Below are 72089 nucleotides of genomic sequence, written 5' to 3' on the forward strand. Positions count from 1 at the left end.
AGGGTTAGAATTTGAAGGAAAAAGAATTTCCAAGGATTTCTTCACTGGTTATACTGGCTATATAATAAAGACTTTGTATATCTTAGGTGTTTTTTAAAGAACTTATGCAAGGCTGCATATCATGAGCTGAGACTAATCAGCTCAATTCGCAAATATCTTTCAGTTGATGCCACTAAAACACTTGTGTGTTTATCATTACTTTCAAGACTGGGCTATGGTAACTCAATTCTCTCTGGTTCATCTCAATATCTGCTCCAGAAACTTCAAAAAGTTAAAAAAAACAGCTGCTCGAATCATACTTAAGAGTACCACGATCAGAGCACACCTCCCTGCCACTCTCTACCCTACACTGGCTATCCATTCAATCCAGAATCAAACACAAAATTTGTTCTCTGTGCTACGTTTCACTGTCGGACTCAAGTCCAACATACCTATCTGACCTCACCCATGTATACACACCAGCAAGATACTTAAACGCCTCTTCTGACAATCGTATACTCATTATTCCCACTTTGAAAACAAAGTCATATGGACAGAATTCTTTTCAATACCAGGGCCCAGCAACGTGGAATGAATTGCCCACTGAACTTAGACACAAAGGCACAGTGATCACATTCACGAGTTCTCTCAAAACTCACTTATTTTGACTGCAAGAACAAACTTAAAGACCTAATAATGATTCCTAACTTAATTATTCTCAGCATGTTTTTAAATGTTTTCTAATTTCATGGTGTTTGTTTTTGTAATCATATCATTATGTTTTTTATCTTATAGGTGTTGTCTAATGTTGTAAAGCGCTTAGAGCTTCTAAAGATTAGGCGCTATGCAAAGTCCTCATTATTATTATTATTATTATTATTAATTCCCTTTATTTTGATATATGATTGATGGGTGTAATTTAGGTTCTAGAGTATACAGTTTGGGCTCACTTAAGATGTGCTCGTATAAAAAAAAACTGTTAGCTCCACATGGTCATTTTCACTTCCTGGACTTCAGAGGTAAATTGTAGAAAAAAAAGCCAATAACTTTTGTTTTACTTTTCCGATATTTTGTAATTGATTCATTGCACTTTCATTAGCTGCTATTGTCTACTTCAGCAAAATTCGTTTTCTCTATTTTAATAACTGCTAAAGTTAGTGAACTTTTGATTAATTCTGATTAATTTGTCAAGCACATTGGAGCATCCATTTTCTTGTACTATGTGCTTAAATCATGTACAATTTCCACAAGTACAGTATCCAAAGAAATGTCAGCCACATTACATAAAAGTAGCATAGAGGTATGCCAACATTATCTTTATTGTGCATGTTACAAATGCAAACTTCACCTTACCTACGACACTCTCTCAAAAGTACAAAATAACTGGTGAGCGCCTCTAAAACTTTCTCTGTAGAAGGACTAGCAAAAACAAGATTTTTAAGATGGCTGCCATGGTAGCCATATTGGATGACAGATCAATACATTTTCATGAGGACCAACTGGACATCAGAAAAAGCCTTTTACAGAAAACGCCATACTGATATGACCATCCATTGAGATGGACGAGTGATAAAAAGGAAATGTCAAGATGGTCACTGTCAGTATGACTTTCTCTTCAAGAGATTATCAAGATGGCTGCTGTAGAGGTCATTAGACACCACATTGACAGGAAATTCATCGATGACCAACATCAAAAGAACTTGAGAAACCCTCACTGATGTAACCATTCAATCCTTTATATTCATTTTGCACCAGCTAGTCTTTTGGTGACAACCCCAGGCTGATACGACTTTCTGTTCAAGTGGAATAATGATAACAATATTTTCAACATATGTGTAGTTTCAAAATTACCACCACTACAGACTCAACACAAAATGCTGATTAAATGTGTTGGCCCCAAAGTAATGACAAATCCATGCTTAATAACCTCACAAATAAGCAGGATACCAAAGCTCCTTGTCCACCACCTATCAAATAACAGAAGTTGTTTTTAAAAGTGTTTCATTATTTTTTTTATTTTTTTTTGTAATGTGACTTCAGAATATTGTTACATGTACTTCTTTAATCTTTCTATTTTTGGCTTGTTTAAATGCCCGTGGATACTTTCCAATGTATCCAGCAAGTATTTTATGAAGATCACTTGTGAAGTTACCTTTATAGTCAGCAATTTAGGGTCTGGGATAACCTTGATTTTGCCTTGTTCACTTTCCATGGATACAGCAAAAAAAAAACAAAACAAATGGATTACTGACCAACACATTATGTTGATGTTATAAATGTTATCTGCAAGACAATTCATGGTGTCAGAATAATAACGTAAACAAAATTGATATAGATGACCATGATGTGAGTCAATTTCCCAGCAAATTCATAAACATGATCAGGTCTGTTTACTTATATTTTAGTAACAACATTACAAAAATCTGGTACATCATAGAATAACTAAGGGAACAATATGATGAACTCAAATCAAAGTCAACAAAGTTGTAAACAATAACAAAAGTTAGGTAGGCCCAATCTTCTAACCTCAATTTTGGACAAAGGTCAAGAACACAATACAAATTAAATACATATACCCCATGGAAAAATGCATAGTAGATCATATAAGGAAACTGTTGGATTCTATGATAGAAATTTGAGAAATTATACAGTGTGCAACATATCACAAGACACAAGGCTGAGGTATATCTGTATGGCAAGAAAAAAATCTAATCTTTACAAGTATGCACCAGTCATGTTTCAGCAGATGAGACAAAAAAGTTAGATGTATCACCTGCCTGTGTGGGTGAGTGTTTATAATGATTTGATCAATTTCAAAATCATTCTTTGTAGTATTACCTCCCCTACTGATATATACATTTGTACACATTGTAACCTAAGAATATATGTTCAACAAATTACAAATGTATTGCATCACATTTAACATGCAGCTAATTACATCTAACACATTCAACATTCCTAATTCTTGCTGACACTAGGTCTCTGTTAGTAAAGCAGTTAGAGCATCATTGTCAGCCTAAAGTTGCTAAAACTATCAAGTTTAAGCCCTGAGGAATTATGTCTCAAGAAGAATAATGTATAGTTATCAAAGGCATATACCCTGATGAAGTTCTCTGTGTAAAACAGCAAACATTAATAAACATGCCAACCTCAAAGGAAAAGCATACTTTTATCAACACTAACTGGTTAATTAATTTATAATGCTTGTGTTACAATAAAGTCATAATAATGCTTGCATCAATGCAAAAAGATTAGTACAGATGATCAGTAAACCTAAGAATTATCCCATGTTTATCAAAATATCCAAATATGTTAAGTCATGTCAAACAAAAAAACTGCCACATGCTTACAGCATGGATGTGCATGAGTGATATTTTTGTCCTACGTTAATGCTACATTGAATAAGACATGCTTAAAAGATGTACTACAATGAATGTAGAATATTCATACATGTACTTACACCACACGTTGATTTGAGACTTGAAAGACGAGATCCATGTTTCTTGTCCAGGCACTTGACTGTCACAATACAAAAGTCTATTTCTGTAAGATCGGTTGAGTATCAGAATTATTTCACTTTCCATTATAATGAGGCTTTCACTGTTTGAAATTGACTCTTTAATGTTATCTGTCTTGGTCTCATTACCAATCCACCATCTAATCTGTGGACGTGGCCTGCTGGGACTTGTTACACATTTGACGATCATCTGATCTCCCTCCAGAAAGGTTATGGATGAATCAGCAGGATTCATTGTTACACTGCTTGCATACACTGCAAGTAGCCAATCATTTGATATTGAACATTATACCTTAATGGACTTGTGATTTCTACCTAAAGGAAAATATGCAAGAGCAGTTGTCCAACTCTGGTGGTCGAGTGGCAGAGCTTCCACCTAGGATGTGGGAGGTCATGGATTCAAACCATGGCCAAGTCATACCAAAGACTTTTAAAAATGGTACCAACAGCTGCCTCACTTGGCGCTCAGCATTAAGAGGTTAGTGTTAGGACTGGTCGGCCTGGTGTCAGGATAATGTGACTGGGTGGGACATCATGCTACATGTCTGCGGCATGATGCTTCAGAGGTAAACATCATTATAAAATGTTACACTGCAGACATCGTAGTGATATGACTGAAAAATTGTTAAATCTATGTCAAAAATCTAAATCACACACACATACACACACACACACACACACACACCAATCAATCTGCAATAGTAAGGTGATTTGTATCAAAAATTCTTCAAATTCTGAATTGATGGTTTCTCTACTAATACAATTTAATGTCATATTAATAGATGAAAAATGCCTAATGTCAAATTTATTGGTATTACTATTTCATTAATAGCAATCATGCTGACTAAATGTCTATTTCTTTTGCAAATTTATAAAAGACTTTTAATCAGGTATGACTTCTGTCACACTGAGTCCAATTCTGTTGCAAAAATAATCATTAAAAGATACTGTATTTTTAATGCAAGTAGTCATTCTGGGATGGAAGATTGGCATCCGTTGTGGACATCTGAAAGACCTTCCTGCCAGGATTATGTCAAATACAGTCCCATTCAGTTGATTGCCTTATAAAAAATAATTCCAGGTTTTTCTTTTTTCAGCTATGACAAACATACTGCATAGTGGATCAACATCAAGTGTATAAATCTGAAAAGCCTTCACACTTGGGTACTTTCTTTCCATGGTGGCTCAGTGGTTAGATTACCATACTCACAATTGAAAGGGTGCATTTTCAAATCCTACCACTGAACCAGCCTGGTTCTGCTACTGTGGTATTTAATTTTGCTAGGCGCTTTACTATGAGTGTTATAGCATTGTGTTGCTGTGTTGTAAAACATCCAACTAAAACCAAAACTGTGTCCATTTTCAACAAATTCTGAAGTGGCAAATTTTGAGAACCAGTTTTCTAAAGACTGTTCTATATTTATGTAATGACAACAGATTTTGAGAGAAGATTTGTACTTTTTTCACAACCCTGCTAGTATGCTATCTATTAAATCCAGTAAGCCTTTTCTTGTTGTTTCAATTGCCTCATTCTGGTAATTAACTACTGTACCGTTTTCTTTTACAGAATTTCTGCATTTTACTTTGAATGTTTTATCTCAACATGCTTCATGTTTACATTTTAATTTTTTTGTGCAGTTCTTTTTATTTTAAAATCTTTCTCATTGTGGCACATGTGCTGACATGCCATTAGACTCTCCAACACGCACAAACACACACACTAATATATATATATATATATATATATATATATATATATATATATATATATATATATATATATCATACTGTTATGTATATCAATATTAAGTGTATTATTTTAGTAATCATGGTTTGCAAGGGTCACTTAGTTAATAATATTTTAAATACTAATTTCTCTATCATCATAGAGCTGCACTTTAAAGAAGAGGTAATTCTTGTATTAAGTACATAAATTTCACTCATAAGTTTCAAGGCTGAGTTATACTGTTGTTCATATAAACATCGTTTGATCTGACATCAGTTCTTGAAAGGCCAGGATAACCTAATTTCTGATAGCCATTAGTAAAGCACCTGGTTTTGTTTATAATTTAAGATTATTCTAGAATCATACTCGACACTTTTTGTATTGCATCTTCATTAATTATAAAACAGATGAATTACAGAGAATCAGGCAATATAATTATTAAAATTGGTCTTAGAAGGATATTTAATTGTGGTTAACTGAGAGGATTTATTTATTTATTTGTATCATTCATTGGAATTATACAATGTCTGGATTACTAAAAGATATATAGATGTTTCAGAAATTTTGAATTCACTTAAAGACATTTTGAGATTATGTCAGTGTATACCACAAATACAATAGTGAATATCCTTGGAATACCACTGTAGCTCATTTGGATTACTTTAAACTTTTTGACTTGATAGAACATTTAAAATTGTTTAGGATTTCATTCTCCATACTGCAAGTTATTTTTATCTTTCCACTCTGTATTTTAGGGAAATAAAGTATATGGTCAATTTTAGAAACCTTGTTGGTCTTTGTTCTGTTGTGTTATCTTATTTAAGACCATAGAGTGGTAGATTCATAACAAAACATACCGATATGCCTACCCACCTACATAGCTACCTAGCTACATACATATTTGAATATATAAATGTCATTATTTCTGTCATATTATGTACGATTCTCTAGATCCATTCTTATAATGCCATTTAAAGGTTTTTCCTGTTTTAGTAACATACAGCAAATGTTGTTGAATTGTTTTGTGCAGTTTTCTAAATTAAGGTTGTCCTATTTTAAGTAAATGCAGCCATGTTTACAATGGTTTAGCAGCAATTGTAAAAACTAAAAGCGATTGTATGCACTTTGCTTAATCTGGCTGACCTTTGTCCAATGGATATTTTAAGAACGGGTTTAAAATAGCAGGTTTTATGGATGATTGATAACATGCAAATGATGGACGTACAAATTACAGTGCTTGCCAGATACAGTACCATACCATAAGCTCACATTGGCCAATGACCATGCAAAATGAAAAATAGACCTAAACATGGCTGAGGTCACTCCTTTGTTGTATAACCGCCTTAATAGAGAACAAGTGGTCAAGACATCTAGGTCAGTAAAATGATTTCTGTTGAAATTTCTGCCAATTATGAATGCCTATTTAATGAAAACGACTCCTTAAAAGTTTCCCAAGTTTCTCTTCTGTATTTGATTGCAAATCAGCATCATGTCCACTATTGATTTGACCCAAATTTAGCATGTATTGTAGCAAAAACTGACCAAATTCTGAACAGCTGTTCTTCATGCATAAAGCAGCACAAATGTTTTGCATAAATCTGAAAGCCATTTATGCCAGGTGCTTCTTTAAATGTTTGGTCAATTCTGTATACAGTTGTCTGTTCAGATATTTCACTATTTTATTTTCTTTCTAATAGCAGACATCTAATAGCAGACTTACACTCCCCCAACCATGATCATTCATTCATGACATGTTAGAATTTCTATATTTACAACCCATCACCTGTCCCCACACTAAATAGACTGCCTTAGTGAAGATGATATGATATTCAGTCCTTAGTAACTGATTAATATATTCTCTATAAACTAAGCTTGAAAGAAAAAAAGAAATATGCTGAAAATGCAAGAGATGGTCGTTGTTAATCAAACTAAAACTGGTGTGACTTGCAAATATTTTCTACAACATGATAAAAGCTTCTGTTTATTCAAATTTCTTTTGTACATATATGCTCCCACACTAAACAGACTGCCTTAGTGAAGATGGATATGATAATCAGTCTTAAGTAACTGATTAACATGTTCTCTTTTAACTAAGCTTGACAAAAAATAGAAATATGATCAAAATGCAAATGATTGTTTTTGTTGATGTTGTTGTTGTTGTTGTGGGGTTTAATGCCATTTTTCAGCACACAATAGGCTATACATTGCAGCCAGTATTAATGGTGGAGGAAGAACCCGGGAACCACCGACCCACGAGAAGCTACTGGCAAGCTTTCTCACATACCCACATTGGACGAATCCGAGACTCAAACCCATGCAGACAGACGTGAGATGGCAGAGATCCATAATGGATAGCGCTTTAGGCCACTTGGCCACTTGGGGCCCCCATTGTTCTTGTTGTTGATAAAACTAAATCTGATGTCATGGCTGAGACTTGCAAACATTTTCTACAACATGCAGGGATCGCCAATGTCACAAATTGCGATTTTTATTCCTTATTGGCAATTTTTTTGGCGACATACTTTTTTTGGTTATTTAATTAGTACATACAATCATGGATTTGGACTGGATAAATTAAAAGGCAGAACGAAAGGAAGCCACAAACTTGACTAAGCAATGCATTGGAATCAATCTGTTACACAAATGATCCTTTGTTCGTATTGACAACCCCATCTTTACAGTGCATTGTTACATCATAATCTGCTTATGCTGACATCTGGGCTGAGTACTGTATGCTGCGATACAGTCAATCATGCTACCGCACTATACCTACAACTGACCGACTTCTGAAGACGCGAATAGAACAGATAAAATTAATTGTATGGCTAATCCTTCTGTTTTTTTTATACATATACTAATACAATAGTTTTGCTGAACCTTCATAGAAAACTGATAACCTTTGAAGTACCGACTACTGTGTATAAATGCAAAGCAAATGGAAAAAATCTCAATCACAATTACATCTGTCGCCAGTGCAGCATTTTACTTATTGATCTTGTCCTCTTGCCATCAGTCCCGTGTTACGGCTGCAGAGACTTAAATTCCGCAACAAGAAATAGCAAAAAAAAAACAGTTTTGCATAATTAATAATAATTATTTATTTCTCAAAATACAGGAGTGAAAGAATCCCTAAATTGGGTGTGAATTTATGCTTATATATACGGTCCAATATTGCCAGGTGTTGACTCGTGTAAGTTTCATTCGTGGGAATGGAGATCCTATTTTTCTTGTCGAGAAAATTTATACAGCATTCAGTGATCATTCTTGGGATTTAAGAAGCAATTCACTACAAGCTTTGTGAAGCTAGCCATAAGGGGGGGGGGGCTGCTGAGAGACTACTGGTGTCACCTGTCAGCACTGAGGACTGTGAACGTGGATTCAGTAAGATGAACCTCATAAAAACTGACATCAGAAATAAGCTCTGCATCTCATCTCTCGAGAATTTAATGAGAATCAGCATGTACAGTTGTGAAAAATTAGACTTTGATACTGCATTCAACAAGTGGGCAGCCCTAAAATTGTGACGGATCTTCATGTAACACTTTGTAACATTTTGTTAATGCTTGTTGTAATTAAAGTATTAACTAATCCATCTTTTGTAATTTTCATTGCCTGTTACATTAATAGACTAAATTAACACTTGGAGAAATATACACTACTTTTTTTGGCGACACTTTTTGAAAATTGGCGACAAAATATTGAGGTTGGCGATTTTTTTGGCGACAGCTTTTTAAAAGCCAGGACCATCCCTGAACATGACGAAAGCTTCTGTTTAATCAAATTTCTTTTTCACAGATATGGCATGTATATCACTTCCAATTGTGTTTTTGAGTGGATTTGAATGTGTTTAAGTGTGCATGTGTATATGGAAGCCAATTATTTCATATTACAGAACAAACTGTGTTCTACCTGTCACACTGATAATTGTTGTTGTGGATGTCACTGCATTTCCTGGGTTAATGTTATAGCCCTGGCAGAAGAGGTTCATCCCATGATCAGTGTTTGATGCAATGAAAGTAAATGTGCTTATCACCTTGTAAAGACCACTGTAAGACTCATTTCTGCTGTTAACACCATCATGTACAGCCATATTCCCTTTATACCACACAATAATAGAGGCTGGACGACTGAGTCCTGTTTCACAACGAAGAGTGATGGATGTCCCATTCAAAATGGTGATATTTGATCCAACAGCTGCAGATGTGTCGTCATACACCAAAGTTATAGTTGGTACTTGCACTGAAATTGCAATTTAAAAAAAATGAATAAACGTAGCCTAATAATTTACAGAAATGTTAAAGACCAATAATTTTAAGGATCTATTTCAGAACCAAGGAAGTAAGCTAGCATTCAGACAATATGGTAATATAAATTTAGCACATACAAATCTTTTCCAAGTCGCTTTTAATGTTAAAGAAAGTAATGTATGATTTTTTTGTTACCAGTAAAAATAATAATAATAATAAGGTGGACATAGTACAGTGCCTAATTTTAGAGCTCTAAGCATTTCACAATGTCAGATAAGACTCAAACCCATGACATAAGAGGTGAGATGTCAGCAATCAGCAGAGCCAAGCATCTTAGACACCTCAACCACCCGGAGCCCCCTGTTTGGGAAGTAAAGGTAGCTATAAGCTTGTGATAGTAGGTAAAGTAGGCACCTTCTTCAGGAAAGTGGGGTTGGTCCTTGATATCTATATGCTGTAGGTGTAAATGCATTGAAAAGATGCAGACAGGAAGATGCCGACAAATTGTAGTTCCAACTGTTAATGGAGAACTGGTAGATGTAGCCCAAAGTCACAACAATATGATTTCTCAATTATTTAAAAGTTGTTTTTTTTTTACTGGTTAATCAATATTCTACATGTTCTCAGTGACATCATGACTACTGTTGATTTAGGAAACAATAACAAGATATAGAACAGTCTTTTATTTAGATCAGAAAAGCCGCACTACATCTGTAAAGGAGTGTTTGATTCCTTGAGTGAGAGAATGGTGGTCAATAATGATTGATCACCCTCTTCTTAACAGCCTTTAGAACAAATGTATGTATGATAGTAATGTAAGCCAGATATAAATCTCAGTGTATGGAGTGCTTAATTTCGCCAACAGAGAAAAATGTATGTCCATTTATGTAACAGTTGCCAAAATCATATAGCAATTTCATTCTGTCAGTGGATAAATGTAAAGATTTTCCAGATTACCTTCCCCTGCTGGCCAGTTACAAAATCAAACTAGTGCAATAAGAAGCCAATGTATTCTTATCAATGGCCAAAATAAAGCATAGTTGTCAAATTAAAAGTATGCTATCTTTTCAAATATGCCTTAAGAGGCATTGGCATCCTAAGAGCCCACAGGTTGGATACAGCACAAAAATAGCTTTTATCCATTTCGCTTACATCAAAGGGTCTGGCATTATAAATTGATCATCTGGCCCAGGCCCTGTAGGAAGTTGCCATGCCTGCTTTTAAATAATAAAATGACTGGATATTTAAATCTGAGCAAATGAAAACAGGATGTTTTTTCCAAATAAGGTGTTTTCTTTGAAGCACTTAATTTACTCACAGAGAAAGGATAGTTGCATATGGGAGAAAACCTCACATAACCATAAACACACTGACATTGAATTAAAACAACAGACCAAGTTTCTATCTTTAAAATCCACTGGATAATAAAATATATTGTTGGCTTAATTGGATGCAATCGTTACTGCTCTCAACAGTTCAATAGGGAGTTTGAAGGTAATGCAAGTGTCATATGTGTTCATACTTGCACTCATTAGTGACTGGATGGTAATGCTCTTCAAACTTCTTTGAGTGAATCTTCTTCAGCACCGAGTTGTTCTTCTCAACCATAATGGTAGTATTGTCAGAAATGTATCTGATGAAATTTGACCAAAACATATGCCTCAAATATGGGACTGACTATTTCACTGGTTTGTACTGATGTCAAATACATCTGGTAGCACTACATCAACGGATATTGTGCACTCCAGAATGACTAAAGTTAATATAGTGTTTGCAGTATGTGCAAAGAATAAAATGCTTTCACTTACTGCTGTGCTTCACAAAGTCAAGTTGACTTCTGAAATTTAGTTCTGCTGTGCTCTGCTTCCCTCACCAATTGATCATTGTTTCCTTAATCACAACTGCTATTTATATATTGTAGGCTTAAGAGTAAAAAAAATTATTTTTGCACGATACATTTTTTATGGTGGGTTAATTGTGCAGTCTTCTAAAGTTCCTTGTAAACTTCTTTTGCACAAAGATTGCTGTGAAATATTGAGCAGATTATTAGTCTCAAAGTGGAGGAACCCTGGATTCAATGTTTAATGATCAGATACAGCTGTAATTTTTCTTCTTTAATTGTTGGAGGCATTTATCGATGCTTCCAGCTTCTATGTAGATTATTGAATTATATCATTGATATCAACATTCCAGCAAGTTAAAATAATATTGTGCCTGTCTGGTGAAAAAGTGATGATTACAATAATTAATCAGAACTTTAAAAACTTTATCTGAAATAAAAACCATTATTTTAATTGCTCATAAATTTTGCACTTACTTCAATTGAGAAGTACACATAATTTGTAGTGTACAAAATAGTTTCATGTTTTCAAATGTTAGTAAAAATGAATATCAGAACCATATTACCTTTCACATACAACATGTGCTGGGTAGATGCTATGACACTGGAGTTCAGAGATGAGTAAGCCAGGCAATAAATAGTTTTGTTATGGTGTTTGTTATTACTTGGTGTAAATGTCAGCTTGCTCTCCATGTACTCTAACCCATTGTCTCCAGGCTTAGCAACATTTTCTATCCCAGCTATAATATTTGTGTTTCCAATGTACCATCTCACGGTAGCAATAGGTCGACTTGTAGAGGTCATGCATTTCAAGGACATTACTGATCCCTGGACAAGCTCCGCAATGCTGGGTAGGTCACTGCCATTCATATCCTTCAATGTCACCGATGTCAGATTCACTGAACAAAGATACAATCAGTACATGTATAAACCTATTAAAACAGGCATAAATAGAAACATGACAACCTTCAAATTTAAAAGAGCAGTACATTTATAAACTTATAATAATCAAAATGTACATCTTACCATAATTTACCATAGCAAGTTATCATTACTATGTGTTTTCTTTTTAAAATATTACAATACAAGTGATACAGACATCAAAACTAAGGGTCTCACTCACTTGTGAATCTTCAAGAACTTTTTAAAGATTGATTATAACATCCAGTAAGTCTGGATGATCCATTTGTAGCCAACATACTGCTTTGTAGTTAAAAACATGGTCAATGGAGACTCAGACAACATAAACAAATATTACTGTGAAACTGATGTATGCTGACACAGGAGTAGCAGTAAGGTAAAAACCTGTCGTCAATGATATCTGCTGTATGTGACTGCTTGTCATACATCACCACAATCATCATGCATGCATTGATTTTATTACATGAAAACATTGTCTTGAGAAATGGCATGCATAATGTGACTACAGACCATGATTTTCATTCAAAATATGCATTTTGACACTGCTATGACATTCTTAAAACAAATCGTGAGGACTGTATCCAGGCTTGGAGTCCTAGTATGAATGAAAATATTAATCTCCTGTAACAACTTCAACTATACGATTTAGAACATCATGGTAACTCAACATTGCTTTAACATTTGACATTCTTTTGAACTGAAACATCTTACTAGAGATGATTGAAACATTCAAAACCTTTACTTAACGAGGTAGTAAACATAATTTGTTCTTCTGGAACCAAAAGGTATTCAATGACAGGGATTCTTTTTGTTCTTCTTTTTATCAAGATATGCAATATGCAGTCTTGAACCTAACTCACTGTGCAGAAAACATTTTCTTATATTTACCATGAAAATGCCCTCTGACCTCTGGACCCCGTATTCCATAGGTTTCCTTATTACGTAAGTACAAGCCATCTATAATGCCTAGTCAAGGTACTTAACGTTATTCTACAAATCTCATTTTCCTTTGAGGTGCAATGACCCTGGCTTTTGATCTCTTTAGAACAAAATCATTAGGCCTCTTCCATATTATATGTGAAAGCCCTCCACAATCTTCTGTCACAGTATAGTCTTGAACTGAACTTACTATGAGAAAAAATATATGTCTTCTTTCACCTACTGTAAATTGACATGTGCCCATTTGACCACAAATTTAGTCTGTTTCAGCATAACGGAGAACTCAAAGTTTTGTGCACAAACCATTTTCTTTCTGCCATAGTGAACTTGACCATATAAATTTAGACTCAAAAATTTGATATGCTTCTTCCTTACTGCAACTTGAAATCACTGATAATTTCTGTTTTGTTTTTCATTGGTTTTAATGGCAATTTCAACACATTACTGGTCCCTAGGTGGCCAAGTGTCCTAAAGCATGCACCTTTACCAATCACTACTATTTCACTTTTGTCCATGTTGCTTCTAGTCAGCCAAATGTGGGTATGTGAGAAAGTTTGCTAGTAGCTTCCCATCGATTGGTGGTTCTTACAGGCTTTTCCCAGGTTCTTCCTCCACTAGTTATAATGGCTGCCTGTCATGTGCTGAAAATTGTTGTTAAACCCAAAACAACAGCACATTACTGGTTATATCATACACATGAAAGTGCCTTTCTCAAGAACATACTAAGGACTTGCAATGCCTGGGCAGGTATACTGAACCTGACCCCTTTGGATTACAAATATGATGGCCAACCAACTGAGCTACTGTGGCCGCCCCACCATCAACAAAATTTGACCCAGATCTGTGATGTAGAACTAATATTCTTCTACAGAGGCCTTTGATGTTTTAAAGTGAAGCAATTTAAAATCTCTCTCAGTTGTACACTTTCTGTGTAAAAAAGTGAAAAATGCAAGAATTACCTGCAAAATTTACATAACTTGAGGATTCTGAATATTTGATGTCTCCACCAAGAGCAGGATGCTGTACTCCACAAACAAATTTAGTTTTGAAAGGAATGTTCGCTTGGAAGGTAGTTCCACGAGTCAGAAGTAGTGTGCTGGTATAGATAGCCTCAAGCTGATCACATGGAGTGGCATTACTCACCATAACACCATCTGTGACACTGTATCGAACTATTTGCTGTTCAGTTGCCTGAAATATATTTTGTTTTTTAGAGGAGAAGTAATTTTAATTACGTAATGTTTTTCAGTCACTAGTCCTCAGTCTAAAGAGATTATTCACTCCACCAATTAATGATTAGAAGTCTTGAAATAAAAACAGCACACTCCCAGTCTGATATCTTAAGCAACGTCTGACAACTGTCATCTCCTTCTCTGGCAGAATGAGACTTACAGGGCATCAGACACACAGAAGGTACTTAAGCAGTAAAAGCAGGCAAGTAGTACATAATTAAACAATTTTTTCTCACACCCCCACCCCTGTTCCTCCCCAAAATATAATATATAGCATATAACACTTGCTATTATGCTTCATTACTGAAATTGCCATCCTAATGGATGGCTGATGGTGTAAGACTGGGTTTGAGGAAGATAACATTTCTACGCATCCCAAAAAATGGTTTACAATATGAATTATTTTCTAACATAAATGATCAATAAATTTGTATTCAGCTAACTGTTATTGTTGTAGAAATTGGGCCTTTATATAACAGATTGTGATGTAATTTCATTAAATATAGTAGAAATGTGCGTCCTGTGATGACTTACGAAAATTTACGTAGTGGCCCCCATGTAAAAATTATTACCTACCCCTGCTGGAAGATAAAGCAGTAAAAGTAAATTTGCTGTTAGCCAGAATGCTCTACTGCTCATTAAAATCCTTCTCAATGAATGACACAATTGATCAAAGAAAACAAGATGAGCAAATGTAGTGAGACCAACAACAGATGGCTTTATGACATCATCCAAAGAACGATGATCCAAAGAACGCAAGACAAGGCTATAGCTCTGACTTTGACGGTTTTGTGTTTGCTTGAAAGATATAAATCTGTCATTGAGAGCCTTATAATGTCTTTTCATAGTCATAAAAATAAAGATCCACCTCAAGATGGTGGCTTCCGAAAAATCAGAGTTACCTGTCAAAGGGAATAAAAGATTATTATGGTCCATTCTGTTCTCTTTTGGTTTAGACAGAAATGTAATGCTCTAAATGGGCAAATGAACCTATCTTGATTCTCCCAAGCATAGATATAGCTGGGATACAATTGAGATGGAGGATATAAATAGGATCCACCAAAAGAAGCTGATTCTTGGCCAGAAACCAAGTCTGTCAAATATAGATTGACCTAGTGCTAATTACTGCTGAACTATAACACTAATATTTTCCATTGACATGATGTGAATTTCACTTATTTTCCTTGCCAATGCTAAGGAGAAAATGAAGATTGTCTTAAGGATAGGGCCCTTGAAGGGGGCTTTACTCAAAAGTTCATAAGAATGTTTAGATAATGACCAAAGAACACATCAGGACTTTTACCTCAGCATTAAAGGGTGAGACACTGGTCTATACAGCTCCCTTCTGAAAGTTGTTGCTTTGACTCTATAGTAGAACCAAAAAGAACTTCAGAGTATTGGAGAGGGCTGCTCTTTAGCCAATGATGGTAATCTTTTTTCTTCCAAGAAAAAGAAGAAATTTGCAAATGCAGTTAATGGATATGTACAATCAATGCATTTCCTATTGCACCAAGTACTGAAAAATCTCCACTTGGTGCCCTAAACCTTGGAAATCAATTGCCTTCTATCTCAAATCACGCATTTGGCAATCTTGCTTGACAACTGGCCCTAGGAAATAAATTGCTTGAGGCAGACATGAAAGTGGCAAAGATTAATAGTTCTGCAACAGAGACAGTTGGTGCTGCACTGACAGCAGATTCCTCCTCAACATCACGTGTCGGGGTTCACTGACCAAACAGACTTGGAGACAGTTAAACCATGATCTCTGGGAGCTATCTGGATAAGCCATTATTTAGATTCAGTAAATAAACCAAGATATGCTGAAATCTGTGAATGCATAACCAAGAAAGTCAATCCAAACTCTCAGTGAAAGTGTCCACTACCTATGCCTCCTATAGTCAGGCACTCGAGTGCCACACAGAGGAAGCTTGTTGTTTCACTTCACTGCAAACACCATTGGCCTTAATTCCCCACAGATAAAATATATTTTTTTTTCCAAAATATCACAGATCTCAAACAATGTTAAAACAGAGGAGGTTCCATAATCCCAAGCATAAAGAAGGGACAGGAGTGCTACTGATCTAAAAATACAATAAGATAGTATGCAACTGTATATTGCAAAAACTTAACGAAAGGAAATCTATTCATTTACACCACGAAATTTATGTCTTTAATCAGATGGATATAATGATAAGTAAAAAGTAAAACTATAAGCTATCATCAGACTTACCTGATAGTACCATGAAATATTTGGAGATGGATATGAACAATTAACTGTCTCACAGATCAAAACGACAGATTCCTGACCAAGATCTCTATCAGAAAGTATTGGCTGCACATACTTCACACCCACTGGAGATGCTTTTGAAAAAATAAAAGCAAAAAAGCAAAATGTAAACACTGAAAAGAACTTTGTGTGAATGCATGTGTGAGTGCTGGGGAAATAGCTCACACAATACATTAAGTTCACTACATTTATTTATTGAAACCTGTTATGTATATTTATATTGTGTACCCGACTTTTATCATATTTATGATCAAGGATTGTGGAGTTTGGCCTACCTGACTTGTGTCATACTTCTAAGAAGATGTTTATTAAAATATAAGTTCAATGCCTTGCTTGAGAGTTAAAGTAATTTTCCATTAGTTTTACAGAAAATACTATTGTGTCTGAGGTAAAGTGAAAAATGTATATCTAGAGGTTTGATAAATAAATGTTTCATTCTTGTTTCATATCAGTGTTTCAAATCATTTATAGTTATCTTCTGACATACTTCTAGAAGATTTATTTATTTCAATCATTCATTGGAATTACAGAGTGCTCTTTGATTGTATGGACTAAAACACTACTTCTGGAACATTAGGACATTCAACGCTATTGGAATTCATGCATAACGTTCTATACTTTTGAACTTGTGAGAGGACATTTAGGATTTGATTCACAATTATTCTAAGCCTTTTGAATTTTCACTTTGTATTCAAAGGAAATAAATTATTTGTTGATTTTATTACAATTTCTGGTTTTAACTTAATTTCCTTTACATATTTTAAGAATGGAGTCACAACAAACTGGGGGTTCCTTTGGGAAATGATTTTCTTTTGAAACATTGCTGATATATTAAAAATTCTCTTCAAAATTTAAAAAGACTTAGAATTTTCATTGTCCCTGGTAAAAATTTTAATTTCACACACTTGAGAAATCTTAGTTGTTGTTGTTGTTGTTGTGGGGTTTAACGCCATTCTTCAGCACAGGATAGGCTAGAAATCTTTAGTGAAACCAGTGAGCATTCATAATGTCATCTAATATTTGTTCAAGTCCTAACATGGGAGTGTCAAGAGTTGTTTGTAATCATCATCATCATCATCATGACTTTAATTAGAATTATAGGAACTAATCTACACTGAGGACGTCTGGTATGTACAATACAGTATACACATCACAGTGTCACAACAATTGAAATTACCACAAGAAACATTTTCAATCAACATTTAATGTTGTTGCTTTGTTTTCTTTAAACATCAAAGTGTAAGAATGACCAAAATCTCCTAGGAAATGCCCTCATGTAGAGTGCAAGTCGCTTATGACTTCTACTCTAGACAATTATTATATTATGGGTGGGTGGAGTGATAAAGGGAGAGTGTCACTTAATGATTTCTACTCTATGCAATTATTATATTACTGGTGGGTGGAGAGACAAAGGGAGAGTTTCACTAAGGACTTCTACCATATACAGTTATAATATTATGGGTGGGTGGAGAGATAAAGGGAGAGTTTCACTTATGACCTCTACTATATACAGTTATTATATTATGGGTGGGTGGAAAGATAAAGGGAGAGTGAAAGAACTGTGTGACATGATACAACTTGGAAAAATTACACTTTTTGGCTTTCTAGATAAATTCTTGGGGGGCCTCAGGTTGGGTTGGGCCAGTGGTATACAGCACTTGCATTAAATGATCAATGCCAGTTCACCTCTGTCCGAGTGGGTTTGAGTCTTGGGCAAAAGATTTTCAATTTGATATTGTATACCTTAGAGACTTATCTTATCCTGGACTGAATAATCCACATGGCAACTTGGTCCAAAGCATTTTCTTTGTAGAGAGATTGTTGAAAATAAGGCAAGCATGAAGGTGGACAATATGTGGGCTATTGTAGGGGAGAGATCCTGCTTTATGATATAAGTTATCTTGTTGGAGGTAATGTCCTGGGATGACCCATCAACAGATCAAGAAGATTGCTGAAACATGATCACTGGGGCCACAAAGGGGCAATCAAAATGAGCTGAGCTGAGAAATGGCTTAAAGTGAAAGGGGAGCTTGTTGTTAAGCTTAATGTCAAACTGGGAGTCAGCTATAGATCGGTGAAGACACTTTATGTGATAATTATTTTCCCTCTCCTTAAAAGACTGTCCGCCAGAATGTTATTCTGACTGGGAATGTGGCACACTTGAATGAATATTCCTTCTGAAGCTCTCCAAACCTCGATCAGAAGATGTATGTGTTCCTCCTTGCCTCATGACATATGATAACAATGACTTGTCAGAGAAGAGCATCATGCAGCGGCCTCTTATTTGCTAAAACATCCCTGAAGGCCTAAAAAATAAAGCCCACATTTCCAAATTGACAACATGGAGAATAGATCCTTCTCAAGACCATAAACCTTGACAAATGGCATCCTCCAGCTCTACACTGAATCTAATGTGTCTGCAAAAGTGGTGTTTGGGAAGGAGGAGCAGTGGGGGGGGGGGGGCTCCAGCCAGAAGTAAGGCATGATTTTCACACCAATTAAGATGCTGGTGGAAATCCTAACCATGACAAATTTGAGCATTCAAGGGATTCCTGTGTAGTTTCCAAGCCGCCAAAAGGAGAAATTGGAGTGAATGCAAGAGTACCCTACCTAGGGAACTGGGTCTGCCGTGGCATTCAAAGTCTCCAGCAGAGGGGAAAAAGGACAAGCTGACAACTCTCAGCATCTACAACTGGGACAGGATCTTGTCTGTGCTGTTTGGAAGGGTTATGCTTAAGTTTGATAAAAAACTAATCCTGGTCACTATGGACGAACAGCAAGACAGGTCTAGTCTGAATGAATCTAGACTCCCATTATGGATCAACCAAACATCAAAGTATTGGAGGACTGGGTTAAATGAGCTGCAACTATTCCCATGACCATGGTAAAAGCTCTGGGTGCAGAGGCTGGGTCAAATGGCAAAGCTCAGAACTGAAAAACAAAATCTGAGATGCTTTCTGTGTGGAGGAAAGATAGGAACACAAAGGTATGCATCCCAAAGATCTTGGGGACCAGAAAATCACCAAGTTTTATGGCATTCTCACTGAGTGAGGATGTGTTCTCCATCTTGAATGGCTCCTTGAGTAAAAATCTGTTTAGAGAAGAAAGTTCAATAATAAGACAAGCCTTTCCAACATTCTTGGCAACCTGGAAAATCTTGGAATACAAGAATCATGCTGGGCTTCAACACTGTCAGAAAATGTGATTTTGTTCACTAACAGGCAACAAAATGTATCATCTGGCAATAGTTTTGGCAACAAAATTGTTGATGATTATAACTTGTATATACAATCTAGGCTTTAGAGTGGAGAAATTCAAAGGCTCTATTTGCCAATCGTGGATGCACAAGTCATGTGCTTTCTTTATTTCCTATTTACAGCAACTGCATTTGACACATTTCCAAGAAATCAGATGTTTGCTTTCTATTTGAATCTTTGTCCAACAAATTCATTATGTTGACAAATATAGTATGTTAGCAGACCAGTCAGTACTTGTAAAGAAAATAGTGTCAGATGTTACACAAAACAGGCATTAAAGGAGAAACTTGATGATGTTGTATGACTGAAAAATGTTAGCGCAATTGGATCTTTTCAATTTCAAAACATGTCAGATCAGGAAAAGGACAAATCAACACCGTCTTACAAATTTGAAAAAAGAAAACAGGATGCAATACACCACTCGGACTGAGCACATTGTCATGCTCATTGTAGAAATGAGAATTTGTGAGCTTCATGATCATTCAGCAAAGTTAGTGCTGAATGCAAATAATTTATAAGTTTTGTGCTTGTATTTCAGTTCTAATCCATATGAATTTTGCTCATTTGAGATCATAATTATGACCACTGTAGAACCAGGTTATTGTAATTATTGCATGCGATTTCTAGATTAAATTTTTTAAGCTCAGATCAGGCTCTTTGGACACTTATATTAGCAATAATTATATCACTCTCAGAGTCGGCATAGACATGGAAAAATATTGACGCCTTACCATGTTGAAAATTAAAAGAGGGTAACCTCAAAATATATAAAAAGGGCCTTTCATGCATACTCAAGAAATATAGGGTTCTCATGCAGGGCTGACCCACTGTTCTATTGGATTCTGACCCACCCTAATGGGAGAATAGAATTTCCATTGTTTGTTCAGGTAATTTCCTGCCAGAAAAGTACTAGTTATGTAATAGTGTTACAATCTCTATGATTACATAACAAGATAGGTTGATAACCAATAAGTTTTGTATAATTAAAATATTATCTATTTTCCTAAAATACAGAGTGAAAGAATTAAAAATAACTGACAGTAGGATAGCAATTCCTAAAATCCTAAAATTTATGTCAATTCCAATTGATCAAATATATTTTGAATATATTCCAAAGGTATTCTGAATGATAACTATAATGTACTGATGTACAAACAATACAGAAAGATCACAGGTATATCCTTTACATGAATTCACATTAAATACAATAGAATTAAAAACCAAAATGTCCTTGAATGTTTCACAGAAATTCCATACATCTATTAGTCCAAATAGTCTTTAAATGTTTCACAGTAAGTCCAATCAGCTATATTTGAAAATGTCGATGAATTATAGCACTGCAATATTCCAATGACCGATTAATGAATAAAGTCTCTCATTACTCTCTCAAGACAAACAAAACCTTAACAAATGCAATTTCCATATCTCTTTTCTTTTATACAGATGATAATGCGCAATTGTCAGACTGCTTATACCAAGCTTTCAATGAATCATTTAGTAAATGCCAGCCAAATCAGCTGATTCAAATTGGCAAATAAAATAATTGGTCAAGAGCCAAACTCAGCATATGCATGACCTCCATGCATTTAACTCATTGCCTTATTGGATCACATGGTGTCCCCCTAATACAAAACCCACTCATTAAATCTAAGACATACTCGTGTAAAAAATAGTATTATGAAAATAATGTATGTGATAAATATAAACATAACAATAGTAGCAGGTATGATGATGGTATTACTGATATTAAACTTGTTTTGTTGTGAATCAAGAACAGCAAAAAGCAATAGTGTAATACACAATGCTTTGTTGAAACTTTTTGGAGTAATGTTGTTAACAATCTTTCACAAGTTAGGCATATGAAAATTAGCAATTGGCCATAAAATCCACTATGACTGCAATAAAATATGTTACTGAGTTACTCTAGATCAAATGAATGTACACTGGGCTTGAGGACAAGTAAACCAGATGTAGTGGACATCAACAATTCCTAGAGGACACTTAAAACTTTGCCATTGTCCACCATATTAAGTGGACAATACATAGTCCACAATGTGTGTACTGTATTTGTCCTATATGTGACAATACCAAATTCACGGAAACTAATCTCCAATGATAGGTTTGATGATTGTGGAGTTATCATTCCACATAATTTTGCCAAGATCAACAACCTACTGAAAGTTACATATTGCACTATACAATGTATGGTCATTAATATGGAAAGCATATCACTGAATAGAAATATTAATTCATACTTCCAACTGTTTTGATCTGAAAGGGCATTTTAAACAGGGAAGGATGTATATAAGTCAAGCATTTTTGTAAGTCTTTGGTATGACTCGGCCGGGGTTCGAACCCATGGCCTCTTGCATCCGAGGTGGACGCTCTAACCACTAGGCCACCGGAGCGGTTCTAAGAATTGTTCTATATGAGTGATGCCAATCTCTAATGATTGGTTTGATGACTGTTTGTGGAGTTATCATTCCACATATTTTGCCAAGATTAAACTTGATATAATATGAAACACTTTAAGATAATGGGACCATGGGATCACATCCACCAAATGTTGTTGTAATCTGATTTCTAAAACAAAGTTATCAAACATAAATTAAATGCAAAGCAAAATCTACCTTTTGTAACACAGTAACATTCAATCTATTGACCTTAAAACTAATTGTAATCTTCCTTGGGCAAAGTAAAATATAATGTTCTGTTAAATATGTATGCTGGAACTATAGTTAAAGTCATGTGGAATCCATGCACACAAACAATTGTTGAGGTATAAAAATGAAATCATTCATTAGAGGAAAACAGTTTTAAAATCTTTTCCAGGCTTTAAATTGTATAGCTTATTACCATACTTACTATAAATACTGATAACAGTAGTATTGCTTCCTAAGTTTTCATTTCCAGTACAGGTCCATGTACCATTGTCCTTCATCCTGTCTAAACTGATGATGGTGGCATAAGATCCATTGCTGTCAGCAGTGAATTTGTAGTTGTCGCTGTTGCCTGAGCAAGTATAATCACCGAAACAAGTAGTCGACTTAGTCCTTGATGGATAATTCCATGTGACTGCCAGATCATTGTTAAATTCAATAGGCAATGTCAGACAGGATATTTTTAGTCCTTCTCTTCTCTTTGGTATGGAATCGTTTGTCAAAATAGTAAGGGCAACTAATCCTAAAAAAGACACAAAAGATGTATTAAACTTTATTTTCTGAAATACAAGCATATATGTGAATTATCTGGAATCAATAATCACTTCTATTGACAGTATCCATAGTTTAGAATTGTGTAGTAAGCTGCAACATCCTAATTTCATAATAGGTACTATTAATCGAATTATTGTGTGCATTGGTATTTTCACTGCTTAAATTCCATCACTACCCCTGGTGTATGTTATCTCTCTCCTCACTAGTAAGTATATATTATTTAGGTGTCTAACTAATTAAAACTATTATTATTTACAGAAACATACAGTACACTGGTGATAAGATCAGACTACTTTGTCAGGCTTTTTCAGTACTCTCTATGTTCATAACACACTCTATTAGTAGCAAAATAAAAGTTTGTACCACAGTGAAGAAACAGCAGGAAAAGGGGGTGATCAACATGTAACATTTAGCTCTGAAATAATACATACATTATACTTTAGAAATGAACATATCATATAACATTACACTTAAAGCTATGAAATCCCATCCCAAATAGTACTGGCAATAATACACATATCTTGTCACATTCTTAATCTTTTCTCGTATGATGCTATGTATAATTCATTAAAAGTGTATATTTATTGTTTGCATTATTTATTGGCTTTGCCTAGTGTTTAAAGGTTCATTACATCTTTATTTTGTACTTAACCCTGTCCAAAATCAAGTGACATTTATCTTGTAAACAACAGAATACATAGCTAATATTTATCTATCTTGTGTAATATTCAGATCATTATTAATGGTAAACATATTTACTTGAATTTGAGATAAAGATAAAATCTTGATTCTGGCCTTACAAGCTTCTATAATGGAATTTTCCTTTAAGTTGACAGTATGTTTAGAAAATGGTAATTGCAACCTACATTAAGTAGAGGGGTGTATCATCTTGTTAGGAGTATTCATTATAAAAATATTAATTTAACATCTGAAGTACAATCAGTCTTGTTGTGTTCAGTTTTTAATTTTTAATTTGGGTGGATTTAATCAAATTATTATTCACTGGAATTACAAATTGCTGAACATTATTCTTGCACTGAAACTTTAGTTTGGAACTATAGTAAATTCAGATAAGAACATTTTAGAATATGTTAGTGTGGTACATTAAAAGACTTAGCACATCACCACACTCCAGGTCATTAGCACATTAACATATTCGAGACTACAGGTACATCAACACATTCAATATTTATTTGGAATGCACTGGAATTCAATTAGAACTTCATACATTTGAACTTGAGATAGAACTTTGGGACTATTTGGGATTTAATTCCCAATACTGTAAGTTCTTTTCACATTTTCACTTCCTATCCTAGGGAAATAATTTGTTGAATTTTAGAAACCTTATTGGTTTTGCCTTTTTTCCTGTTAATTAAAGACCACAGTCATAACAGAAATTGGGGGCTTGTGTTAGGGGAAGGAATTTATCTAAATTATTTCTGAAATCAGTGTTCTAGAAATCTAAATTCAATTTGGTTTAATGACATTAAAAAATAGACAGATCCATGTCAAATCTACATGAGAAAAAGAACTATTTGATAGCTGGTGCTCAGCCAAGGTTGGTCAAAATTAGAATAACCTTAAACAACTCATAAAAGAATTCAAAAATTGTCGAACCTTTAGAAAATGCTGCTTTGTGCAACTGATCAGTATCCCTTGAGTCACAAACATCTCAGTTTCATATGAGCACTTCTAAATCTCAATCAATCACAAGTTTTAGGAAACAAATGTCTGATAATAGTTTTCAGAAATTCTTATCTTTTCATATGTGCACCATGTTAAGAAGGTAGGACATGTTATTTATGATTCATCAAAATTGAAAAGTTAGCAACATAATAAAGGCATAGCTATATCTAAAAGGTCAAGATCATGGTTATGTACTGAAAGCAATACATTTGTTGAATCAAAGAAACCCAAGTCTGATTTTGTCATGGAGAATTATGAAGCATTCATAATGAAAGGTTATATATCACTTACTAATGACTCTACCAAGTCTATTCCTAAATTTTAAGAGACAGGAGCTTCAGAGCCTTTTATTATCAGGTTCTTTGCCTTTTTCTGAAAGTCTTCTTATTCAGGGAGTAGAGTGCGGACTTGTTAATATTTTTCTCCAATGTGGAGATTTGTCATCAGATGTAGTCTCAGTAACAGTGTCCGAATAGAGAAATTTGCAACCATCAAACGTATTCATGTAATATTAGGCAATGACCTAGATGAAGATGTTGTGGTCAATCCACAAGTTTGGATTAGAAATTCGATCCTATGAAAATGAAATCCCTGATTTAAACCCAGTTTGTGCATATTACTGGAGCTATGGCAAAGAAAGCTCTTGAGAATGATGTTGATCAAGAAAGTATTCCTTTAGCTGACACATGTATTGGTCAGGCTTTTGATGAGGTCACTTTCACTCATTGTTGGACCAATCAAAGGGTATTGATAGAGAATGATGTTGATCAGGAAATAACTCCTTTAGCTGACTAATTTACTGGTCAGGCTTTTGATGAAACCATCTTTGCTACTGTTATGGAACAATCAAAGGTATTGATTACAATTATCCTCTTTTTACTTGTTCTCTTTTATCAAACGTGGGTGACAAAAGAGAATCACTCATTGATAAACAGGAAAAAGATGATGAGATGTTATAACTGTTTCACAGGGCTATTAGCAAAACTGAAGCCACATTAACTACATGTTAGTTATTTTGTTGAAACTTGGGTTCTTGTGAGAAACTTGTGACCACATGAGGTACTCACTGGTGATAAGCTGTCAGTGAGCTATCAAATTGCTGTTCCAAAGTCGTATAGAAAGGAAAGTCTTAGTCTAGCCCATGGCTGGTCATTTATAGCATGCTCATTGTGGACTGTAATCATTTTCACAATGTCTCCATCATGGGCATAACATTGTGGTTTTCGTGGATTGCTAACATCATGGTTCGCAGTGGAAAGATTAAGTTTTATTGCCCCAGTTAGAAGTCGCACATCATGTATGAGATCTTACTGTACAATAACCAGTGGAACACCTTTTGCCTTTTTAATGCCCTAGTCCAATGTAGTCGTCAACTAGTTTACCAGAGCATTCATCTTTAAATCTGCAAACAACCATTTTATTAGTATTGCAAAACAACTGACGTTTTTTTCAACTATCGCTGTTGTTAAATTAAATCGCAATATTACAATTTCCGAATAAATTTCATTTCATTGAGTCAGTCATTGTTGGTATAAATTATCTTGACACGATCCTGGTAACACCTATACCATAATAGGAGCTTGTTGTTTCCATGGTTACCACATGCATCCTGGGTATTAATTTGGTGGTTTTTACATATGACAATCATAATGGAGTCTTTTTTCTCATGGTTTGCATGTGATTTTGGAGAAGAAACCAATACCAAACACAGATGGGAAGGGTTCTACACATTGGACAGGGGCAGTAGATAGCTCAGGCTATGGGAAAAAGAGAATAGTATGGCCTGATGGCACAATTTCATACGTTGGTGTCCACAGATTGGCCTATATGGTTAAATACCATTTAACATATGCAACAATACCAAAAATGGGGGGGGGGGAGATTTTATTTGTAAGCCACATGTCACAATCACTTATTTATCAGTACTGATCATTTAACTTTAGAGACACACTCAGCAGAACAAAGCAGAGAACATTGTAAAAATAAGGACTGTGCACAAAACTGCACATGCTGCATTGCCTCAACCTGTAAATTGAATTATTATATGTCGAGTCACATTGAATATCAATTATACCTGTCTTATTTCTTATCCTAGAATTAAACTCCTTGACACCTATTCTATGTTCAGCATGTTTCTCGTATTGGTACATTACATTTTTGGGCAAACAGTATTGGAACTTTTCTGCATCCCTTTTGTTGAGGGAGCAGGGAGGGACATTTTCACTTAAAATAATAGTTTTCAAACCTTCATTTCCAATATAAGTCTGCAAAAGTCCTATCTGTATTGCATTATTTACACAGTCAGTTTTTCTTCCCCAACCTCTCTTCATACAGCTGAAACATTCTTGATGTATAACTGCATGGTGAACATACTGCTCTCTCCCACCAAACCAGATCTCTTTTTTCTTCATGTACCAAGTCCCATGATAGAATACCTTTATAGTCAGGGTGTTGCAACTGGTGCTCTCAGAACACATTATTCCAAATCTCAGCATTTATTTACTGTGTGCACTAAGCGATATGTGTTTTGTTCACCATATATGTTGTTGTGAATAAATGAAAACAAGCTTCATGTCAGAAATATGGTTTCATTATTGAAACAAATGCTATTTATAAACCTACATTGCTCTGTTCTTACTATCAAGTAACAGTAAGGAATCATTTAGCTGTAAATTAGAGCTTGCTATTTGGTTTGCCAAATCAATGTGTATTACCTCCCCTTTGACTGTAATTGAGTGATTGCAATGTTTGCCTTGTTTCTCTTTTGTTCAATAATGTGTGTATTTTTTTCAGCTTTATATTAAAAAGTAAGTAATTTCACAATGCTTATAGTGGAAAGTAGCCACAGTAATGATTTTGAGAATTTTTCTTAACTTTTTATGAGCTTTGGGTAAATCTAGGTATACATTTATGTATTAGACAACTTCAATATGCAATTCAAATTACTTAAGTATAAAAAGTAGTTTATGCAGTGACAAGTTTTATCAGTGTCTGCATATTGCATAGAGACATGATCTTGTCTTGGCATAGCAAAGTTTTTCACACATTTCTCCACCTCCAGCATACTTAATAGCTTGAGTCATAACAGTTGTGCATTCACTTTCTGTCTCCAACATCAATGTCAGCATTATAGGAACTTTGGATAGCTTTTTCAAATTTTTCTCTTGTTGTCCTTATGTAACATACCTTATGTTAATGTGTTATTTGGGTTGATACAAATTTCCCACCCACCCCCTTGTTGTGGGGAACATTACCAGGCTTGAAGAAATTACTCTGTCTATTCTTTGCTTCCTCACCTTTCCCCATAGTTTTATACTAAAAAGTAGCACTCTGTTATTTAATTATTCAGTATAATAAAGCTTATGGAACTTTTCCTTGGCTTTTATACCTTTTTATTAACACTTGGGGGTCATGAATCACATGTGATGATAGTTTAAATAAGTTTGGAATGTCATCATCTCTTGATGCTTCATGGGTGTGTGTATTTTAGTCACAAAAGGGCAATGGCCTCTTATCATTTTGACCTGTCATGTGGCACACTTATTTGTTTTGTTTGGTTGATGTGAATAGGGATGCACTGCATCTTATTTCTGTGAGAGTCTGAGCATGAAAAGAAATGCAATTTTGAAATTTAAAACATTTAAAACTTGTCATATAGCCAGCAAGAGATGAAAATACAATGCGTCATGTAACTTGATACTCTGTGATGTCATACTTGCTGATGTCAGCATGTGTGTGTTTCTTTTGTGTAGCATGCATGCCATAGAAAGATAACATGAAGATACAAAGGCAGAAAACAATTATTTTAATAACAAGAATAAGCCATTAATAAGTACAATACAACACAGCAACATGTAATGCGGATGCAATTTAACTATAGATATTGGTATCACATATAATGCTATTGCACTATTATCCATGCACAAGCATGGCCAATTCTTTCTTACAATTATGCTCTAATATCAAGGAGTAAAATACAACTTTTTCTAAAAAATTTAAATCTGGTTATAGGACACACGGTACTAACTATACGGAAGAACTGTGAACCAGTCTAGAAATGGGTGAAGAAATAATAGAATATTTACAGGTTTGGTGGTCCATGATTGGTTAATAATGAAACTTAAAATTTTAGGAAAAATATCTTTTGAGAGCTTATCCTATAAGTAATGTAAAAGCAATATAGAAACATTTCTACTGCTGCAATCTTAGCATTCTTACAGGCTTGACTCAGGAGTACTCAATACTGAAAGTAGCACCTGATTCATTTGGTGCAGAATCAATAACACGTGTTTCATGCACATGTATGTATACAAAGTGCTGTGGGTCATATGGTGTTCTCCACACATAAGCTTGCACCAAGGTTAGATGTGCATGAAGAATTATAAGTGTCATTATCAGCACCCAGAAATTTTAAGTTATTGAATTTTGAATATGATAGTGTTTCCATATGTTTACCATTGGAGTTGAATTATTACCGTGAGTCCTTAAGGTTCAAACGTATAAGATCAAATCTGTGAATCCATGGTGTTGTAATTTTAAATCCATCCTTGTCATAATTTAATGACATAACCAAATGTGCATTAACGACAAACTCCTCTTTAACTTCTGTGGTACGAGTGAACTGTACACTATAATATAATTACAAGAATCTTATTTGACTGCAGTTCTTGAGCATCTTTGCCTAGTTCGTATGAGTGGGGGATAATTGCCACATAATTTACTAATTCACCATTGTTCTTGTGAAACTTAAATTTGTTTACTTTTTCTTGCTGTATGTTTCAATGCTGGTCTTTGTGATATGTTAAAGTTGTTGTTCATGAAAATATGCAACAGCCTTAGTAATAATGGTACAACGATGGTTTAGTTCATCCTCTCAACAATGGTGTTATTCATCCTCTCAACAAGGGTGTTATTCATCCTCAAACACACCTAATTATTCAGCATGTCAAAAAAATTTAATACGACATGGTATTCATATTGTAATTCAAAAGTCTTTCAAAAACTTGCTTTAATTTTTGTACTCTAAAAAAATCAGAAGCTGCAACTGCCTCAGTCTGAACTATTGTTTCATTTTTTGTGTGTTTCTCGTCTGCCGTGTTTGTGCAGTAACATATGTCTGTATGATCACACGTGTTTCTGTATAGGTCACATGCTTATGCAATCACAGCTTCAGTGAATTTTTGCCAGCATGTATGATACTATTTACGAACAGATCAAAGTTGATAGAAGATTTAACTCTGATAGCACAATTAAAACATGCCTTAGCACCTGTGCCAACACAATGCAAGAACAAATGTGATTTGCATTATTCATAATGGCATGTTCTGCCACATAGTTCATATTTTCCCATGCACACAACTTTATAGATATTGCACCGCAACTCCAATACATATTTATGTATGTTTATTAAGACATTTTTCGATTAAATGAAAATAGCTTCATTTCACTTTGAGTTTAAGCATGCAAAATAAACTGTACCGATTCACATTATCTGCACCAGTATCAACTGGCTCCTTTTATCATAGCATAGGGTTTATAAGACTAATATTAATCAAGCCGGTCACTGTTTCTGTTGCAGATAATCACACCGCCTACAGCCTCAAAGATGTGTCTGCAGCAGTGTCAAAGCTGTGTCTACATTAGTGTCAAAGCTGTGTCTACAGTAGTGTCAAAGGCAGTTATTTCTGGCTATTAATATCTTTTATGTATAGACCACTATCAGTCTTGCATGACTACAGTAGCTTTTTTCTGGATTATTTAATCCATGGGTTGCACATAGTATGTGTTTCTTTTGATACAATTAACAAAAATAATGAGGATAGAAAGCAGTGATGGATATAAAACTTAAAAAGGCGAAAAGCTTATAACCACACTAATTGCAGTCACTTGTCAGTTTCCTGCCTAAGTGTCCCTTGTTAAATCATTCTGCAGTCTCATGTCCTCTTTATCTTCAATTCCGCTTCAGAAATTGGAATAAAGAAGTAATAAGAACATGTGCCTGAAACAGTACTTCAGCATGTGCTCAAATAAGCTTCACTGCTTGCAACAGTATCAGCAAATACATCATACAATTTCATTTGAAGAACATTTTCACCTACCCAGTGGAACATTTGATTCGGTGTTGAAACGTTTTAAAACTTGTCAGTGATTTCCATGACCAAATGAGCCCTGGTTCTGGAGCACCAATAACAAGATTTTCAAGATGCCCACCATTCCAGTCATCAATGATGTGCATGGGATATCATTTTTATTCTGGATCAATGTCAAGGTGATACTGTGCCAGGTGTCCTAAAAGGGGTAACAATAACTGCTAAAGGATCCTGGATAAGAGATCACAGACATTTGACAATTACATACTGTAAGGTCTCTGGTCATTGACTAGTTGAGATAAAGTAAAATGCTTACCTTTCACTACATATGCCCAGAAAATGCAAAAGTATCTCGAGTATCTCTCCATTCTCTCACTCTGAAATGAAAATTTTAACATTGGCAAATGATTGTTGGAGTTTTCGTAGGGTTTAACACCATTTTCCTGCACAAGATAGGCTATACATGGCAGCCAGTATAATTGGTGGAGGAAGAACCCTGGAAAACCCCGGGAGGAACCACCGACCCACGAGAAGCTACTGGCAGGCTTTCTCATGTACCAATGTTAGCCGAGGCTAAGACTCGAACTCACGCAGACAGAGGTGAGATGGCAGTGATCTGTAATGGTGAGCGCTTTAGACCACTCGGCCCCTCGGGGCAAACGAAGTATCACATCAAATAAATCAATTTAAAAACTATCAGCAAAATAAATATTTGTAATTTTACACACTCTATGCAGCTGATTTTATTTAGTAAACAAAACAAGTTGTTGCAAGATACTTTTGAACAACATGAATTAATGTCGCCTACATTTCATTTAACTTCTTGATGTCAAGCAGCCTATATAAGTTTTAATTTCAAATCCAATATTAATGAAGAGATTCACCGTGTTGAAACAAAAGTGGGTGGATCTGGCAATGAAAGGTTACTGCAATTAAATAATGCTGACCCCTGAAACTCAAGCTGCATAACAAATTTGTTTGAAATCCAATAATAGTAATAATCAAGGGAGTTATTGTGCAGGGATATAACTTTGGGAGGGTCTGGCAATTAGGTTGTAATTTCAATAAATAATAATAATAATAATAATAATAATAATTAATACCTTAATAGCAATAATAATAGTACTCAATTTATAAAAATCAATAATATGCTCCCTTCAGGCTTGCTGCTTCAAATTTGTAAAATTTTTACAACACAAAAGCTCACCCACCTAGCCAATGCGACGGTCAGCAAGGGTAAGATACTCAAAGAAATCTTCACCAAAAGGTTCATGGGAGTATTTAGAGACTATGATTGTGTTTGTGATTTGGATTTTTTACTTAGTTTTTAAAATTTTTTTAGTCATATAGCTATGACGTCTGAAGCCTGGCAGTTCATAGTGATGTATAGCACTGATGCATCATGCTGCAGACACATATCATCATGTCCCACCCTGAGTCACATTTATCCCGACACCAGGCCAACCAGTCCTAACATAAACCTCTTCATGCTAAGCGCCCAGCGAGGTAGTTGTCAGTACCAATTTGATAAGTCTTTGGTATGACTCGGCCGGGGTTGAAACACTCAACATCCTGCATCCAAGGTGGAAGCCAGAACAGCGACTCTGAGACAGAAGAAGTTCTATTTAGACATGTGAGCAAGGCTTTGGTTTCTGCAATTCAAAATACCTGATGAGGTATGCCAAGTGAAAATTCATCAGGATGCCATGCAGGGACTTGTGAAAATTTAAGCATGTTGGAATGGGCTGTTCAGTAGCCCTTAATAGTAGACATTGAGTATTGTTCCTCTTCAAACAAGAAGAGAAGATAATCAGACACTGCACTCACCGAGGTACAGCTTGGATTTACAGTTTTCTATTTCACCAATTTAAAAAGATTCTCAACTTGGCATCATATACTTTAGAGCTGATCCTGTACAAGTAACAATGAAAATACTACTGATCCTGTAAGCCCACAGGACAAGTAACCTTAAAATACTACTGGTCCTGTAAGCCCACAGGACAAGTAACCTTAAAATACTACTGGTCCTGTAAGCCCACAGGACAAATAACCTTAAAATACTACTAATCCTGTAAGCCCACAGGACAAGTAACCTTAAAATACTACTGATCCTGTAAGCCCACAGGACAAGTAACTTTAAAATACTACTGATCCTGTAAGCCAACAGGACAAGTAACCATAAAATACTACTGATCCTGTAAGCCCACAGGACAAGTAACCTTAAAATACTACTGATTCTGTAAGCCCACAGGACAAGTAACCTTAAAATACTACTGATCCTGTAAGCCTACAGGACAAATAACCTTAAAATACTACTGATCCTGTAAGCCCACAGGACAAGTAACCTTAAAATACTACTGATTCTGTAAGCCCACAGACCACAGGACAAGTAACCTTAAAATACTACTGTTCCTGTAAGCCCACAGGACAAGTAACCTTACAATACTACTGGTCCTGTAAGCCCACAGGACAAGTAACCTTAAAATACTACTGTTGCTGTTCTTTAGATTATAATGGCGTCATACATCTAAATACGTCAAGATTTTGACTTTGCAAATTGGAATTGAAATGTCATCAGTCATCTCATACATCAGAAGAAACTTTATTTGGAGTTATAGGCATATCGTGAGAACAGATTATATGAGTTGTATCTTCACTTCACCGAGATTCATTAGAAACAATTCACCATTATCTATTTTTCACTTGGTTTTTAATTATTATTTTAATATCATAAAACATTTTTTTAAATTGTAGATTAAATATAATCAATGTGCCTAAAAGTCCAACTGTCCAGACGTAACGGCTACTCATCTTTGTACCAGTCCACCCTGATACTGGCTTGCATTGAACAGGAGTGGCTGCATCCTCTGTGGGAAGTTTAGTGGGCAGGATGGAGTATGGACTTTGAAGCTAGAAGCAGCTGTTAAGGGCAGAAGAAGTAGGCCAACCTGTACATGAAAGCAGTGGTCTCTCCAGAATGTCTACTGTCAATACGGTATTTACAGTTTGTACAAGGAATGAAATGCTCCCTCTTGATGCTTTGCTTTATAAAGTTAAGCTCTGTCCAGGAGTAAAGAAATTTAGTTTGTACTGGGGTTTGATGACTCATGTTTTCCTAAATCTCATAGTGCATTTTCATATTTTGTTGTAAAAACTTATCCACACTTGTACACTATTCCAACTATCAAAATAGTTGTGTTTTGCATTCAATTTAATTTGGACAATAATATTATTCTGGAACTGTTGCTTATTATTCAAAAGAATTCTGGACAATGCCATCTTGACAATGTCACTGTTCTTGGAGGACTAGTACATTTCCGGTACTGAAATTATATGGGACTTTTCATTAATTTAGGACTTTCAAAGACTTTTATAAGGACAAATTTGGATTCATTCATTATGCTGTATGTTCCTCTCACATTTTTCATGTATCACTTTAATAATTAAACTGATTGTTGAGTTTTACAAAACTTGTTGGATTTGCTTCTTTTCTGTTACTTAAGTTTGTGACCATAGAGTCATAACATGTACAAGGATACTCACTTTCAATAAGAGTAAGAAAGTACTGTAGGATGCAATATGCCTGGGCCACCTTTTGAGTGACAATAAATGTAGGATGCAATATGCACTTTCTGAGTGACAATAAATGGACTCAGCAAGATAATGTCTTCACTTTGGTGGGCAAATGAGCAATGGTAAAAAGAGGATAGTAGTGTGAGATTGCCAAAACATCGCTTTTATCACATCCTCCAAAAGATGAATTAGTATTTATACATGTTGTATCATTCCCAAGACAAATTCATATGCAATTTTAATTATCTGTATTTTGTACTAATATGTAAAAGAAAGCTTTGATGTAACAATATATTTTCTTTATGAGAGGACTATATATATATATATATATATATATATATGTGTGTGTGTGTGTGTGTGTGTGTGTGTGTTAATTTGTATGATTACTGATTGCAAGGGTTCTCTTTAAGCACATTACATAACTTTAAGATAGTGGGTTTGTTCTTTAGGCCATCTCATGTGAGTAAACATGTTATTGTGGATTTTTGACCAAGGAGAACATAAGAACGTACAATAAATCTTGCTGCCGAAGTTGATAATTTTAGTTCAGGTCAAGGGATTTTCCTTTCAAAAACCATGCGACCTAATTTTTTATTGGTTAGCTGCTAAAGGATTTGATCTTGCTGACAAGTAGAAAATTCTGGTCATATGTCATGTGTTTAGGCTCAAATAAGCAGTAACACAAGAAAGAGTGAAAACAACAAGCTCTGAAAAATATAATAATTGATTTCCCTGGAAAAATACTGTAAAAATAATTTTAAAAATATGATCTTGCGGTTTTAAAAATAAAATCCAAAATTAATTCAAGAATAATCCACAAATAAAATTTTAGACATCCTAATAATAAAATGTTCTAATGGCTTCAAGTTCGAGTCCCGACAAAGAATCCAAGATGGAAGACAATGACGTATGCTGTCACCTGTAGTATGCTGAAGTCTTCAGCTTTTGTCAAAACAAGAAATGTCACTCTGGTTTTGGAAATCCGAATAAATTCTTATAACAGCTGTCTTTGTTTTAAGAATTTTATATGAGCACATGTATTTTCCAGAAAAAAAGAATTAATCCTTTTGAATCCAAATAATTTGAAATAACTCTAAACGACACAAGACACTTTCCAGTGTAAAGAAAAAAGCCCAACTGAGAATATTTCTCTAAAATACAGGTTTTATTGTATTCTAAAATGCAGTTTCGAAAATCCACAAGTTGCAAAATCAAAAGGGGGGTCATGTGATCGTGTCTATATCACGTACGCCTAACATAACCCTGACGAAAACCATTCATTTACTCTAAGAAATAACATTTTTAAAAATTGTTTACATCTTAAACCACTTAGTCCCATCATGACTTTAACAACAACCAATCATTTTAAAATAAAAATAGAACTTATTTACGTGGCTGCTGCTAATTTTTAGTCAAGGTCAGGATCTAGGTCAAAATTTGGTTGTTTACCAAAGAATGATTCAGGTCAAAGAATGATTCAGGTCAACTGATTTTCTGGAAAAATATCATCTCCAGTGAATACATTTACTTTACAATAGCATGTAATGAAAAATTTAAAAGCTAAACTGACAAACAAACAATTAAATTAAAATAAATATATAATAAATCAGATATAATTAAATTAAATATACATAACACTGGAAATGATTATTCAGCACTTTTTCTGATTCTGGCCTGCATATCAATACAAAAGAAAACCCATGTCAATACAACAAAAATAATGCCGTTGACTTCATCTACCTGGGCAGCCTATGTAGCTGCAACAGTGCTGCCAAAAATGATATCAAGACCAGGTTAAACAAAGCCAGAGATGCTTTCAGCTGACTCCGCCCTATATGGAAATCAACACAATATTCTCAAGATAATGATCAGACTTTACAACAATCGATTATGGTGTATGGCTCCGAATGTTGGAGAGTAATGAAAACAGGCATGAGCAAAATAAATTAATTTCACAATAGCTGCCTCCACAAAATTTGCAACATCTTTTGGCCAAACACGATCTCCAATGTGAACCTATATGAAAAGACGGGATGTAACAAGATTTCCCTGGAGATCAAGATGCACAGGATCAAATAGCTTGGGCACATAATAAGGATGCCTCAAGATGGGATACCTAAGGTAGCCCTCATATGAACACCAGTTGGTAAGCGTGTGTATGGCCAAAGATAACCTGCTGAAGGACAGTGACGATCGAACTGAAGATATGGGACTTTCCTGCGGTAAGGAACAAGCCACTGTACACAAGACCGACCTAGTTAGTGGAAAACAGTTGCAGCCTTATGTCCCAAGTGGGATAAAGAGGACTTCTCTAACATTGTGAAATAATGTCTAAGTTTTTTATATAAGGTATGTTTACTTGAGAATTAAACATCAGTCTTAGTAGTTTTAACAAATATTGTTTGACTACTCTTAGTAGCCAGTTTAATGAATGCTGACACACCACCCCTCTTCTAACCTTCTCTTGCATCAAACCTTGTGAATGGATATCAAAACTAACAACCAAGGGTGAAACTAGACCGAACACCATTCATCAGGAAAAGAAAGTTATGTATGTATGTATGTATGTTGTTTGTATGTATGCATGCATGTATGTATGCATGTATGTATGCATGTATGTATGTATGTATGCATGCATGCATGCATGCATGCATGTATGTATGTATGTATGTATGTATATTTGCATGTATGTATGTATGATACATTTCACGATACACAGCCTGCAATACGATACATACCAATACACGTGATGGTCTTTCCATCTTTGAAAAGTAGATGGTGCCCCTTTATATATGTTGACATAATAGTTTTAAATTCCTGTATGTACATTACAGATAAATATAGTTATCTCATGTTTATATGTAATTCTCATCAATCACAAGAAAGCAAAAACACTTTCAAACATACTTTCTGTTGGCTGTCAGTCAGTTTTATTCATTGTTTTGGGCCATTTAATGGTCACGCTCCATTTACATCACTTTAGTTCAGACCCTTTGGTTTGTACAACATGAATGCTTTGCAAACATCTTATTACCAATTACAGTGTGACCCTGCTATTAACACGGTAGTTGGGAGCCATAGAACCTGACCGTGTTATGAACTGAACCGTGTTATAAGCAAGCATGTACAGTACAAACACATTTGTGGATTTATCAGAGGGGAGAGGCGGGTAATAAAAGCGGGTGCGAAAATGCATGCTTCATTGGCACAATTACCATTTTAAATCAATGTATATTAAATGACAAAAACATCTGCAGTGATAACAGAAATTGCATATATATAAAATATATTACATTATTCAGAGAACCATGCATTGGTACATACAGGTGTATAGTTTATATATACATGTCTAATCTATAGCATGAATAGAGTATCAACACCATGTACTCACCAGCAAATCTCATCACATACATTGAATCCACAATACAAGTATTTCCATCGAAAATATCCACACACAGATGTAAAATATTTAATAATTTTGTGACAGATCATTATGTGACTGAATTCAATGGAAAAAAATAATGAAAAGTACGTAATGAATGATGAAACAGTACGTCCGAAGGTTAATTAACGGTGTCTATATAAATTTCATACCACTAAATTTCTCATCTGTGAATTGTAGTACATTATTATTGTTTGAAAAACTCTGTGACTTTCAGCTGCTTTCCGCTACTGTCACATTTGCTCTTGGCAAAGTCAATTATATTTCTCAGCTGAAGAATTCGAACATAGTCGATATCTTGCATCTCCATCCATCTCAAAGCACACTCTAAACCTTTGACTTCTTCTGTTGCTAGTGGTGGATTATCCTCAGGTGAGGTGTCCTCGCTGTCATGATCAGAAGCATCACAATCGTCAGCATCACAATTGGTGTTATGGAACTTAATATTTTGAATAATTCCCGCATCCGAAATGTGGTCTGCAACTGGGCAGTCATTATCAAAATTGAGGCATTCATCAATATTTTCATGTGATTGCATCAGCTCCCCAAACGGCCTCTCAGCCTTGAACACGTCATTCTCAAAAATCCATCAACTGATGCTGCCTGTTTTCCTTTGTAATAGTAAATGCTGCCCCAAGTCTTTTCTCCCAGCAGTTCTCAATGCAGCATGGCATAATGGCATCCCAAGATATGCCGCCGAGGTACATTACTTCTTTCAGATTTAAACTGTTTAGTGTTCTCTGGACTGAGGTTTCATCGCAAACAATCTTTTTCACAAGTTCTCTTTGATAATTCATTTTCAGAACTGATATTACGCCTTGGTCCAGAAGATGAATTCTGGAAGTTGTATTCTTTGGGAGGAAGCTAGCATTTATTTTCCCATCCTTACTAACCAGTCTGTCTGCAGGTGGGTGTGCGGGACAGTTGTCCAATAATAACAACGCCTTCGGCTCCATCGTCAGATTTCTGAGGTGGGATCAAACTGCTGGTACGAATTCATTTTGAAACCATTTTTCAAACAAAGCAGCTGTCATCCATGCATTTTTTTGTGGCAACTGCAAAACTATTGTTTCAACCTAATGATGACTTCATAGTAATTTATAGTATGACCTTCTGTAATGGCAGCCACTGGAATATTCATATAGAGGGGAGTGAAATCAGTTATAATATGACCGATTTGGAGCACAAGGATATCTTATGAAAACTTACAAACACATTAACTTGTACCTTGTGGTGAACCACTTCAATTCATATTTCATTTCGTGAAGGATATCCTAGCAAAATATCACCGCTGGACAAAAATAATGAGGAATTTAAACAAATAATTTAAACAAATCTTTAAATTCCGATAATATGTCAAACAATTCTTTTGATTATCTGTATGCATGTGAGATCTTTGGCGAGATGCCCCAAATCCAATTTAACTGATGGCCAGCTATCTATGGTTTCAAAAAATTGGAAATTTAATTCATGTTTTATGTCACCATTAATAGTAATCTTAAGCATAAACTTTTTTTTTCCTGCAAAAAAAGGAAACAGTAACAATAAACATGTTCCCATTGTTTTGGAAAATGCAACAATCAATCAGATTACATTGCTTTTATTCAAGTTTGATGCTGACTTCTCTTGATAAAAGGTGTTTTTTATTCCTGACTGTTATTAAAGTGTCAGTCGATGGGAAAGGTCAACCTTGGAGGACCAAACAAATGCCTTTTTGTTATTGCAGCCAAAAATCAAATAATTTTAGAACTAAGTATGGGTCGGAACAGGTAGCAGTTTATGTAAGTTACAATAGATAGATTCCAATGCATTTTATATCCAAGTTTGTGACTTTCTTTCATGGTGTCTTTGAATTTGTCCACTCCAAATCTAAGTTTTAAACTGTTGTCATTTGTCACCAAGAAGGACAATAATCTCAACTTGCAACACTGGCAAAGCCCAGCATGATCACTGAACATGCTTATGATTTGCAAGAAAAATTATCACAATTCTATATCACCAGAACACAGAAGCCACTTAAATAATGTAATAGTCTAAAACCTACATTGCCAGCATCTAAGTGTCTCGTCAGTTAAAAAAACTAAGAAATATTATTAACAAGTTTTAATCCAGAGATAGAAGAATGTCTGAAAAATTCCTAATGCAGTAATTGCAGCCAATGATAAAATTTTCAGGTTTTTATTTCAATGTTTCTTTATTTTACAGGTTCAATTAAAAAGTTAAAGTGTTCTATCTCTCTGGCTTTTGTCATGGGTATCATTGGTTCTAACAGTCAGTACAAGGAATTTACCAAAGCCTTATGCATTTAATTTTCATTCATAGGATATCTAAATATTTAAATTAATCTCTGGAAAACACTGACATTAAAAAGAGTCGGTAATAGTGTTGTTCTTTTGGGTTCAAAGCCATTTTCAGCACTTGATATGCTATACATGGTGGCCAGTATAACTGGTAGAGGAAGAACCCAGGAAACCCCAGTAAGAACCACTGACCCATAGGAAAATACTGGTAAACTTTCTCACCCAACCACAATGACTGAGCCATAGAAAAATCAACGTGGACAGAGGTGAGATGAGAGTATTCAGTAAAGGTGGGTACTTTAAACTACTCAGCAGAGGTGAGATGAGAGTATTCAGTAAAGATGGGTACTTTAAACTACTCAGCAGAGGTGAGATGAGAGTATTCAGTAAAGGTGGGTACTTTAACTACTCAGCAGAGGTGAGATGAGAGTATTCAATAAAGGTGGGTACTTTAAACTACTCAGCAGAGGTGAGATGAGAGTATTCAGTAAAGGTGGGTACGTTAAACTACTCAGCAGAGGTGAGATGAGAGTATTCAGTAAAGGTGGGTACTTTAAACTACTCAGCAGAGGTGAGATGAGAGTATTCAATAAAGGTGGGTACTTTAAACTACTCAGCAGAGGTGAGATGAGAGTATTCAGTAAAGGTGGGTACGTTAAACTACTCAGCAGAGGTGAGATGAGAGTATTCAGTAAAGTGGGTACTTTAACTACTCAGCAGAGGTGAGATGAGAGTATTCAGTAAAGGTGGGTATGTTAAACTACTCAGCAGAGGTGAGATGAGAGTATTCAGTAAAGGTGGGTACTTTAAACTACTCAGCAGAGGTGAGATGAGAGTATTCAGTAAAGGTGGGTACTTTAAACTACTCAGCCACGTATGGACTGTTTGTACAAACAATTAAGCTAAATAGGATCACAAAGTGTTATTTGTCTGTAATGTGAAGAAGTACAATGAATGGGGGGAGGGAATTCAAAATTTAAAAGTCCTGGGATTGTGATACACAATATCTTTCTTTTACTTTATTAACTTAAAGCAATGATCATAAGCTAAATGATGAATAAAAATACAAAGGGTCTGTTGCAACAGTATATGCAGGGTTCTACTTACAGGGATCGTCCTGGGCTTCGCCAATGTCGCAAATTGCGATTTTTTTTCCTTACTAGCGACAAAAATATCCCATCTGGCGATTTTTTTTGGCGATAGACTTTTTGGTTAATTAATTTGTACATACAATCATGGATTTTGACTGGATAAATTAAATGGGAGAATGAAAGGAAGCCACAAACTTGACTAAGCAATGCATTGGAATCAATCTGTTACACAAACAATCCTTTGTTCGTATTGACAACCCCATCTTTACAGTGCATTGTTACATCATAATCTGCTTATGCTGACATCTGGGCTGTGTACTGTATGCTGTGATACAGTCAATCATGCTACCGAACTATACCTACAACTGACCGACTTCTGAAGACGCGATTAGAACAGATACAATTAACTGAATGGCTAATCCTTCTGTAGTTGTCTTTTTTTTTTTTTTTTTTTTTTTTATCCAATACAATAGTTTTGCTTAACCTTCATAGAAAAATGATAACCTTTGATGTACCGACTATTGCATATAAATACAAAGCAAATGGAAAAAATCTCAATCACAATTATATCTGTCGCCAGTGCAGCATTTTACTCATTGATCTTTTCCTTTTGCCATCAACCCGTGTTATGGCTGCAGAGACTTAAACTCCGCAACAAGAAATAGTAAAAAAAAAAAAAAAAAAAAAACAGTTTTGCATAATTAATAATAATTATTTATTTCTCAAAATACAGGAGTGAAAGAATCCCTAAATTGGGTGTGAATTTATGCTTATATATACGGTCCAATATTGCCAGGTGTTGACTCATGTAAGTTTCATTCGTGGGAATGGTGATCCTAGTTTGCTTGTCGAGAAAATTTATACAGCATTCAGTGATCATTCTTGGGATTTAGGAAGCAATTCACTTCAAGCTTTGTGAAGCTAGCCATGGGGGGTGGGCTGCCGAGAGACTACTGGTGTCACCTGTCAGCACTGTAGACTGTGAACGTGGATTCAGTAAGATGAACCTCATAAAAACTGACATCAGAAATAAACTCTGCATCTCATCTCTCGAGAATTTAATGAGAATCAGCATGTACAGATGTGAAAAATTAGACTTTGAAACTGCATTCAACAAGTTGGCAGCCCTAAAATCGTGACGGATCTTCATATAACACTTTGTAACATTTTGTTAATGCTTATTGTAATTAGAGTATTAACTAACCCATCTTTTGTAATTTTCATTGCCTGTTACATTAATAGACTAAATTAACACTTCAAAACATGTACACTACTTGTTCTGGCGACACTTTTTGAAAATTGGCGACAAAATATTGAGGTTGGCGATTTTTTTTGGCGACAGCTTTTAAAAGCCAGGACCATCCCTGAATTACAATTCGCCTCTGTACCAAAAAAAGATGAGGATGTCGGTATTCGTGTACCAAGAAAATGTAAAACGTGTTCTGCATGCTACAATTATGTGCAAGTATCTCAACAATAAAGCCTGAAAGAAGTATACTTATTCTTTTCATAGCAGTTTTAGTCTTATATACCTGCCAACTTCAGTCAGGGATCGTTAGCAAGAAAAGAGCACCAGAAGGAGAGTCAGCGTATTTCTCATGGATAGGTTGCATGGATCTGATATCTGATTCAATAAGAAACAATACAAATTAGAGCACTCCTCTTTCTATTGCATTGATCTTAATCCAAACAATCACATTCTGCTTCATCCCATTTGTTATGAGGAACCTCTTACTCATGAGGCAGCAATTAATACGGTAATTGATTTGTGTGTGTGTGATTTGGATTTTTAACATAGCTTTAACAATTTTTCAGTCATTCGCTACGATGTTTGCATTGTGACAGTTTATAGTTATATACAGCACTGGGGCATGATGCCGCATACATGAGGCATGATGTTCCACCCAGTCACATTATCCTGACACCAGGCCGACCAGTCCTAACACTAACCTCTTAATGCTGAGTGCCAAGCGAGGCAGCTGTTAGTACCATTTTTGTAAGTCTATGGTATGACTTGGCCGGGGATCGAACCCACGACCTACTGCATCCGAGGCGGACACTCTAACCACTAGGCCAACGGAGCAGTCGATACGGTAATTGAAAAGAAATTAATGATGGTCAATCTACCCCAGTTCCAGGAACAAGTGCTGCTGATGAACATACAGTGTTACAATTTCAAAGAGTCCAAGGCTCGGTTAGCGTGGGTACATGGGAAAGCCTGCCAGTAGCTTCTCGTGGGTCGGTGGTTCTTTCCTGGGTTTTCCAGGGTTCTTCCTCCACCAGTTATACTGGCCGCCATATATGGCCTATCTTGTGCTGGAAAATGGCGTTAAACCCTAGAACAACAACAACAACAACAATTTCAAAGAATTACTTGTCAAAGGCTCTTTTGCCATCTACGGCATATGTTTCAAAATTAAGAACTACAACAAAGAAATTAAGAACCGTGGAGTATGGGAAAGGAAATCGGCTTGCCAAAGTTACCAGAGAAAGAGTGACAAGGTAATACTGCAAAGTCACTATGTAGCTAAAATCTCTGACGATACTGTGAATGCAACCATAGAAACTGATTATATTCATGTGATCAGAATGAAAGCTAAAACGTTTCGTTACTAGAAAGTCTACAGTATTCGATGTAAATACTGAAACAAATATCAAACAAACTGTGAATGAAATATTGGCAGACAGACATATTCCACTGGAAAAAGTTACTGGACTCTCATCTGATGGAGCAAGAGTTATGACTGAAAGACATACTAGCGTGGGGGTACATTTGCGTGAAGACATTCCTTCCTCATACAAACTCATTGTGCGGCTCATTGTGGAGCACTTGCATCTCAAGATGCATTTATAAGAACACAGCCATCTATAAGAACACATCCAACTATAAGAACACAGCCATCTATAAGAACACAGCCAACTATAAGAACACAGCCATCTATAAGAACACAGCCATCTATAACAACACAGCCATCTATAAGAACACAGCCATCTATAAGAATATAGCCATCTATAAGAACACAGCCAACTATAAGAACACAGCCAACTATAAGAACAAAGCCATTTATAAGAACACAGCCAACTATAAGAACACAGCCAACTATAAGAACACAGCCATTTATAAGAACACAACCATTTATAAGAACACAGCCATCTATAACAACACAGCCATCTATAAGAACACAACCATTTATAAGAACACAGCCATCTATAAGAACACAGCCATCTATAAGAACACAGCCAACTATAAGAACACAGCCATCTATAAGAACACAACCATTTATGAGAACACAGCCATCTATAAGAACACAGTCATCTTTAAGAACACAGCCATCTATAAGAACACAACCATTTATAAGAATAGAGCCATCTATAAGAACACAGCCATCTATAAGAATGCAGCCAACTATAAGAACAAAGCCATTTATAAGAACACAGCCATTTATAAAAACACAGCCATTTATAAGAACACAGCCAACTATAAGAACACATCCATCTATAAGAATACAGCCAACTATAAGAACACAGCCATCTATAAGAACACAGCCATCTATAAGAACACAGCCATTTATAAAAACACAGCCATCTTTAAGAACACAGCCAACTATAAGAACACAGCCATCTATAAGAACACAGCCATCTATAAGAACACAACCATTTAAAAGAATACAGCCATCTATAAGAACACAGCCATCTTTAAGAACACAGCCATCTATAAGAACACAACCATTTATGAGAACACAGCCATCTATAAGAACACAGCCATCTTTAAGAACACAACCATCTATAAGAACACAGCCATCTATAAGAACACAGCCATCTATAAGAACACAACCATTTATGAGAACACAGCCATCTATAAGAACACAACCATCTATAAGAACACAGCCATCTATAAGAACACAGCCATCTATAAGAACACAACCATTTATAAGAACACAGCCATCTATAAGAACACAGCCATCTTTAAGAACACAGCCATCTATAAGAACACAGCCATCTTTAAGAACACAGCCATCTATAAGAACACAATAATTTATAAGAAGAGAGCCATCTATAAGAACACAGCCATCTATAAGAACGCAGCCAACTATAAGAACAAAGCCATTTATAAAAACACAGCCATTTATAAAAACACAGCCATTTATAAGAACACAGCCAACTATAAGAACACAGCCATCTATAAGAACACAGCCAACTATAAGAACACAATAATTCATAAGAAGAGAGCCATCTATAAGAACACAGCCATCTATAAGAACGCAGCCAACTATAAGAACAAAGCCATTTATAAAAACACAGCCATTTATAAAAACACAGCCATTTATAAGAACACAGCCAACTATAAGAACACAGCCATCTATAAGAACACAGCCAACTATAAGAACACAGCCATCTATAAGAACACAGCCATCTTTAAGAACACAGCCATCTATAAGAACACAGCCATCTATAAGAACACAACCATTTATAAGAACACAGCCATCTATAAGAACACAGCCATCTATAAGAACACAACCATTTATGAGAACACAGCCATCTATAAGAACACAGCCATCTTTAAGAACACAACCATCTATAAGAACACAGCCATCTATAAGAACACAGCCATCTATAAGAACACAACCATTTATAAGAACACAGCCATCTATAAGAACACAGCCATCTATAAGAACACAACCATTTATGAGAACACAGCCATCTATAAGAACACAGCCATCTTTAAGAACACAGCCATCTATAAGAACACAACCATTTATAAGAAGAGAGCCATCTATAAGAACACAGCCATCTATAAGAACGCAGCCAACTATAAGAACAAAGCCATTTATAAGAACACAGCCATTTATAAAAACACAGCCATTTATAAGAACACAGCCAACTATAAGAACACAGCCATCTATAAGAACACAGCCATTTATAAGAACACAGCCAACTATAAGAACACAGCCATCTATAAGAACACAGCCATCTATAAGAACACAGCCATCTATAAGAACACAGCCATTTATAAAAACACAGCCATCTTTAAGAACACAGCCAACTATAAGAACACAGCCATTTATAAGAACACAACCATTATAAGAACACAACCATTTATAAGAACACAGCCATCTATAAGAACACAGCCATCTATAAGAACACAACCATTTATAAGAACACAGCCATCTATAAGAACACAGCCATCTTATCATCTATAAGAACACATCCATCTATAACAACACATCCATCTATAACAACACAGCCAACTAAGTCAAGTTTAATCTGTATTCTGCAAAAAAAAAACATAGTCTAAATAATATTTGAGCGATACAAATTTTGTAAGCCTTAAGCAGCCTTGCATTGTTCTCCGAGTTAGCAGTCTCTCCAAATAGATTTTGAAACCCTAAAAAAAAAATGGCCAGCAGTGCTTGAGCTTGAAGAATGCCATAATAGTAGTAAAATCTGTTCATTTTATTTTGTATCAGCTGTTTCTCAAAACAAATAAAATATATTATAACTGACATCACTATATACCCCATAAAATGAGAACATTAATAAGATCTTACCTGCTATAACAAGAAATTGTCCTCCTGCATCACTGCCAACAACTGATCTGTAATAATATCTTCCTGCATCAGCCACTGTGAGACTGAGTAAATGGAATGATACTATGCCAAGGGAAACATTGCTAACATCTCTAACTCTGTTGCTAAACAAGGAACTTAAAATGCCAATGACATCATTTCTGGGGAAAAAAATTACAGTAGAATCATCTGGACTGAAAATGGCTCTAATTGATGAAACATCTGTAGTGCTTACTCTCCAGCTCATGAAAACTTCTCCTTGGATGACTCCTACTGCAAGATCACCTGAAGAAAAAAGGAATGGACTAATCATAAATAGATGCTACAATAATAAAAAATGAAATGGTGATCAGAGATTAAATATTAATTGTGTGTCTGATGGGAGGTGCGGCTTATCATTAAAACTTACTTTGATAGGATTGTCAGACAATGCACATTTTTGAACATTGAAATATACATTATCAAGCTATGTTATTATTTCCAAAGCTAATATCATATTTTCAGTGCCTAACAAGTGACCTTTCATGGAATTTGTATGGGATCTCTATCACATAAACAGCCATGGAAGAAATAATATTTACAAAGTAATTATATAATTTTTAAAAATTCTTTTCTGACGGATATTTATTACCAATAATTTCTTGAGTAACACTGATAGTGATTAGTTAAATAAAAGAATCCAGTATTCAAGACATCTTCCATCTTCACTGTCTGAAGGATGTAAACCCACTTTGTTCATCAGTATTCTTGGCATATGTGAAAGGTAGAAAATTAGAACAATAGTGCTACATTACTATCATAAATGCAACAATAACGATGCTACCTACAGAATTCATACAATTCACACTAAATAAGAACCTCTTGAAGGGACTGATGCTCTAATGGCTGAAAAGAATTTCAAGAAAGAAAAAAACCACCTCTTCTGTCCTTTTATCCTTTATGCCCATTGACTACTGAAACCAACTCTGATATTCTTGAGAAACTCTTACATACTGAATTTAGTAAACAAATTTTTTTATTAGCATGTTCACACGATACCTGTAAGTACAATACAAAATTCCTTCTAATGCCCTTGACCCTGAACATTACATAATACTTACAAAATCACTGAATAAGTCTAAAAGATGTGACAATATAATCAAGTCATGCTTGTTTAAATCTAAAATATTACACTTTGTATGTGTGGGAAATAACATTTCTAAACTGGCATCATACACAAATATTCTAGTGTTCACATGCTGACAGTCAAATTTGAGATGGTCTTTCATTTACCCGCTGAAGGAGAATAGACATAAGATTCTGTAAAACCACCAGCAAGTCTAAATGTTCTTTCAAATTCAGTTGTAGAGGTCTAGTGGATGATTACCCATTCTCCACAAAATTCATATTCGAAAGAAAAATTGCATTCAATACATGGGAAATAAATTGTTTATGGCTGTTACCTTATAGTTTATTTCAGCAAAAGAATATGTTATTGAGCAAGCATTTTTAAATGTGGTGATTCAAAACAGAAGATGAAATTATAGTGTTTGAATCATTTCAAACCTCTCATTTTAATGGAAATGTATGAGATTTTTTGGTAAGGTCAGGTCAAATGCATCTCTATTCTACCAAACTGATATTTGTATTGATAATATGAGAACAAACTTTCTTGTCCAGTGGGGGGAGGGGGAGTTTTTCTTAACTAAGCAAGAATACACTCTTATTTCATGAACAAGAGTGCATGTAGTAAGTATTCTTCATTTCAAAGTGAAATGTCTAATTTGCATATAAAATCCTAATCCTTCATCTATGGGTCACATACTAGTCACTTATAAGTCATTTTTAAATAATGATATAAGTGACATACAAGCCACATTTTAGTTATTTCTCTTATTGTGGGAAGTATTTTAATTTTTTTTTTTAAATGTTGATACAACTATCCATTGCACCTTAGTGAACACAATGTTCAGGGGGAACCTTTGGCATTTTGGGCCTATCAGACATCATGTCTCACAGTTAAAAAAACCTTAATAATGTTACAACCATCCATTATGGAATAGAAACAATATGGCTGCTGTGATCTTTGATATCCGAATGGCACCATTTTCATTCATTACCAACATGATTTTGTGAAATTGCTTTTGGTGAAAACTTCAAGTCGATATAACCAACTTCTCGGGTTTCACAGAACATATTCATTTTTAGCATAGTGATGAACTTGCATTAAAAAAAAGAAGAAAACAGGATTCATGTGTTAAATAAAGCAGAATCCTGGAATGCTTACATTAGCATGAATCAGTTTAAGCATTCAGTGTCTATCTGGTCGCAGTTATAATAACACTCAAAATGAGCATTACTACAGGGCTTGGAGTTATAATAATGCTCAAAATGAGTATTACAACAGGGCTTGGAGTTATAATAACGCTCAAAATGAGTATTACTACAGGGTTTGAGTTCCAATCAATGTACTTTGGGTCAATGCATTGTTTTAGAAAACAAATATGCTTATAAAATATTTGAAGTTTTAGCCAGTCAGATTACTTTCAAACTTTTATGGGGATTGACAAATTCTGGAACATAACCATCGATTTAGTGTACTTTTCAAAATCTTCATTTGTCAGAACAGGAGTATGGCAAAATTAACAAATTCGGGCTATTTTTAATGTAATTTTTGCTCTTTCACAGACTTGATTCAAATCAGTGCAGAATAATTCTAACTAGAACGTATAATAAAACCATCAGTTCTATAAAACGACAAAAAAGCCACTACAAAACTCATAAATTGAATCTCTTTCTTGGGCATTTTATATACTTGTATATACGATTCCTATCCATCAGTTATACTGATGTTTTATCCTTACTGCTTTTAGCATGTATGTCTAGACTGTTCTTATCTTTTGTTTATGATTCGAGATTACTCTTTAAGTCAATTTTAAACCGGATTTTTACATAACAAACATTTGTTCATCATTGTCAGGTTAAAATAACATGCTGCCAGCTTTTAAATTCAGAACTTTCTTGAAAGACTGTTTTACATTGCAAGTGTTCAAGGTCAGTCCTTAAATATATTAGGTCCACAAGGAGATATTAATGGTTTTTTTATTTCAAATACATCAAATGTTAGGGGTGTTGGCATTTTACAAAAAAATAATTTTGAATTCAATGTACACAGCAGTAAAGAAATAATCAGGGTAATAAACTTATTTAACGTATTATTATTCAGGAACAAAAAATCAGTTATATATATATATATATATATATATATATATATATATATGGCCTAAACATACACCAGTCTTCTATGAAGAGATAGAGAGAGATATCTGTCATGTACTTAATGAAAATATAATTTGGCAGGTGAATTTAATCTTGATATGAACCTTACTATACACACATAATTATCTAACTATCAATCAATAATCCCTAGACAAGGATAAAGTATCTGATCTATGTCATTAATTTGATCTCTGCCATTGATTTTGAGTAAATTAACACTGGATACCCACAGGTATACTTGGAGCAAAAATAAACCCTTTCAAACAAGCTACAGGTTGGACTTTTTATTATATCAGAACATCTTTTAGTGGACATTAATGAAGATTTGATCAAACCTGGGTACAGAACAGTTCACTCTATAAAAATTTTAATTCCAAAAATTTCAAAAGGAAAAAGGTTTTTGGAAGTTCGAACATTCTTTATGGATAGATGCAGAATGTGACAACTAGTTAAACAAAGTGTGCATGATGTAAAACAATATGTGGAATCTGGGTGAATACCATAAATTTGGGGTTGTACCTCGGTACTTTTTCCAGATTTTGGTGTCAAAAATTAGATTATTTTTTTTTTTATTTGACAAGAAATACATATTTATAAGCGCTCATACAAGAAATAAAAAATAAAATATCGCTGGTTTAGCCTTTTAGGTGCCAGCTGATGGCACCGGTAATGCAACCCATATTAGACATACCAACATTAAACTTCGGTTAAATGGTTAAAATGAGGTCCGGTGTAGCCTGCACTATTTTAATTTATTTTTCCTTAAACAGTATTGCTTTGCCATTAAACCCGCATGTATCAAGTTAGTGTGACAGAATTTCCTAGCATTACATTGTGAGATTAATTTCGGAATATCATCGTCTCTTTCTGAAAGAAGACTGATCCCCTTAAGGAACAAGTCAAAATGTACCCAAACCGAAACGTACCACAGGTCAAAACGTACCCAAATCATCAAGTCAAAACGTACTCGCACTCACTTTAAATAATTACATAATTTTAGTGTATTGTGTTTTATACGACAATTAACGGCCTGATGAGTAATGGACATCGTTAGACGCAATGGAACTATCTTATCTTACCATCTAGCTCCAACGTACATTAAGAGGGAGCGCTCACCTGATAATATGTACTTTAGAGAGAGTGACGTATGTAAGGAGAAGTAGTTTGCATTTAAAACATGCACAATGGAGAGAATGTTGGCACAGCTTTAAGCTACATTAATGTAATGTGAATGATATTTGTTTTGGATATTGTACTTTTGGAAATTTTACATGATTTAAGCACGTTGCTAACTAAAATGACTGCTCCCTCGTGTTAAAAAATCAGCCTGAAGTAGTCTAAAGTACACTACACATAGTAGCTACGATGTCGTAGCCTCAACTTGATTTTCCACGAGGTACGAGTAAGGGTACTAATATTAGTACTATACACATAGCAGCTATTAAAATAGAGAAAATGATTTTGCCAGACTAGACAATACCAGCTTTTGAAAGTGCAATGAATGAATTACCAAATATATAAAATGTAAAAAATGTTATCGACTCTCTTTTATACAATTTACCTCAGGTTCATGAAGTGAAAATGACCAAATAGAGCTAGCACTTTTTTGAAAGATGCACATCTGAAGTAAGGCCAAGCTGTCTACTCCATAACCCATAGTACACCCATCAATCATACACCAAAATAAAGGGTGATGTGATGTGATTTGGATTTGTAACGTAGCTTTAACAATTTTTCAGTCATATCGCTACGCTGTCTGCAATGTGGCAGTTTATAGTGATGTCTAGCACTGGGGCATCATGCCGCAGAAATGTAGCATGAAGTCCCACCCAGTCACATTATCCTGACACCGGGCCGACCAGTCCTAACACTAACCTCTTAATGCTGAGCGTCAAGCGAGGCAGCTGTTAGTACCGTTTTTGTAAGTCTTTGGTATGACTCGGCCGGGGATCGAACCCACGACCTCCCGCATCCGAGGCGGACGCTCTAACCACTAGGCCACCGGAGCGGTCCAAAATAAAGGGAATTACAGGTTCTTTGCATTATACCCAAGATATACAAGGTCTTTTTCAAATGGCCAGTATAACCAGTGAGGAAAGCCGGGGAAATTCTTTTTCTTTAAAATCCTACCTTATGCAAAATACGAAACTGTAGTGCGCCACCAGAAGTACATCTTTAAGTTCATAAGTATCGTTTGAAGGCAACATCTCTAATTTTCCCCCATCATCCAACCTTTTTGTGTGTATTCTTTTACTAATTTGGCAAAGATTACGATCACTTAGACGCTTGGAACAAATTTTAACTGAATTAATGGAATTTTCAATATAATCGTCATTTGAAAAATAAACTGTATTTAAATTTTGTAAATTTGTATTACTGCTGTCAATAAGCCTTGGTCACATGACCCAGATATTTGAATGTAAACTGCAAATAAGCGAACCTAATTCCAAACAAATCAGATGCTAAATAGTCGCTAAATATCCAGCAGGGGAAAATCACCTATATTTTATAATAATAACATTGGATTCTCAAGCATCGTTTAAAATAATTAGTATTCGAAAAACAATACCTTAATTTCTTTCATTTCTTTGCTTATAATGTACCACCATGTCGACCAATTCTGCGCGTCGGGTAACTCTGAGCAACAATGCGTCATTTCTGTAACCATTAGATCACATCCTATTTTGGGGCAAAAATCCATTTTGTATCAAGAAAGAACGATCATACTTTAATTAAGAAAAGTGATATTCATAAACTGTACAAAAATATCCCACATTTCGACTCGAAAGTCATATGAAAATATGATTTCTAAATGTCAACATGAAGACCCACTATATGACCTTAAACCTGTAAAACAGATAATCATATGTTCTATGTATATTTTAGAATCATACAAATAAATACATTATAAAAAAGATAGAAATGTATACCTTAAAAAATTATGCATCTTAATCCAAGTTTCCAATTTTGCAAGAAGTTGCCCCACACGTACCATATATTCTGCTACCCAACGTGTCAACTTGCCGCTAGAACGGGATTCTCAAGAAATTCCCCAGCGTATAGTCTGTTCCTAAATTCTTTAGTAATTCTTCCCCATAAACAAGTTGATGTAAACACATAACATTCTATTCATTGCTTTTTTCTCTTCCACACAATAGCTTATTTTATTTTTTATAAAATGTTGAACTTTACACACAAAAAATTACAAGATCGGTTTAGTTTGCTTAATATTTCTTGCCAATTATTGGTTTTCTTACGTTGAATTTTGTAAAACTGGCTATAAGCCTGACCAATTACTCGACTAAAATGCTGACAGAAACAGTCGAAAGTAATGTAATTCATTTCTAACGCCCGACGGATAAACATTAATCTTTTCAAAGCTATGCGCATAATATTCCGACATATCGCAAGTCATGACAAAACGGGGGTGGTATCCCGTGTGTCAAAAATTAATATTGTTTTGAACAGAATATTCTGGTGACAATTACCTCTTTTCAAATGGTAAGCATTGCAGTATTTTATTTTTGGGTCAATCGGTCGAATTCGGTAAGCGTTTTGCTTCAATATTGGAGACGGAAACCTTAGGTGCGCATAAATGCCACACAGCATTGTATATATACTCGTATTTTGTCCAGTAGAAACGTTTTTTGCATAATTTCCGTATGGAAATAATCTGAAATGAACTTGAAAATTACTATTCGCAGATGCGTCATCTCCAAGATTTAGCGGCGGGTTCCACTCAGAGAATACTTCAGGGTTTAACCCGGTCCCGTAAACAATGTACAAACGAAAGTCCTTGGAAATAGTCAAGTCCATGAGTCCAAAATAATCGTCTTATATAAACTGGCCTCAACGAAGACATACCAATAACGTCTCGAATGTTAAGTCCATAACATATATATTTCCATATTTCTTTTTTTTTTGTAACTTTATTTTCACTGTAAACTGTAGGCTATTATCCCCTTATCCCCCTTTTTTTTTTTTTTTTTTTTTTTTTTTTTTTTTTTTTTTTGCTCAGTGAGGAAGCAATGTATTACGCTTTGCAGGAAATAATGAATTATTTTGTGTAACATTTTGGAGCAGATATTTTCCGTGCTCAATATATTTATATGATTTATTCTATAAAAAAAATAATAATTATTCTTGTTCATCCACTTGACTTAGTCTGTAATTATACCCAGTAAAGGGTTGTTAACTCGACACTTTAAATGTTTCATTTCAATTGAACATTATATATGTAATTTAAAGTAAAATAACAATATTTATGGAAAAAAAATATTAATAAAAATGAAATAATAATGTTATGGGTCATATCTACTTTATATTTACAAAAGGTTTTATGACATAGAAATACATTTATATTTGGATGGAATAAACATCGTTGGCATTACTAATCATGTAAGTAGTAAATGGGGGCACCCAAGCGACAATGGGAATTAGCATTACAAGACCCCTTGGGCAACTCTAGCGACAATGGAAAATTAACATGGAGAAAAATCGTGGGACAATCTGGCGACAAGGGAAATTAACATGGAGAAAAATCGTGGGTCACTCTAGCGACAAGGGGAATTTAACATGGAACTATAGTGTGGGTCTGTCTAGCGACAAGGGGAAATTAACATGGGAATAGAGTTTGGGTTTGTCTAGGGACAAGGGGAATTGAATATGGGATTTTTTTTTAAATTTAAATTTAAATTTAAATTTAAAAAAAGGGGTAGGCAATGGAAAGGCTATCTCTTTTCGAGAAATATGGCTGGCCCTGAAAAGGGCCTTTGAGTTTATGTTAATATTAATATTAACATAGATGGCATCTGTCACATCTTCTTCTTCTTCTTCTTAAACTCCTTCTAACTGCCGGTCCATACACAAGTACCCTCTTGAGACATCCTTGTCTTTCTATGTAAACTCTCCTCATCCATTGACTAGTATCTGTCCTATCAACAACAGTCCACTTGGACCTGACATACATGAGCATGTCCGTCCTAAACATCATGGAAGACACAAGGGTGGATGACTCAACTGTGGTCCACATCTTGAAGCGACGAGAATAGGTGAATCAATGCAGTGAACTGCGCTTATTTATAGGTACAGGAAGGATTGAAACGGATTGAATTCATTCACCAATCCGAACACGCGTTACAAAATTCAGTCAGCTCGCATCCAATCCGAAGAGAGCAGTCTGTGACGTCAGTTGGTCTATATAGATTCGTTAGCGCTTGTGTGCAGTCAATCTATGCGACAGTGATTCAACATGACGGAAACTCAGAAAACGATCCATTGGGGTGCACCAGCAGGGGAGACTGCCCAAGGGAACCCGGACTTACTTTCAGAAGAGGTACATTGGGATTTTGTGGATTTTCTTACCTCGCAAGAATTTGTTCCGGAACCTTCGTTACCTTCTTCATTACCGCAAGTGGAGAATTTTAGACAGAGACAGAAAGAATAATTGGAGAAATTTATGCAACGACAAAAGGAAGCAGAACAAGCTTTTCTCCTACAGCAACAGCAACAGCAACAAGAAGAGGTAAGAAAAGAACAACAGCAACAACAGCAAGAAGAAGTAGCAGCAAAGAAACAAGAGGGTGAAAATCAAACGGCTACGGTACTGTTGGACATTTTAGCGGAGTTAAGAAGTCTGAAACAAATGTATCAGACTTCTTTATCACGACCGAAGAGAATACGACCTTCCCGAGCTAAACACGCCAACCCTGTGACTAAGCCTTTCGTACCACCCTTAGTGATTTCAACCCAATCATCAGAAGTAGGCCTTGGCCGTGGCAAAGGCTTAAGGCAGTTAAAGTTGATTGGTTAAACTCACCCCTACACCAAAATAAAAAGGCCCTTTTAAGGGCCACCCACATTTCTCGAAAAGAAATACAATTTCAATTTGCCAATAACTCAAAAATAAACCCCACCCATTTTACCCTTATAGTACGTATCTGTGTATGAGTGCGTGAGTGTAGCTTCTTATTTTAAAATCAAAACTCAAAGACACTTACCTTATATCATTCATGTATTCTTTTATCCATTTTTTACAATCCAATTCACAGCACAACACTTTAATTAAAAGTTCATTGACTTCTTCTTTCTCCTTGTTTAGTCTCTCTGTTTTTTTGAATTTCTTCACCGTTTTTTCCTCATTTTCTTCCCTTCTTCTTTTCTTCTCCTGTTTCTTTGCTTCTTTTAAATAGAATTGTCTTCTTTCTTCCTCTGAAGAATCCTTCTCTTCTTTCGAAAAATCCCTCTCTTCTTCCGAAGAATCCCTCTCTTCTTCTGAAGAATCCTTCTTTTCTTCTGACTCCTCTTGTTTCTTTTTTGGGCAATCTGGAGACCAATGTCCTTTTTCTTTACAATAATAACAGGTATCTTGACTTTTGTCTTTTTTAGCCCCTGTTTTTTTTCTTTTTTGACGGTCTGGACACTCTGAAGACCAATGCCCTTTCTTCTGACAGATATAGCAAGTATCCTGACTCTTATCTCGAAAGGAAGGAGAGTAGTCTGTCGGCTGGTCTGAAGAGAATTTTCTAATGACCCCTCGCAAAGCTCTGACGAAACGTTCGATTTGGCTAGTCTCTTCCATCGTTCTCCTCGGTTTGAGAGTGAAATGAATAGTGAAAGGACAAGACACACCCTTTTTATATGCGCTGGTTTGCCATGACTATAAATTAGTCTATGGTGTTTGAACTTGAGTCATTTGACGTTTTGCACTCAAGATGAAACGATCCTATTCATTCGAGAAGAAAGAAGAAGAAGAAAGTAAGAGGCAGAAACGTGATCTATCGCCTCGTACCAGGGCTGAAATCTTGGCACAAATTCATGCCAGTGATTTTGAAGAGGACATGAGTGAACCAGAATCCGAACCCTCTAAACCAAGTTCACCACACTTAGTCAACCCTGAAAAGTACTATTCCATTCGAGTGACGGAAAAGCGCTCCTCTAGAAAATTTAGAACCACGGCTTACACCTACACGGTGAAGTTTAAAGATTTCAAGGCCGACGTACCCTTGGAGAAAACAGAAGGGTTTATCACCGAGATGTGGGATTCTTTGCTCACCGCACTCAAGCGACAATGTCAACCCAAAGAAGACGATCGCTTGACACTATCCATAGATCACGACGGTTTGAAATCCCCTGTTTGGATCGAGTTTAGCAGACCCGCAGAACTAACCCTTTCCAAAATCATGGACAAGATTCAACACGTACAACAATCTAATGACCAGTTTGACATCACCGATGGTAAAGCCACACTGAAAATGGCCCACGTCTCTCTTTCTCAAGGGACAGGACGCAAAAAGATGTTATTGGTGGACAACCTTCGCAACACCAAAACAAGTCTCGTCCGAATTCACAACCCTCAAGACCAGATGTGTTTAGCCCGTGCCATCGTGGTGGGACGAACCTATGCCAACAAGAACGAAACGGTAGAATGGAAAAGAACCTGGAAAACTATTCAACGATCCGATCGAGCCAAAGAACGAAATGAAGCAGAACTCCTGTTACAACAAGCCGGACTGTCCAAAGACACACACTGTGGCATTCCTGAGATGCAAAAATTGCAAGATGCCCTAGCTCCACGCTACACCTTGAAAGTGCACCCTCAAGAAATGCGTGGAACTCTGTTGTTTCGAGGCCAAGATTTTAAGGACGGAAAATACATTCATGTCTATTATCACGATGAACATTTCGATACCATTACCAGTATCACTGGATTCCTGGGATACAGTTATTATTGTGAGAAATGTGATTATGGTTATAACAATCGAGAGCAACACAAGTCTTGTGGATGGATATGCCCAGGATGTTTGGCCTCTCCACCCTGTCTGAGCGAAGAACCAGTGCCTTGTTCAACTTGTCTGCGCACGTTTGTCAGCCCTACCTGTTACCAGCAACATTTGAAAACACAAGGTTCACAGAAGAAATGTGCTTGTCAACTCCTGAGATTGTGCCCTACGTGTGGACAAGGCATACGTACCAATAGTACCAAGGCACACGTATGTCGAGGAAAGAAAAAATGTCACATTTGTCACCACATCGTGGACTTGGAACACGAATGTTACGTGCAAAAATACCAACCCCCACCAGAGGAAGAGGACGGTCACAAGAAGAAAGGCAATTTCATCTTTTCCGATTTCGAATGCATGCAAGAGACCAGCATTCACATTCCTAATTTCTGCGTGGCTCATCGAGCGTGCGAGAAGTGCATTCAAGAACCTATCTTCAGTCATTGCCCTCACTGCAGCAAGATTCCTGGAGGACGTGAAAAAATCTTTCGAGGACCAAACACGTTAGCCGATTTTGCCCAATGGGTCTTAGATCCCATCGACAAGACATGGAGCAAAGAGGACATCGAACGTTACGGAGATTGTCATCGTCATGCCACGGTGATGGCTCACAATTTCTCCGGATACGATGGACAGTTTCTTCTCAGATACTATACGGAACAAGGCACCGAACGTCCTAAAGTCACTTTGAACGGAGCCAAAATCATTTTCATGCAAGTGGGACAAGTACAGTTTAAAGATTCGATGAGTTACTTGGCCATGCCTTTGAGTCGAATGCCTAAAACGTTTGGAATGACAGAAATGGCTAAAGGGTACTTTCCACACTTTTTCAATACGGAAGCCAATCAACATGCCGTTCTACCCCATTTACCTGAGGCTCACTATTACGACCCCGACAAAATGCGTACCGAACAACGAGAAGATTTCTACGCTTGGTACCAGGCTCATGCCTCTGACCCCTTCGACTTTCAGGAAGAAATGTTAAAGTATTGTCGTTCCGACGTGGACATTTTACGACGTTGCTGTGGAAAATTTCGAGAACTGTTCATGGAACACGGAGGGGTCGATCCTTTGAAAGAAGCTTGCACCATTGCCAAAGCGTGTTCCTTAGTGTACCGCCAACGATTCATGCCTGAAAACACCGTGGCTGTCATCAGTCCTCAAACGACCCACTATGTCAAGCGTCAATACTCGGTCAAAGCCCTACGTTGGTTACATTACTTGTGCGACAAGGAAGACAAATGGATTCAGCATGCCCGCAACGGAGGAGGCGAAAAGACCATCGGAACGTATTCGGTCGATGGCTGGGACTTAGAAAACCCAAAGATCGTGTACGAGTTTAACGGTTGCTTATTTCACGGATGTCCCATCTGTTACCCTGACCGTGACACTAAAAATCAGTTTTTGCAACGAACCATGGAAGACTTGTACCAGGCCACTTGTCAGCGACGCCTAAAGTTAGAACAGCAAGGATACCAAGTGGTGGAAATGTGGGAACACAAGTACGATCACCGTTTGAAAACCGATCCCGAATTTAAACGCCTCGTGGAAAGTTACCAGTTCATGGACCCGCTCAACCCGAGGGATAGTTTGTACGGAGGAAGGACCAATGCCACCTGTTTGCTGTACCAAGCCGACGAAGAGAAAGGAGAAGAAATCAAATACTTGGACGTGTGTTCGCTGTATCCCTACGTGTGCAAATATTGTCGCTTTCCTGTAGGGCACCCGCAATTGTTCACGGAACACATCGACCTGAAAAACATTCGACAATACGAAGGCTTGATCAAGTGTAAAGTTTTGCCTCCCACGAACCTATACCATCCCGTCTTGCCTCACCATTGTCAAGGCAAACTGATGTTTTTTTCGATGTGGTCTAAAGAGATGCCTTCTTGTGCGTAGTATTTCCAACCCAACCTTTTCCAACCTTGCCATCACAGCCAGGAAGAACGTGCCTTGACGGGAACCTGGGTCAGCGTGGAATTGTTCAAAGCTCTGGACATGGGATACCAACTGTTAGAAGTGTATGAAATTTGCCACTTTCCCAAGACACAACAGTACCACAAGGGTGACCCTACTCAGAAAGGCATTTTCGCCGACTACGTGGATGCCTTTTTGAAACTGAAACAAGAAGCCAGCGGCTATCCTTCCTGGTGTCACACTCCCGAAGACCAAATACAATTCAAAGAGAAATACTACGCACAAGAAGGCATCTCTTTAGACCACATCGAAAAAAACGAAGGCAGGCGATCGTTTGCCAAAGTGATGTTAAATGGCTTGTGGGGTAAAATGGCACAACGACCGTGTTTACCCAAGACGGAATATTTGACAGAACCTTCCCGCTACTTCCAGATGATTCACGACAAAACCAAATACATGAAACACGTGGACGTCGTTCGAGAGGATTTGATCTTGGTCAATTACGAAGAAGATCTGGACTTTGTACAAGACGACCCTTTTGGAAATGTCATCATTGCGGCTTACGTGACAGCTCATGCTCGCTTAAAATTGTACGAAGCTTTAGAACTGTTAGAAGAACGCGTCCTGTACTTTGACACGGACAGTTGCATTTACATCCATCACCCGAGTCAACAGCACCCTGACATCGAAGGAGACCGTTTAGGAGCCTGGACAGACGAGCATCCCGACGACAAGATTCTAAGTTTCGTCAGTGGTGGTCCCAAAAATTACGGCTACGAATACCGGGACAAACAAAGAGAAGTGCACACGACGTGCAAAGTGAAAGGACTGACTCTGAATCATCGTACCAGTCGAGTGGTCAACTTTGGGGTATTGAAAGAAGCCTTGCAATCGGGAGAGGATGGAAACTTTAAAGTGACCACCTATCAACCGATCAAGATTGTACGTTTACCCACTCACCACATCGTCAGTCGGCCCCTGGAAAAAATCTATCAAATCGTGTACCAGAAGCGAGTGAGACCTCCCAATCACTTTACGTTGCCGTACGGTCACATCGATATTGGTCAGCATATAAAAAGGGACAACGTCCAAGACCAATAGTTCATTGTTCATTGAAGTAACTTACCATGTCGTTGACGAAGAAGAAACCAGATTGGTTAGGAGTCAAATGTTGGACATCACCGAGACCAGGGTTTTGAGGCTTGGACACAAGAGGTGGCCCAGTATGCACGAGAGTTATTCAAGGAAAAAAGTTACTTTTCAACCTGTGTTAGTGACGGTGCCAGAAGAACCCGTCACCCAGGACAGGACTGTCGTGGACAGGCCTGAAAGACCCTTTTGGGAGGACACTTGTGTGACCTTACCCCTACTATAGATCTGGTTAGAACTTTACCCAAAACATGTGGTTGTTGTACAGACACTTGTTTTTTATTCCACGTTCATGTGCCTTTTATTCTTGTACTTAAGCCTTTGGCTTTTATGTATTTTTGTCTTTCGTATTCATGTTTGAAAAAAACATTCAATAAACGTGTTCTGAAAAAGTATATAAACTCTTGTCTTGTTTGTTTTTTCGTGTCACAAGTGACATTCCTCACACCATGGGTACCTCTACTGTCTCTGCTCCCTCTTCCTCTACTGTCAAAGTCATCGACGAACACTTAGATCGTGCCAGTTGGGAGGCTTTGTATCTTTCCCATCCCTTTAACATGCTCATTGCTGGACCAAGCGGTTCTGGCAAAACTGAATTTGTCAAACGTTTGATCGAACATAAACATCATTTGATCGATCGACCCCCTCAACGGATCGTGTGGTGTTACAAAGAGTGGCAATCGGCGTACAGCCTCTTGCGAGAAAGTCAAGGCGATTCCATCGTGTTTGTGGAAGGCATTCCTAAAGAAGACGACGGCATCGTCTCTGACTCCCGTCAAACCCATTTGGTCATTTTCGACGACATGTTAGGAGAAGACGAAGAAGAAATTAAACTGTGGTTCACGCGCAAAGGGCATCACCGTAATGCCAGTGTCGTTTACATCACCCAAAATTTGTTTCAACAAAGTAAAGCCCATCGCACCATCAGTCTCAATGCGCATTACGTGGTCTTGTTTAAAAGCCCTCGAGATAAATCGCAAGTGCAAGTCTTAGCCAAACAGTTAGGAACGCCTTGGCTGACTCAGACGTACGACGATGCCACTCAAACGCCACACGCCTATTTACTCGTCGATTTGAAACCTACGACTCCCGAGGATTTGCGATTTCGTACCAACTTGTTTCACCACTGGTGCCAAGACGGAGGGCCTGTCCTGTACACGTCTCCGTCCTCGACTTCATTTCACTCCCCATAAAAAAATCTATAAAAACCTCAGACCCTTTTTCGTCTGTCTCACACAGTGCGAACATGACGTCCCTTCAGTCGCATCTTCCCGTCAAATTGATTCGTGCCTTGTATGGCATCAGTCGAGAAAAAAATCCACAAACACGAGCTCGTGTCTTAGAAGCTAGTCTTAAAGAAGTCTTACGATGGTTCACGGTGACGGCACGTCAATTACTCCAAGGAATCATTCAGATTCCTCATCAAACCAAACGCTTTTTTGATCGAAACAAAGTCGCTTTGGTCCAACTGGCCGATCCCCGCATCGACACTCAAACCAAAAAACAAATCATGTTGAAACATGGAGGGAGCGGTACTCTAGGAGGGGTCATCATTCGCTCACTCTTAAGATGGGATCCTAATGCCCCCAAAGTTATACCCAAGACAAAAGTCCAACGAAGCCCCAAGAAGAAAAAGACCAGGTTCCTAAGAAGAATAACTTCTCCAGTGGCAGGACCCTCCTCTGACCAGACACCACCACCACCCCGGAAAAAGAAAAGAAGCCCCCAGAAAAAGAAAAGTCCACAGCAAACTAGTCGCAAGAGAGGCACTTCGGCCAGGACGCAACCTTACACTCGCAAACCACGACCTGCCACGGCGGTGACTGCGTCTCCGGCAGCCTCCCGTTTGTCCACTTCTCCGTTAATGACACCCAGAACTGAAGAGTACTTGGAGACGTTGATCACACCAAGAACTTCTCCGTTGATGACCCCCAAAAGAACTTCCCCAGTGGCAGGACCTTCCAATTTAGTGGCAGTGGCTGCTGCTCACAAAGTACCTTCTCCCAAAATCAAAGTTCAAGAAAGATCGGGCATGTTACAAAGTTTACTGGATTTGTCCAAGCAAGAACTGGCTAGATTTAGTCCGTTACGTACCCCTGCACGATGTGTCATGCCTGTCCTCAAACTAATACGACGTAAAGACAATCAGTGGCGACGCGTTCCAGTATAAAAAAGGCCTGTGACCAAGTCGGGTATCAGTGTTTTTTTGGTGCTCCTGAAGACTCAAAGATGCCACCCTCCAGAAAACCCCAAGGAAAGAAAAGGAAAGGACTGCCACCACGATTAGCCAAACATGGGGACATGTTATCTGTCCTGTCCAAAGCTTCTCCACCCCTACGAAAAAAACTCATTCAAACAGCCTCCAAAGAGGTCATCGATACCGTGTGCGAATGTTGTTTGAACGTTTTGAAAGGCACGATCCCTTTGTCCAAACACCAGAAACAATGCTTAGGCAAACATCGTCACGTTCTTCGCCAAATGGTTCAAAAGAAAATTCCCATTCGTCAAAAAAAAAAAGATGTTAGTGCAACGTGGAGGTATTTTACCTCTCTTGTTAGGCCCCATACTGAAAGGAGTCTTGGGAACCATGTTGGGAGGACTGGTGGGAGCAAGATAAAAAGGCCTCGGAAGTTCCAAGATCTCAGAATCGACCCCTGACAACCCCATGGAAGGACGAAAACTAGCTTTAGTGCCTTACAAACGATGGATGGAATACCATCGGTGGCAAGAACAACACACCCCGCATTTACCTCCCAATCCCCATTTGAGCGAGATGTTCCAGTTACAACACGAATTGCAGTCCTTGATGGATCGCCAAGATTTGTCCGAAACAGAAAAATCGCAAAAGTACGGTCAACTCTTGCAACGACTGCAACTCTTTCACCAGAAAGCTTTAGACGAAACAGCTCTACCCACTCTGAAAGATTTTAAGACCTTGATGAAAAGTCCAGCACCATCACCAGTACCAGTACCAGTACCACCAGTACCCGTGACCAAGACAGAAAAAGGAGAAGAAGAGGAAGGGTTTCAAACTCCACCAGAAAAAGTACGCAAGTTAACAACACCACCTACCTCCAGAATTGGATGGATTAAAAAGATGATGGCCACCCCTTCTTCCTCACAAGAGAAAAAGAAAGTGAAGACAGAAGTGAAGACAGAAGTGAAACAAGAACCGATATCCCCCGCTCAGACATCCTTCTCCTCTTCGATACCTATTGCTGGCCGCACACGCAAAGCATTGCAATCCAAGAAAATACCCCAAGAGAAAAAGAGTAGCCTCTTCCAAGAGTGGGTGTCTTATTAAGACACCAATCAACACAAAAAAATGGAAAAAGTCTTAGCTAGCATTTACTACGATCACTCGCATCCTGCAGGTTACGCAGGAGTTCAAAAATTGTATCGTGCTGCCAAAATGCGACTGAAAAGTCTCCGTTTACCTCAAGTGCAACGATGGTTACAAGAACAAGCTACCTACACTTTACACAAACCCATTCGACGCAAGTTTGCCAGAAGTCGCACTCGAGTGGAAGGCATCGATCATCAATGGCAAGCCGATTTAGCCGATGTCTCTCATTTGGCCAGCTACAATTGCGCCTACAAATATTTGTTTTGTGTCATCGACGTCTTTTCCAAATTTGCCTGGGTCGTGCCCTTGACTTCCAAATCGAGCAGCGAGTTAGTGCGAGCCCTGCAACGGGTGTTGAAACAAAGCGGTCGTCACCCTCTTCGATGGCAAACGGACAAAGGCACCGAATTTCTGAACCAAGCTTTCCAAAAAGAATTAAAGAAACGTGACATTCATTTTTTTACCACCGAGAATCCCGAAACCAAAGCCAGCATCGTGGAACGTTTTCAACGCACTTTGAAAGAACGCATGTGGAAATATTCTACGCATCACCACACTCTGAAGTACATCGACATCTTACCGCACCTGGTGCAAGCGTACAACCAATCTTACCATCGAAGCATCGGACGTGCTCCGCAAGACGTGACTGCCGACAACGAAGTGTTGGTGTTTGAGCGTCTGTTTGGTACGTCCCCGACGAGGGCTGTCCCCGAGAAAAGTGGAATGTTGGCCGTAGGAGATTGGGTGCGCATTGGCAAAACCAAACCCACTTTCGACAAAGGTTACTTACCTAACTGGACGACCGAATTGTTTCGCGTCACTGGACGAGTGCATGGCCGTCATCCTGCCGTCTATAAATTGGAAGACATGAACGGAGACGTGCTCAAAGGAACGTTTTATTTGCCCGAGTTACAACGTGTGACCAAAAAAGAAGACGACGTGTACGACATCTAAAGCATTCTCGAACGCAGAACCCGTATAGTGGGCAAACGACGTGTCAAAGTCAAAGAACGTTGGAAAGGATATCCACCCAGTTTTGATTCTTGGATCGACGCTTCGCAAGTCATCGACTATAAAAAGAAGTGACCATCATGCCCTTTCACACAGCAGACGCAGCTACGTCGACCACTCCTCCTTCACCCAGTTCTTCTGTGCAAGATTTACAAAAACAACCCTTGTGGGTGTGGTGTGGAGAACGTGTGCCTAAAACGCAAATCGTCTTTTTCTGCCAAATCTTCGTGGTGTATTGTGTCATCGGGGCAGCCATCGCCAATTTGAGTTTGCAACAAGGAGACAAACAATTGTGGACCATTTTATTGAGCAGTTGCATCGGTTACCTGCTTCCTAATCCCTCCCTGAAATTCACCTCGAACGGGAAGCCCGGGAACCTTGTGTCCAGTGCCAGTGCCAGTCACCACTTCAATCACAACCAGAACCCCATTTTAGACGGAGACACGCCTCTGACGTCCAGTAACCCCTCGGACAGCCACAGAACTCTGGAATTATGAGTCACCAAAACCAATTTTACTTAACTTTACCCAGTGACAGTTCCATGGAGGTGTTTCCCAAGAACACGTTGTGCTGTTACACGGCCAATTTACCTCAGGCCATCCAGTTAGATCACGAAGCCCATTGGGAAGTGGCTTTAGTAGAAATGATTCACCCGACCCAAGTCCACAATGTCCTTCCCAATCAAAATTTTTTTGATGTGGAATTTCATGACGAGCAAATGCAACAGTGGATGGATAGCAATATCAAATATGACAAGAAAACCCGTACACAAAAGTACACCACCTATCACTTGTTCATTCCCCCAGGCTATTATTTTAGTGGTCAACATTTGGTCAGCACCATAACCTCCAGGTTTAATGTCGTGTTTCTGAAAGCTTTGGAGCATGTCAACAAAAATGTCACCATGGAGTACCACAAAGCAGCTCGTCGCTTCTTGATGAAATTTGAACGGAGTAAAATCCTGTCCATTTTATTTTGTCCTGAATTGTATGACATGTTGGGCGGAGACATGGACATGAGAAAGACCATGATCAAGAAAAACGAATTACCCATCGTTTACGACAACGAGTCTTTTAGCAAGTTATTTCGTACCCCGGTAGAACTGAACCAAGGACTGAATTTGATGTTCGTGTATTCCGATGTGGTGGAGTACAACGTGGTGGGACACACCTCCGTACCGTTACTGCGTGTCATTCCTTTCAAAGTGGATTCTGCCACGAACACTGACGAGGAAGGTGGAAACACTTACCACGTCCACCGCGAATTTGTCCATCCTCACTATTTGCCTGTCAGTAAGTCGTGTTTGGACACGGTCAACATTGCTATAAAAGGAGATCTGGGACAAAATATTCCATTCACCAAAGGAAAAGTCACGGTGAAACTCCACTTTCGAAAACGGTTCTCTCACGACTCTTAAGTCATGTATCCAGTGTACCAAGGGGTTGCTCAACAGCGAGGACACGGCTTAGGAGATATGTTAAAATCGGCCTTTCGTTCGGTGGCCCCGGTGTTGAAACCGATGGTGACACGCGGATTGCACGCCTTGAAAGATGCGGCACTGACGCAAGGCAAAGAATTTCTCCAAAATGTCATCATCGACAAACAAAACCCTAAAGAAGCCTTCATGAGGGCAGGCAAAAATGTCTTGCTGCAAACGGGCAAAGACATTTTAGGCCAACGAGAAACACCTATAAATGCCCTGCACGCTACCGAGTCAGGCATTCAGCAAGGACAAGGCAGAAAGAGACGACGAAGAAAACACCCTTTCACCAGACTTCAAGCGAGAAAGGCCAAGAAAAGAAGAACCGTTCGAGACTTAGACGTTTTCGATTATTGAGAAAAGAGACAAAAAAAATGATGCACCGAGAATCTTGCGCTTGTTCCAAGACGGAACTGGATCTGTTTGCCATGCCCCCCACGATGATGACGATGCAAGAATCCCAGTGGGTGGAATTTCACCCCGTCTCCTCATTGACCGATTCCGCTCCCATCGAGTTTGAAATCAAAGGACAGCCCGAAGATTACATCGATCTGAATAGCAGTTACTTGTACCTGAAAGTCAAAATTCTAGATAAGACTGGAGGTGCTATAGACGATGATTCAGTAGTTCCCGTCAACAATTTCATGCATTCCTTGTTCAGTGGAGTGGACTTGTATTTGAATAACAAACTGGTCAGTAGCAGCATGGATACTTACCCTTATCGTGCCTACCTGGAAAATCTCTTGACGTACGGAATAGATACCAAGAACACTCATATCAATGCCTGTGTGGTATGGGAAGCTGACGAACCTACCAAGTTTGAAATATTGGAAACTGATGAAAATAAAGACAACAATGATGGATTTGTAGAACGAAGAAAGAGAATCACGGGAGCCGACACAAGTTTAGAACTGATGGATCGTTTGCATTTGGACATGTGGTTGCAAGAAAAGTATTTGCTGAACGGGGTGGATGTCCGCCTGAGACTGAATCCTAGCAGTGCCGCTTTCCATTTGATGGCTGATAGTGACGGTTACAAAACCAAAATCCTAGAAGCCAGACTCTACGTACGCCGTGTGGAAGTGTTACCTAAAGTGGGAAACGACATCAGTCAGACGTTGAGCAGAACGACCGCCAAGTATCCCATACGACGCGTGGAAGTGAAAACCTTCACCATTCCCAAGGGACAGCGATCCATGATCGAAGATCATCTGTTCCAAGGACAGTTACCCAAACGTTTGATCGTTGGTATCGTCGAGAATACAGCCTTCAACGGAGCTGCCGAAAAAAATCCTTTCTACTTTCAACACTTTGGCGTGTCCAAAATCGAAGTCAGTCGCGATGGCAAGACCTTGTGTACCCGACCTTTCGAACCTGACTTTAAAAAGAAGAATTACTTGAGATCGTACTTGTCCTTGTACGAAGCCACCGGACAGTTAGGAACCAATACCAGTCACGGTATTACGTACGAGGATTATGCAGGAGGCTTTCGATTTCACTCCAGACCAAGGCAGCGACGAGGGACATTTCCACCCTATAAAATCCGGCCAGATTCGTGTGGAAATTCAGTTTAAAGACCGAGACCCTGATGAAACGGTGAACGTCATCCTGTATGCAGAATACGATAATACCATAGAAATCAACAGTTTGAGAGAAGTCATCCTAGATTACTAGAAACCATGGAAGACTGTTATCCCTCTTTACCTAGTGGAGAAACTTTTAGTGTTGCATTGTTGTTAAAAATGTTAGAGTTGTTGTTGTTTAGTGTTAAGTGATTTTTGAATAAAAAATGTTGTGTTTTGAAAAAAATTGTTTGATGTTATATTGTTGGATTATTGTTAAAAATGCTATAGTTGTTGTTTAGTGTTAAGTGATTTTTGAATAAAAAATGTTGTGTTTTGAAAAAAATGCCTTTGTCTTTTGTTTAGCTATAAGAATGTTGGATTGATGCTCTTTCATTTCTTACTATCCCTCTCATGACACTCACTGAACGTTGCGACCCAAAAACCGTGTGGGGGATGTTTTCCTTCACGTCCGCGCTTTGACTTTAAGAACCGGGTTGTTTCCAGTCTAACCATCCATTGTCGACTCATCCTCCTAAGAAGATGTGCTCCAAACTAGCTAAACTCAACGAAGCCTACGTGAATTTGCATAGGGTCAGACACAGTCTGATACCGAAGCCAGAAGAAATAGAGAATGTGAGAATGTTAAAAATCACCGAAGACCTGATAGAAGAGCTCTTCAGAGAAGAAATGAACAGGGAAAAAGAAGAATGGACAGAGAAGTACAGACTTCAGAGACAGCAGCAACAACAACAACAAGAGCAGCAGCAGCAACCTGAAGCTGACAGAGGCTTTGTCGATTGTCGTATCGACACCAAAGAGTTCTTCTTCTCTTTCCGAAGAAGCAGACCTATCGCCAGAAAGTCTATCCTCAGAGGACATCGCATTCTTAGAAACTAAAAAGAATGCCATAGCAAACAAAAATAACAGCCCTTTTCAGGGCTACCCAATACTCTAGAAAAGAAATAACAATCGATTTGCCAATGTGTGTAGGTAGAGTAGTGTGAAAATAAACACTAACTCTTTTTTAAAAAAAATGTGAGGGTATGTGTTTGTGTGTTTGTGTTTGTAAGTGGTTAAGTAAGTTGGTATGGATAGTAGATTAAAATGATGTCTTTTTTTTTTCGGTGTTTGAGGTGTAAATTTGGGGTTAGATTGGATTGCTTTGCGTATGTGGATAGTCTATTGAAGTGATTTATAAAAATTTTAAAATAGTGATGGGTAGCATAAAAAGTGAGTGAGTGTTTCTTTTAGGTCCGCGCGTTGTTGTTTTTTGGTCATAATGTAGGTAAGATCAATTTTATGTTTTTAGGGGGATGTTTTCCTTCACGTCCGCGCTTTCACTATAAATTGAAACTCGTTCGGCAGTCCAGCTACCCTTGTTGATTGATCAACACCAAAAATGAACGCGAGACTGGAGAAACTGTTGGAACTTCATGTGCATCTGGAATATGCCAGGCGCATATTAAATGAACTGTCCGCGGAAGCCATTGTGGAGGAGGGAAGGATAAGAGAGGAGGAGGAAAGAAGAAACAAAGAAGAGGAGGAGAGAAGATATAAAGAAGAAGAGGAAAGAAGATACAAAGAGGAGGAGAGAAGATACAAAGAAGAGGAGGAGGAGAAAAAGGAGAGAAGAAGAAGAAATTTCAGAATCCCAGAGAGCGAAAATTGGGATTCTGAAGCGACATATCCTGCCTCTGCTCTCTCCCCCAAAAAGGTAAAAAGTAACTGGGGGACAAGATGTGTATGTGGCGCTAGCCCTGGAAGGTGCCACCATTAACCAGGTGTCCATGAAGTTCAAAAAAAAAAACCCAGCCCTTTTCAGGGCTACCCAATACTCTAGAAAAGAAATAACGATCGATTTGCCAATGTGTGTAGGTAGAGTAGTGTGATTATAAACACTAACTCTTTTTTAAGATAGTGTGAGGGTATGTGTTTGTGTGTTGGTGCTTGTAAGAGCTCAGGTATGTTTGTGGGAATAGTAGATTATGGGTTTCTTTATTGTTTCTTAGCGTAGGTGAAGAGTATAGTTAGGGTTCTGTAAGCGCTCACGTACGATTGTGTGGATAGTAGATTATGGATTAGTTTATTGTTCTTAGCGTATGTGTTTGTGTGTTTGTGTTTGTGTGTTTGTGTTTGTGTTTGTACCCGCTCACGTACGATTGTGTGAATAGTAGATTATGGATTTGTTTATTGTTCTTAGCGTATGTGAAGAGTATAGTTTGGGTTTTATTATATGAAATGAAAAAGTAGGGGGATGTTTTCCTTCACGTTCGCGCGTTGTTTGGTCATGATCTAGGTAAGATCAATTTCACGTTTTAGGGGGATGTTTTCCTTCACGTACGCGCTTTAAGTATAAGAACCCATAGTATTCGTCGTTCAAACCATTCTGCAAAGAATAAAAAAAGAAGATGGCTTCTAAACAAATGGACAAAATACAAACATTACAAGACGTTTTAGACAACTTAGGAATGATGGAGCAGATGTTAATAAGACTGGTTGAAGACCATTATTCCTATAGTCCCCATCGTGTAAAGATGGAAATTAATAACTTAAAAAAGGTAAAGGACAAGATTAGTGGTGTCATGAAAGAGATAAAGGAGGAGAAGGAGGATGAAGAGGAAAGAATAAGAATAAGCAAATGGAACGAAAAGATTGAAAAAGAAGAAGAAAATGAGAAGAGGAAGAAAGAAGAGGAGGAAGAGAAGAAGAAGAAAGAAGAGCAGGAGAAAAAGAAAGAGAAGAAGAGAAAGAGTGTTGGAGATAAAATAAGAACTTGGTGGAGAAAAAGAAGAAATTAGAAGCAGAAGAAGAAGAAAACCCAAAGGCCCTTTTCAGTGTCAGCCATATTTCTCGAAAAGAGATAGCCTTTCCATTGCCTACCCCATTTTTTAAATTTAAATTTAAATTTAAATTTAAAAAAAAAATCCCATATTCAATTCCCCTTGTCCCTAGACAAACCCAAACTCTATTCCCATGTTAATTTCCCCTTGTCGCTAGACAGACCCACACTATAGTTCCATGTTAAATTCCCCTTGTCGCTAGAGTGACCCACGATTTTCCTCCATGTTAATTTCCCTTGTCGCCAGATTGTCCCACGATTTTTCTCCATGTTAATTTTCCATTGTCGCTAGAGTTGCCCAAGGGGTCTTGTAATGCTAATTCCCATTGTCGCTAGGGTGCCCCCATTTACTACTCATGTAACTTCTTCCGTAAATGAGTTACAGATAAATAAAACCACTGGGCTCTATTGGAACATGTATGAAATGGAAATTCCATCTTGGACGGAATAAACCTCACTAATATCCAAGAATGTGCATATTATAACGAGCTTTATTCCGTATAAGAATTCTTTATTAATCGCAATAATTTCCTTGCAATTTTGAAGAAAATCTAATGACTATGAAGGAATATAATTATATTAATGATGTTTACTCCGTACAAAGAAAACACTAATTGAGATATGTATTTTGATGTTATTAAAGTTACTGTGAATAATTGGAGGTACCAAACTAATATGGAACATAAAACATAACTATATCAACTATAAAAATGTGTAATGTTTAAACATGTTCATGACTACTGTCCGCGTGCAATTATATGAATTAGGCGAACAGTTATAAAAGACAACTCTACATAGTGGGTACAGAATTATAAGCATGTTGCAACAAATGGTA

General features: G+C 37.0%; 1 protein-coding gene across 1 annotated transcript; it reads right to left on the minus strand.

Moving 5' to 3' along the window:
* Positions 1 to 1577: 1577 nt before the first annotated feature.
* LOC149782396 (uncharacterized) lies at positions 1578 to 47318 on the minus strand. The gene is made up of 9 exons (XM_089935127.1): positions 46891 to 47318; positions 31252 to 31312; positions 22811 to 23128; positions 16632 to 16762; positions 14129 to 14360; positions 11876 to 12208; positions 9132 to 9461; positions 3440 to 3751; positions 1578 to 1693 (listed from the first exon to the last, which is right to left on the minus strand). Exons 2-9 carry the CDS (start codon positions 31301 to 31303, stop codon positions 1578 to 1580), a joined length of 1824 nt encoding a protein of 607 aa, XP_089791253.1. The 5' UTR covers positions 31304 to 31312; positions 46891 to 47318.
* Positions 47319 to 72089: the final 24771 nt, after the last annotated feature.

This window comes from Sinohyriopsis cumingii, chromosome 15 (genome assembly GCF_028554795.1).
Source record: "Sinohyriopsis cumingii isolate HCF-2022 chromosome 15, ASM2855479v2, whole genome shotgun sequence".
Taxonomy (NCBI): Eukaryota; Metazoa; Mollusca; class Bivalvia; order Unionida; family Unionidae; genus Sinohyriopsis; species Sinohyriopsis cumingii.

Excerpts from the sequence above, each read along its gene's own strand:
- LOC149782396 (XM_089935127.1), bottom strand. The coding sequence starts at position 31,303 with ATGGAGAGATACTCGAGATACTTTTGCATTTTCTGGGCATATGTAGTG. Across the intron at positions 9,462-11,875 it reads GCACATGTTGTATGTGAAAG|TGCAAGTACCAACTATAACT; the intron begins GTAATATGGTTC and ends TTGCAATTTCAG. Across the intron at positions 3,752-9,131 it reads AACAATTATCAGTGTGACAG|TGTATGCAAGCAGTGTAACA; the intron begins GTAGAACACAGT and ends GGCTACTTGCAG.